Source organism: Aethalodelphis obliquidens, unplaced genomic scaffold (assembly GCF_003676395.1).
Source record: "Aethalodelphis obliquidens isolate GAN/ISIS:26980383/991018 unplaced genomic scaffold, ASM367639v1 scaffold19, whole genome shotgun sequence".
In the NCBI taxonomy this organism is placed as follows: domain Eukaryota; kingdom Metazoa; phylum Chordata; class Mammalia; order Artiodactyla; family Delphinidae; genus Aethalodelphis; species Aethalodelphis obliquidens.
This window is the reverse complement of record NW_020837963.1, coordinates 7,969,886-8,041,974: the sequence shown is the minus strand read 5'-3', so window position 1 is coordinate 8,041,974 and position 72,089 is coordinate 7,969,886. Positions and strand designations below refer to the sequence as shown.

The 72,089-nt window shown below is 39.2% G+C and overlaps 1 pseudogene; it reads left to right on the top strand.

Annotated features, from left to right (window-relative positions):
* The first annotated feature begins 17,472 nt into the window (after nt 1-17,472).
* On the top strand, nt 17,473-63,039 carry LOC113626696 (phosphatidylinositide phosphatase SAC2-like; annotated as a pseudogene).
* Nucleotides 63,040-72,089: the final 9,050 nt, after the last annotated feature.

Genomic DNA, 72,089 nt, shown 5'->3' with positions numbered 1-72,089 from the left:
TGTGCAGAGGACCACAGGAGAACTGATGAAGCTGGAAGGCTTACTCACTCTCATGCCACCTCTGAAAGCCAGCATTGCAAGAAATAGACACCTCCTACACACATATCACCCTGATATCCTCCTGCCAGCTGTTCCTTGTGGCCATTAAGTCTCACTTATCTGTTAACAAATTATTTTTGAATATCTTAATAGGTCTGTGGCTTGAGGAGCTGAGTACAATTTTGCAAGCTGTTAAGTACCATATTAAAAGGACAATCCTATAGAAGACATATTCTCCTACTCAAGCCAGAGCAGAGAATGCAGCAGAAAGAAGCTGAACCAAGACCTAATTTTCAGAAAGACTTCCGTGACAAAGAGCGGCTCCTGGTACTCTCTAAACACCTTTGATTTCCAATAGCAAAATTTTTATCTACTCTTTATAATCTCAGGTCTCTTAGTATCTGCCTCATCTTATGTCCTAGTTATTGCAAGTATGTTCATGTTAACTTCCCTAACACAGCCTAAGGTCATTAACAGAGGGACACATGCTCCTACTTCCTAATCCATTGCAGTTATGGCTCCCAAATGCAAATCTGTACCAGAAACACCCGGGACACTTGTTGAAATCACAGACTCAAAGACCAGGTGCTTTAATTCTGTCAGTCTAGGATAAGACTCAGAGGTCTAATTTTGTTTATTTAATTTTCCAATGGGTTCAGCTACACATTCATTTTGAGGAACCTCGGATACTCAGCCAGTAGGACATCCTCTCCCTGATCTACACCCAATGGCTAGTACAGAGGGGAGGGGAAAGAAGTGCTCCGTCAGAAGAAAGAATGAGTGTTCTTTTATGCCATGCTGAGATGTTTTCTTTTGTTCCGAAGACACAGAAAGGCTGAGAATGTTGAGGAAGGGAAGTGACATGGTAAGACAAATATTTTACATAAACCATTCTGACTAACGTAGGGATGGTGCCCTTCCAGAATTAGAGATCATTTCTGAGGCTGAGCAGTGATTATTGCAAACTGTGCGGTGGGTTTGAATTAAGGAGCAGTGAAAGTGGACAGAAGGGAAGAGATGTGAACATCTTCAGCAACGAGAGACAGGATTGAATGATTAAGGGGATGTGGGGAGCAAAGGCAGGCAGGAGTGACAAATAACCACAGTATTTCTGACTTGAGTGCATGGGTGGGCAGAGATGCAGAGGGGAATTCAAAAGAGTAACTAATTTGGAGTTGGGGAAGTTGTTTGTAGGAAGGATATAGGCTGAACGATTGAGTTTCATGATCCAATATGATATCCAAGTGATCTGTATCATTTGATACATGAGTCTAAGGAGAGCCATCTGGGCCCCAGGTTTAAATGTATACAGGTGTTAGGTGAAGTCACACGTGTACCAAGATACTCCAGGAAGTGTATGTTGATTGAAAGAGCACTAAGGAAGGAAGACACCTGTGGAACATGTTGAAGGCAAAAGGCCACGAAAGGAGACTGGAAAGAGTACACAGAAAAGCAAAAGAAAAATGAATGCAAAGTTATAAAATCATACATACTGGGCTCCGTATTATAGGAATTATTCATGCAGAAGACATGTCATATTTGTACCTTTGTTGCATTAGGCACAGGGCAGAGTACAGTGTGGTGGGGAAAATATCAGTATAGAGCTCTAGGAGAAAACAATGAAATCAAAAGGATCCATTTTTCACCACTTACTATTTCAGTGACCTTGGATGAATTACATAATCTCTTGAGGTCTCAGGTTTTTCACTTTATGCTATAAGGTATCCATTACACAGGACTATCGTAAAGATTAAAAGGGTGTGAAAGGAGTTCTTTAAATGTTCTTTTCCTCTTCTACTTTTAATCCATATACAAAAATTTCAACAGTGTGACAAAACTTCTCTTTCATTAGATAGATGCCCAAGCCTTCCCATTTTATAAGGCCCTGATGACTTCACACAACTTAAAATATATTTGTTGCCATTTTTTCCTATGTGGATAATGGATATTTTTTGGATGGTGTAGAAGAGATTATTATGTTGGGAGAAGATTGAACAATACTTCTAAACCTAACATTCTTATTAATGCATTCAGAAGACAAGAGGAAATTGAAACTAAGCTTTTCCCCAGGCAGTTTGTAAAACCATTCTTTTTCTCTTTCTGAATTTTGGGAACGTTACCCATCTGTTTCTTGGCATCTACCCCATTCTCCATGATTTCTAAAAGATTATCAGTAGGTTATATACAAACCATTTTAATTTTTATAGCAGAAAATACCTTTCCCTCCTAGGTAAAACAACAAGCTTTCACTTCCTTTACATAAATGCCACTGAAGGAAAAAAGCCATTTAATTATTTGTTTCTCAGAACATGTTTTTCCATTGCATTTGCAAAGGTTTACAAGGAATACATCTAGTGCTTAATTGCTTGTGGCTGGGGAATACAATTATTCTTCTGGAGTCTACCAAATATTTATTGTGATTGCCTCAGCTGAGGTTTCAGGCTCATACCACAAAGATTGAAACTAATTGAGCCCAAACCCCAAAGCTATTAAACGATGGCAGATTTGTGTTGAAAAACAGGAGTAATGTCAAGCCTTTGACACTGGGGGGTGGAAGGATTGTTAATGTATTTTCTGTGCTGCAAGAAAAACCTGATTGACAGAATTCATTCTTTGCCACATAATTATCTACTTCTTTGTTGACCCATCTGGTCCCCTTAACCATGTGCTAATACCATCATAAAACAATCAGATTAAACTGGTTGTCTGTTGATCAACGGTTTCATACAAATTTTTCACAGACTGTGAAGCCTTCCCTATTAAAGCTATAAAGAGAGCACTAGATATTGACAGGGCTTTTCCCAATATTTGGGTGTGTAGACTAGAAATCGTAAAGTATTTTGGCATCTTTTTGACAGACAACATTTTTTTACAGAGCACTGTTTAAACTTAAAGCCTCCTGGGTGACGCGTTGCTTTTATCTAACATTCATTACGAATATAAAATTGTCCATTCTGAGCTGTTTTTTCCACCCGGTCTCTACTTAAAACCACATATGGCTGATTCGCTTTGCTGTGCAACAGAAACTAACACAGTACTGTGAAGCAATTACACTCCAATAAAGATCTATTCAAAAAAACCACACAGAAGCTCTTATTATTAGAATAAAAATCTCACCAAGAAGAAAATAATTAAGGAATTCTAAAAGAAGTCAATAGTCACGGTTGTTAAGGAGAGAAGAAAGGGAAAGGTAGGATGAAACCAAGCAATTTTAGAGTTACAGAACTCAGCAGAAAAAGAGCCCTAAGTTGCCAAAGAGACAGCACTTTCCCACAGGAACCTCAGCTATGCTGTCTCCTACATGGCTCTTGATTTCCATTCTCGATACCCTGATTCAGAATCTCATCCTCTACCTTACCCTGCAGACACTCCCTATCGACTCCTCTTCCTAAAACCCAGAGCTGATCATCTTGCTCCCCTCTAGCTTCTTTGACGATTTCCCATGGCCTATACAGTTCCAATTTCCAAGAAAGGGATAAAGGTCTTTCATATTCTTGTCCCTACCTACACTCATCTACTTAGTGCATCCTTCATACACTCAAAACTCTAGCCACTCCTAGGATACACTTTCCTATCTCTGTCCCTTCACCACGAATTCTTTTCTGTCTCCACCTCTCTTACCCACAGTTTCTTTTGTTAAATCCTATTCAACCACCACTTTGGAGAACAGTTTGACATCACCAGGTAAAGTTAATCCTATGCATACCCTACGACCCAACAACTTCATGCTCAGATATGTACTCAAAAAAATGCACACGCTTGTAAACCAAAAAGTATGTAAAAAATATTCATGGCATCATTATTTGTAAGCACCAAATGCTGGCAGAAACAATCAGTTTTCGTTAAGAGTAGAGCGGATAAATTGCGGTATATATATATCATCAAGTGAAATACCACAGAGCAAGGAAAATTAATGAAAAGCTACAACATGCAACAACACTCACCGCACTGAGAAACAAAATGTCAAGCAAAAGAACCTAACATGAAAGAGTACGTAGTGTGTGGTTCTGTTTATGTAAAACTGGTCTGTGGTGTTAAATGTCAGGACAGTGGTTACTTCTGGGGAGGAAGGAGGAATAGTGATTGAGAGGAGGCATAGATGGCTGCCGGATGCTTGAAATGTTTGAGTTCTACTTCAAAATAACCCATCCACCTGTATGCTTAAGGTTTGTGCATGTCTCTGTATGATACGTATCGTGAAAAGCTTTTGTTCCTATTTATTTTTCAAAGTCAAGATCAATTACTATCTTTTCCATAATGTCTCAGCTGATCTCTCCCATTCAAAACTGGTGTTCCTCTCTTCTTTGAGTTCCCTACGGGCCTGATTTTTCTCTCAAGGCATTTGATTAACATGCCTTGAATTTTAGGCATGATGACTACACATGACATGGGTTAGGTAACTAAAAAGAAAGATGCTTTAATTTTATTTTATTTTTGGAGCTGAGAAAGATTTATTGCAGGGCCAAGCAAGAAGAATGGGGTGGTTCATGCTCAAAAGACCCAAAATCCTCGAAGTGATTTTGAAGGCAAAGTGATGGAGGGGAGTTGCCTGGTGTGTGATGAGCCTGTGCACAATTCCCTGATTGGTTGATGGCAAGATAACAGGCCAGTGTCACAGGGCTTAACATTATCAATCTTCAGGTTCAATAGGTCTGGGGGCTACGTGCTTACGGTCATTAAGTAGTTAACTTCTTCCATTTGGTGGGGGTTTTAGCATCTGTAAAACAACTCAGGAAATGTGCATCAGACACAGTTATCTAGGTGCTTGAAAGATGCTTTTAAAATGAAGCAAACCAGTTGTGAAAATTGAACAATATAATGACTTAGTTCAAATTTAGGTTTTGGTTGACCCTTCAGCTTAACAATGGCACATAAACAATCATCCTGACTAGCTCCTTCCACTGAAGGCAAATTCCTCTCCCTCCCACTTGCCCTTCATCCAACTATGCAATGGCATTTTTTGTTTTGTTTTGTTTGGGGGGTGGAACAGGGTGCAATATGGTGTATGTTTCCAGATATTAGAAAGCAATGAGCAAAGCCACTTATCAAATGAAGCATGTTACTACTGATCCAAGGTTGTGCCTTCAAAATGTTTCCCGGGACATGGTTCATGAAAACAAGCTTAGCCGTCTCCCAGAGCTCAGCAGTGACATTCAGTCCTTAACTCAAGTTTTCCATGGGCATGAAGTGAAGCAGAGTATGTGGAATGGGTCATTCTTTTGAGCCAGAAAGATGCTCTCAGATTTTAAATGTCCCAATTGCACTTTTTCCTTTACTCAATTCCAAGAAGAAGGAAGGAAGGAAGGAAGGAAGGAAGAAAGGGAGGGAGGGAGGAAGGGAGGAAGGAAGGAAGGAAGGAAGAAAGGGAGGGAGGGAGGAAGGGAGGAAGGAAGGAAGGAAGGAAGGAAGGAAGGAAGGAAGGAAGGAGACTTTCAAAGTTGCTTTTAGCCATGCTCCCCCAAGCCTGGAAGCATGTTTTCATTGCCCAAGATGTGACCTTCAGATTATTTAATCAATACGTAAGAAATGCCCATTCAGGCTTTTAACAATATTGTCTTGTGCCCCTTGCTCCCTACTTTTGTACCACAAAGTCCTCTCTTTTACTGTCTACATCTTTTTAACAGATTTAAAGGCTATCTCGGTGTTTCCTCTCTTATTTTCACTCAGAAACACTATGGTTTGGAGTCCCACTTTTTAGACTAGGCTGGCTGTTTTGTTGTATTCTTGTTTTTGGTTTTGATTTTCGTTGAACTTTAATCTACTCTTTTGATAGAACCTGCTGGTTGAAGTGTCAAGTTCCTAAGCGACTAAATCTTATAAATTTAATAAAGTTAATGTTTTTTTAAAGCAATAATCTCCAGTTTACTAGATGAAACAGACTTGCAGCATAGTCTACATGAATGCAAAATAAACCATCTACAGCAAGTGATAAGGAAACTGGGCAAAAAGGAAAAAAGCATACATTGGAAAAGATTCTTTCAAAATAAAAAAAATCAAGCCATTGTTGTAAAGGAATTTAACAAGACTTGCTGTATGTCCCCCATCCCATTTGCAAAAGTCAACAAGACCATCTAGCACTTTGCGTTCATGTCAAAAGTCAGAACAGAGTATCCTAACACAAAGCGGAGAAAAAGAAAAAGAAACAGAAAAGAAAACCCCTAACCCCCTCCCCCATGCTGCAGAACCATAACTGCAGAGTTCAAATTCAAAAGAAGAGAAAGTGGCAATGGAAAGAGGTGACGGTGACTGGGGACCTGGCAACACCAATCCTCCTTTATTGCTTTTATTGTTGTTGCTGGGTTTTTTTTGTTTTTGTTTTTTTTTTAAACAGACGTGGATCTAGTCTTCCCTTACGCAGTAAAAACACTAGGCTTTTGTGGTCAGGCTGGCTGCTATAACAACCAGCCCCCAATTTTCAATGGCTTAACACATCCAAAGTTTATTTGATGCATATGTCAGTGTGTGTTGTATGTGGGAGTGACAGGTCAGTAAGCAGCTTTCCTCCAGGTAGTAATTCAGAGACCCATGCTGTTTCTGTCCTGGGAATATACAGTCCCCTGGGGCCTCGGAGACCTCTCTGCATCCAGTCAGTGGAAGGGGAAAGAGACTAGAGAAGGCACAATGTCTTCATTAAAACCAAAAGCAGGCCCAGAAACTACAGCATACTCCTGTCCACATCCCTTTGGCAATGGAACTGGGAAATGTAGTCCAGGAGGGGTCACTGCCTCCTCATAAAAATTCCAGATTATGGAAGGGTAAGCATGAGATTTTGGTGGACAATTAGCTAACTCTACCATGATGCCCAAAAGGATCTCCTCAACTTCTTAACTGATTCATAACATTCTCCTCCCATGACGTCATTCATCATTTAATGAAACACTTTTTGGAAATTATTATATGCTAGAAACAGTACCAAGCCCTGGGAATATAAAAATGTGGTCCTTGTCCCCAAGGACCTCAGAGTTGGTCCTAAATAGAATACAGAGATTGGATCAGTAAAGGAATATATTTGAACACCTGTGGAAGAGAGACATTAATTATTAAATATATAATTACAAGTGATTTAAAGTAATGAGAAGGAGAACTGGGGGATATAGGAGGAAAACAGAAGGATTTATCTTAGTTTGGAGGGGAGATTGGGGGAGCAAAGGGTAGTGGACAGAAATGATTGTTAGGAGAAAATAATTCTCCATAGAAGAACCAATATTTTGGTTGACTGGTTTTCAACATTTTGTTCACTTTCCCTCAAAAATAATTTTGCATTGCTGTACACTCAGTCCCATCTTTAAGTTGGCATCTGAAGTTTTACATTGTAAGTTGACATGAGCAAGCTTTAACACTCAAATGATTTTCTTTTTTTCCACAGATTTACATTTTTCTTATTCAACTTCTTCCTTAGAATATTAGGTGTTTTATGCTTGAAAGTTCTCTTCATTTCTCACCCTACAACATGTCTCTGCAAAAATATATTCGTCTAAAGTAAAATTCAATTTTTAAAATATTTTATTTAAGCGTAAGACTAAGTTTTAATGGTTGTTTTATGTATTATGATACTATCAATACATAATTGATAGCGGTGGAAAACAGAAGTAGTTACCAAGGGTCAGACTGTGGGACTTTTTTTTTTTTAACTACAAAAGAGAAGCTAGGACGGAATTTGGGGCGGATGAGGGGTATTGTTGTATCTTGACTTTGAGGCAGTTACACAACCCTATGTATTTATCAAAATTCCTAGAACTCCATACCAAAAAGAATGAATTTTTCAAATAAGTGTATACAAATTTAAAAAAAGGTATCATTGATGTTTGACCTTTTTTCTTCACAGCTATTCTTTTTCCTTCTGAACCTTCAAAGCTTGCATTTTAGCCAAATGTAATTTTTCTCTGAAGATATTTTTCCTCACCAGTATTATCTGTGTTTTCCTCAAATCACTATCTCATCTTATTCAGACTCAGCAAATTTTGCAAAGTATTAACTTTGGATGCTGCCTAACTGAGAAGTTTACTTTCCTCCCATCTGACAGACTAACATTTGAAAAGAGATTAAACAGTGTGAGTGACAGCAAAACATATGCCACAAAGAGAAAAAAATATCAAAGTATGTGTAGATATTATCTTTATTGTTATTTTTTAGCAAATTATTCTTTTAATCATTTTAAAAAGCCTAAGCATTAGAGTTTGGACTCCAGATACTTTCTCCCAACATTGATGAAAGCCTGTTTAAACCTCATTGCCCAACTTTTCTTTAAACCTCTTTTTATACAGTTTACGCCTCAGAATTTTTAAAATAATTAAGAACTTCTTTCTCTGAGCTGTTATGCAGAGGTGGAAACAAATACTGTGGTTAGAAAACCTAATGTTGTAGAACTCAGCCTGATGGGTCAAGGATTTCACCATCAGACAGCCAATTCACCATCAGACATCCACATCAGTCATCGGTTACTCCATAATCAAGATACTATCCAACTGACTTGTACAACATTCACTGCCTAAATCTATTACTCCAACACTTTGGACTGACTGTATCATGTCAAAGTGGTAGCCTGGGTCCAGGTCTAGCACAGTCTACTACAGTTATGCAGGATAGTGAGAGCTGATTGGCTGGTATCCCATTTACCAGAGAGCTTAGTCCACAGCTCTGTAGACCTTCACGGCAAGAGGAGCTAGCTACCTGCTACGTGAAGTGAATTGATGGGATCAGTAGAGCTTTTGTGACTACCGAAGCCTGATTTGCTGTTTAACACTTCCAACGGAAGCATTAGAGTTTAATTCCTTTATCTCGATGATATCCCTCTCTTGAGTTTGTGGCTTTTGTTTGAGATTTAGGTAGTTCTTTGCAGCAGGGCCCCAGGCAGGAGAGGCATCACCCAAGAGAGGGTAGTGCCCGGTTCTTAGATGGTGAGAGAAAGTAGACAAGAACGTTTGGTAAGTATTAATCAAATGAATAAGTAAATGGGGATAAAGGAGGTAAAGCTCGTGGACACTGGGATATGAGATGGGGGCAGGAGAAGGTGGCGAGAGTGGATGAGTCGGGGGAGGAGTGGACCTAATTGAAAACCTAAATAGGAAGAACCTGGCTTGAAGATAAACTTGGCAAATTCTGTAGTCAATTGTTGACTCACCTTAAGGAAACACAAAAATGATTAAGGAGAGATTAGATACTTTTTATTTTTTTTGCATCAAGTGAATCTTTTTGTCTCAAATTAGAAATTCAGGTGTGGAAAATAATGTAGTTCTCAATTCAGCATAACATTGGGTTAACTAGGTGCTGTGACTCCTGAGGGCCCGTGCTAACGGACGGTTCTGGGTTAAATCTGCAGGGATGCTTTCTCTGATCAACAGTGAGCTTTACGGTAGCAAATTATTTCCTCTCCTTTCCCTCCACTCTTTTCAACACGTTTCCATGTACCAGTATTTTTCACAAAAATGACTCCACAAGAAAAGTTCCCTAAGAGGTTTTTCCCTTAGAAGCCTGAAAAAAAAAAAAAAAAAAAATCAAACATTGAGCATCTCTTTTCTTCATTTTTACCCCCATACCAAGAGCAGATATGTATCCTCTCCTTCAACTTATCTTTTCAAGTTTCATCAATCTTCGCTGCATTTTTAACATGAACTTTAAGAAGGGAGTTCAGTATAATCTGGGTTTGTCACCCGCTGCCTTCCAGATACATTGCACTGAATTATAAACCCCCAACTCTTTATTTGATAAGTTTACATGCTTTTCTGAAAATAATATAGACCCTGCAGAAATATTAAATCATACTGAGCTTTACTGACACCATTAAATTTGGTGTCAGTAAAGCTAGTTTAGACAAACCAGAGACTTAATGTATTAGTTTCATATTGTGGGTAGCAAGGCACGTAAGCCTTGAGATGCGTAGAACAGGGGTGGGGACAGCGAAGAACACTGGCTGGCTTTAGAGTTGCCTCGTCCCCAGGAATAAAAGCCAATTTACATCATGGTTCAAAGAGTGGTGTTAGATCCAGGCTTCCCTGATGTTACTGAGGATCCCATCTGCTGGACACCAGGAGTCACCAGGCAAAGTTGATATACAAAGTCAGGTGGGTGGCAGCCTCTGAGTTTTGGGTGGTCCATTTAATTTGGAACAAGACCTCTGTCAGTGGCTGGCACTAAAGGAGATAGCATCCAGCTGCCAAATTACAGGGAATGTCAAGTGTTAGGCATGTTGACAAGATCCCAGTCAACTGGGCTGGCGTTCAAGGCAGGTCTCCAAATCCAGCACACGGGAACCAAAGAATCAAGCAGAAATAAAGAGATGAAACCAATCAGAGAGACTGTCCCACACAGCAGGCTAAGACTGGATGGACAGAACGCTGCTCACTACAGGGAAGCCAGACTTATGGGCATAAGACCTCAGTGAAGTCCCCTCCGATCTCGCATATGATCTGATCAAAACTGGCAAAGGAACTTGGTGGGACAGAGCTGGGGGGGGGGGGAGGTGGTGAAAGCACAGACCATGCAGATGAATGGAGCTGTAGGAAGCAGAAGTAGACCCTTAATAAATAAGGGCTGGATTCTGTCTCAACTGTAAAATTTAATCTTGTTCTTTGACATAGAGTCACTTGGGATTCTGAATTAACCAGTTTATATATATATATATATATATATAAAACATCTTACAGAAAAACCTGAACAAACTTTTTGGCCAACCCAATATATTCCAGCATCAGTAAAAGTAAAGTAAAACAGGCACTCTGGTGTACTCTCTCCCTGATCAAGATCTGTCATTTCAAACCTGGTTGTGCATCTAAATGAATGCCCTGGAGAGCTTGTTAAAACCACACACTTCCAGGCCCTGCTCCACACCAAGAGTATCAGAATCTCTTTGAATGGGCCTGGGATGCAAGAGTTTTAAAAACTCCCCAGGTAATTCTGAGGCCACTAGCGTATGGACCATTGTTTACGATCCATCTTTTATGCTCCATCATAAATCTTACGATTTGTATCCTATTTGCGGTTAATAGACTTCTAAAAATCAAAGCTATGATAAAGCAATGAAGAGTTATATTAATAATAATCATACTCATACAGCCTTTGGGCTGCACCAGGTGACAAAGCTACAGCAAACTGAACCGATCCCTGTCTTTCCCCTTCTGTCCTGCTGGACTCGGTGCCAGTTGCGAAGACACGGCCCTTTGCAGGCAGGCCCGTTGTCACACCGATGTCTTGAGTGATGGTGATTGGCACACAGACTGTGCCAGCCTTCTTAGCATCTTAATTAACCTGCTTCAATTCTTAGGAAGCATTCTTCATAAGACATGTGAAGCAGGAATGGCAGGGAAATGTACTTCTTCCTCATTTCTTGGTTCTACTTTGCATCACTGGTAAGTGGTACAGTATATCATCCCCAAAGAGGCAGGGTCAAAGCTCATGCACAGGACCTTTCCTGCCCACTCCAGCCCACCCTGACCTACTCCTTCCTTTCTATCACATATTCTCTGTGCCACTCAACTTTGTCCTCTAAAAGTATCATTATTCATTCAACCTTCATAGAAAGCAATTTTGCAAGGATATGTAACAAGAAGTTTAAAATGATTTATGTACTTGACTAAGGAGTTCTATTTTTAAGTACTTATCATAAGGAAATAATGAGTATTTTTTACGAGGAAAGGACACTTATTGCTACATTATATATATAACCTCTGATTATGGAAAAGGAATATGTAATGTTTGTGTAAAAGAATATTTATTGCAACATTATTTATAATCCTCCTGAATTTAGAAACACCTTAGATACTCAACCAATGGCTAATGGTTAAATAAAATCTCAACAGTTAGATGCTAGAAAACTGGGAAAATGTTAAACTGTATGTTTTTGATTTATAAGATAGAAAAGGGAAATGTCCATAATAAGATTGGGGGCATAAAAAGTTGCAATGCAGTATCATTTCAATTTTGTTTAAACTAGTTGTGTGTGTGTTTTATAAATGACTTGAGGGAATATACCAAAAACTGGACAATCTGGGAGGTAGAATTAGGGTAATTTTTATTTTATCATTTTTTTCCTTGGATTTCCTCTAATAGCATGTTACTTTTTCTGCTTAAAATATTTTAATTTTTATCTCAAAGTAATAATTAAACATAATAACGAATAAATGAAAATGACTGTCTCCTGAATTAACCCATGCTCACTCAGTCCTGCTCCCCAGAGGCAAACACTATGCCTTGTTCAGGTTTTTTCCTTCCCACAGTTACCTCTGTAATGCCAAATAATACTCATGTCATACTATTTATTGCTTACTAAATTGCAAATATTCTCTTTGTCTTATTAAAATAGATGTCTAATTTACATCTCTTATGCAATATACCTCATCTTGCCCCATTCTCGTAATGGAGATATGTCATTTTCAGTTGACATCATAAAAGGGTTTTTATTAGCATAACTATGTCATTTTTATTTACTGCAGAGTGAAATGAGATGACCATGAATATATTACATTTCCTTTCTTATTTGATGTTTTCTTTTGTAACAGCAAGTTCCTTGTTGTCTTTTTATCTTTCTCCAATGTCTTTGAAATAATAATGTTTTGAGCTCCCTGACAGATATTGTATCAAGGTATTCTATCAGTGTCCCCATTTGTCAGTCTAATTAGACTGACTCATTACCATCCCCAGAAACCTCCACTTGCATTCTGGTCTCTGTCTCTTTAGCTCCTATTGCTGTCCACCATTTAGAATATCCACCTCCTTCTAATCCAGTTATCATAAATAAATCTCGTGTAGCTTTTAAGATGCCACTAAGCACATATCCTCTGATCTGCAGGAGGTAGGGTACACTTGGTCAGGGCATGAGGCTGAGTAGCCAGGGAGCAAAAGGCCCCAACTGGTGTGGAGGTTTTTAGCATTCTCATGGTGCTTGGGAGATAAAAAGTAGAGTTCAGAACCCATCATAAATGGAAACTCTAGGAAACCATCAGGATTCCCATATGAGTATGTGCTTGAAATAGGGACAATCCAGAAGTAGGCTGAGCTTTGCAGGGTGCAGATTGGCCTTGAGTTAAGTCAATACAGATTCAACTGAGGCCGTTGTCCTTCTACTCCAATCTGGGTGGTTCATCTCTAGGCCTGTTCACTGCTGTTATCATTGGATGCTTTTTTCTAAATCTGAGGCCATCTGTTTGCTTGGATAAGTTCCTCGTTTGTTTAGTACATACTATCTTTCAGGGCAAGGGTCTGTAAGAGATAAATGTTCTGAATTCTTATGGTTTAAAATGTTTTTATTATACCTTGACAATTGACCGTGTGGTTCAATTTCATTTTTTTGCTTTATGTCTTTGAGTTATTAGGAGCACACAAATTCAGGACTGTTAAGTTTTCCTGTTGGATTAAGCATTTTATTATGAAATGTCACTCTTTATATCTAATAATGCTCAAAATTTACTTTTCCCCATATAAACATAGCTATAATCAGCTTTCACTCAGATAATGTTTACACAGTATATCTTTTTTATCATCTTTTAACTATTATTTTTGGGTTCTTTTATTCAACATGTGTCTCTTTTAAGCAGCTTGGGGGGGGTTGCTTTTATTTTTAATCTAGTCTGTTTTTTCTTAAATAGTCTATTTACATTGAATGAAATTACTGATATATTTGGGTTTAAATCTATATATCTATTTTTAAAAATTTGTCTCATCTGTTCTTTGTTAGGTTTTCCTTTTTTGTTTTCTTTAACAAGTATTTTCATTATTATAATTTTTCCTCTATTTTCTTCTTAGTCAAACATTTCTTAACTATTCTTTTGGTGGCTACACTGAAGATGACAACATATCTCCTTGACTTATTAGAGCCTACTATCTTGTAGGAAATTCTACTAAGAAGTTATAATAATGGTACATAGGCCACATTGTCTGAGTTGTCACTAAACAGACAATGCAAAATCCTTTAAAAACAATTTAACCCCATTAACCCCATTCTAGCCTTGTGTTTTTATTGTCCTGTATTTTAATTCTACATACACTGTAATCCTTAAGAATAATAATTATTATTGGTCATTTTCCTTCAACACTTTAAAAATTCTTTTAGGGAGTTCTCTGGCAGTCCGGTGGTTAGGACTCGGTGCTTTCACTGCCATGACCTGGGTTCAATGTCTGGTTGGGGAACTAAGATCCTGCAAGCCGTGCAGTGCCCCCCAAAACAAAAATTACTTTAAATGTGTCATTATATAGTCTTCATTTCTATTGAGAATTTAGCTGTCAAACTTGTTACTTTTCATTTAAAATTTAGGTTCTTTTCCCCCTTCTGGCTGTTTTTAGGATTTTATATTTTATTTTGGTTATTAGCAACTAGATAGCAATGTATCTATGTGTCCTTTTTAAATTTATCTTGCTTGGTGTTCACTGAGATTCTGGAATATGTGGCTTGGTATTTTTCCTTAGGTGTGGATTTTCTCAAATAGTATTCCCTCAAATATTACTTTTTCCCATTGTTTTTCCCTCTGAAAACCTAATTCTCTGTATATTTTCAACAGATCCCTATGTCTTTTACTTCTTTGTCTATATTCCGCATTCTTTTTTTTCTCTCTGGGCATATTTTACTGACCTATCTTCCTATTTACTAATCTCTTAACTGTACCCAACCTGCTGTTAAACCAAGCTATTGGAATCCTAATGTCCATTATTAAGCTTTTCTCTTCTAGCATTTCAGTTTTGATTCTTTTTTTATAAAGTTGGGTAAAATCAAGATCTTTCCATCTATTTTATTGAATACATTGCTTATAGTAATTTTAAAGACTGTGTCTGATAACTCCAACAGCTAGGTCACTTGTCGGTCTGATTGTCTATGTCTTCTCTTGCAGTCATTTTTTTATGCCTCGTAATTATTGATTGAATCCTGTTTATGTATGAAAATTTATAGAAGCTCTGAATAAGTTTGTTTTCCTTCAAATAGGACTCATTCTCTCTTCTGGCAGTATTACCTCAGTTGAATCTATATTGACTTAACTCAAGGCCAATCTGCACCCTGCAAAGCTCAGCCTACTTCTGGATTGTCCCTATTTCAAGCACATACTCATATGGGAATCCTGGTGGTTTCCTAGAGTTTCCATTTATGATGGGTTCTGAACTCTACTTTTTATCTCCCAAGCACCATGAGAATGCTAAAAACCTCCACACCAGTTGGGGCCTTTTGCTCCCTGGCTACTCAGCCTCATGCCCTGACCAAGTGTACCCTACCTCCTGCAGATCAGAGGATATGTGCTTAGTGGCATCTTAAAAGCTACACGAGATTTATTTATGATAACTGGATTAGAAGGAGGTGGATATTCTAAATGGTGGACAGCAATAGGAGCTAAAGAGACAGAGACCAGAATGCAAGTGGAGATTTCTGGGGATGATAATGAAGCAGTCTAATTAGAATGATGTGTGTGTCCTCAGAGATACTGGCAACAAAATTCTAGGATGAGGAACTGGCATCAGTCTGGAGAAGATTTTGGAATCCAGAAAGGCATATCTGGATTCTATTTGGGAGGCAACAGAAAATCCTGAGAATCTTTATAATGGGTAGATGACATTGTAGAAGCAATATTTTAGAAAGATTATTTCAATAAAACTGCAAAAGTTAATATACGTTGAGCAGATTTTTTTTAAAGCAGGGAGAAAGTTTATAATTTTTAGATGGGCCAAAAAAAGTGCCAAATGGAGGGGATGAATTGGGAGATTGGGATTGACATATACACACTAATATGTATAAAATAGATAACTAATAAGAACCTGCTGTATGAAAAAATAAATAAAATTCAAAAAAGTGTCAAATGGATAGTTTAGAAAATGTAACATCAACCAGAGTTAGGTAACATTTATATAGAATAAGGAAGTCATAGAACACAAATAAAGAAATTTATGCCTAAAGTTGAGGATAGTAATTATTTCCTAGAGGTTCTCTAGAGAAGTCTATCAAAGAAGAGTCTTTGCCTAAGATAAGGATCTTCAGAAGTCTAGCTCTCTTTCCCCCATATGCTCTGGCACAGTATGAGTATAAAGGAATTTATTCCTGTCCTATCAAGAGGGTGCTAATGATGGTTTTTTATTCCTCCCCTGCTTAGGGAAAACTAGCTGACTATTTATAATACTCAGGTACTTTATATGAATAAATCTATAGTGAAAGAAGATATTACCATGTTATTCAATCATTTGAAAATTATCTTTTTGAAACTTATCAAAGTCCAGAGCGCTATGAGTTATATATTTCAACGCTAACACTTAGGAGCGTCTGTCCAGAATGGGGATGTATACTAATTGCCTTTGTTAACAGTTCTGTGTTTATGTGCTGCAGCAGGATGGAAGGAGGCATGAGACAGGGCCTACTAAAGAATACGGGGACCGGAAGAGCTATTCCAATCACAGCATGGGAGTGCTGACAATCATAGGGTGACTTGCAACCAAGATGTCTGATTAGGCTTCCTTGTGAGGAGAAAGACGTTTTAGTATGAAAATGAAGACCCTCTCTCTCTGATCCTCGCTGTCTCCTCCTTCCTATCCAGCCCCCCAAATCCATAAATATTCCATTTTAAATACAGAGGCACAGAAATTGAGTCTGATATTAGCTTCAACTCCATTATCTTGCTATAATTAAAGTTATATCTAATCTATCTAGTGATGTCAATTGCTTTCTGTGATCAACAAATGGAACAGGGGGTTTCCTTTCTTGGTAGCCATCAAGCAGCCACATATGGAGCCAGTTATGGCTTCCAGCTCATTCTCCATTGGTGAATTCTTCCCTTGCATCTGGTGATGGCATTCTCTTTCTGCCACCTGGAAATAGTGAAGAGAATGGCTCCATCTCTCACTAGTGGATCATTAGTGCTCTTATTTTGTTGGTATAGTACTTTGGGACGCAAGATGCCTCGTTACGTACATTCAAGTTATTACTACTAATTGTCCAATTGATTTGCTATATGGTACATGGATAAAAATAATAGGTTCGCCTTGTTTGTCAAAATACCCCCGTAAGCACAGTTACACTGCAATGTCTGCACAGAGGTGGTCCACACGCATCCTCAGGTAATTGTCACCAGAGAACGCTCCATATGCTAATGAGTTCTTTCTATCACTGAGAGACAAACATCCCTGCAAGACTTCTCTAAGGCACATTTATATATCAAGCTAACAATAGGCCCGGCCTCATCACAAGATGAGCTAGAATGCTCCAAGTGCTACATCATCATTTGCAGCTCATTTGCGGCATTAACATTTTGCTGTTATCATTTGTTTCCCTGTTTCGCATGCACCAGGGTAATAGATGTGCTGTGCCCTCAGGGTGCCTCCCACCCGCACACTCAGAGTATGTATGCCTCCAACACTGAGCCACAGATTACATGAAGGAAGGTACAGATTACGGCTGTAACTTCATTACAAGTATCTGGTGAGGTAGATGCAGTAAAGAGGTGTGAGCAGAGAGGACAGAGTGACCTCATGATGATGTGCTCTCACCTCTTTGGCTCTGGGTCCACAGCAGCGGCTAATGTGCAGGTAAGAGGCATCTGATTCATTACATTTCAGTGGGGAACTTCTCGCTGTCTGGTCACACAGGATATAGAATTTTATGTTAAACTGATAACAGTGTATTAGTCTCTCTGTATACCAGCTTATAGCACAATGACGCCAGTTGAGTATGCCATTTGTGGTGGCCAGAGAGAACTAATTAGCTAAAAAGTAAAATATAAATGATGATAATATCAGTGACAACCCCGTCTGTGTTTTGATAAAGCATTTGAACTGTGCACATCACTTGTATGAGCTGACGTCATCGTGTCTTCTGGCAATGCTGGATGACTGACTAGGCTGGATTTCCAAATGATTGTTTACATCTGTACTGAGCTCCCTCTCTGTGTCAGACACTCCCCTAGGCACTCTGAGTATTAAAAATTCCTACCAAGAAGACTAAGCCTGGTAACTCTTCCGCTATGCCATGCTGCAGCAAAAGTTAAAGACCCCCAATCAACTTTGACTGTGATATCTAGGAAATGAATTGGTCACCTCCAGCTTAATGGTCTGTTCCTCTCTCCCTGCCCTGAAACAGACTCAGTAGCACCCAATATAGCCCCAGTAACATATTTCTTAAGACTGTTGCTGATCACCGATATGTCTGCATCATGTTCATTTCACCAGACTGTGGGCTTCTAGACAAAAACTAGCCTACAAGTCTTTTCAGCACTTTCAGTGCATGTCATAGTGTTGCATATGCATCTTGTGTGCGTATTTTGACCAATATTTTCCAAACATGGCTGTGAAACCAAATCACTAGGTGAACTGGTTAAAAGATACGGATTTCCAGGACACATTCCATATACTCTGAATCAGACTCAGGGATGAGAGCCTGGAATCTCTATTGTTTGTAAACATCACAAGTGATTATTGAGACACTGGGCTATGGCTAGAGAACCACTGATACCTGGATAAACATTTCCCATCTCTCGCATTCCGTCATAAAATTCCTGACCCGTGTTCTATTTGTAGCTAATAATTTATTCATCAAAGCTTTGATAAAGTGAAAATGGATCATTATATTAGTCATAATCATAACCACCATCTTTTTACATATGGGTACAGATTTGTATTCATTGGGTTTATCCTGTTCCCTGGTCCTGAGCCCAGACGACAAGGGCTTGGCAAACTGATCTAATTAATTTCTTACAGTCCTTTTGGACTCTGCTCCAGTTGTACAAACACAGCTTTTGCAGGCAGGAACAAACACTAGTTAGTTACACCAAAATCTTGTGCGGTGCTAGTCTGCTCAGAAACTGGGGCAGCAGTTGGCATCTTGATTAACTTGCTTCATTGCTTTGGGAACACTCCTCACAAGAAATGTTGAGGCAGAAGAAATTGCATTGGCAGAGTCTTCTCAATACTTGGTTTTACTTGGCATCACTGGTGAGTAGTACTGGGTGAAAGCCCATGTCAGGTCCTCCGTGAAGCCTGGCCGCTTGAGTCCCCAGTATCTGCCTCCCTCTGTATAATTCTGTAAAGCAGACTCTCAGTACCACCCATTATGGACCCAATAATGCATTGCTTCTTACTGTTACTGTTTGTTCTATGTGTTTGGAACATGTTCCTTTCATTAGTTTGTGGATTTCTAGACACAAGGACTAGCCTACAAGTCTTTTAAATTCTCTCAGTGTACAGGCAAATTATCATGATTTAAGCATGATTTCATTGCTTATATTTACTACAGCTCATTTATTTTATTAAAAGTGAACTCTTCTTTACCAATAACTGGAAATGTCCAGAAGGCCTCATTTGAAATGTACTCTACCTTTATGTTCAATCAACAGGAATTTCTGGTTATTAAGCAAGAGTTTGGGGGTATAATTGTTAATTTTGCTACCTGATATTCAAGATTTGGGGTTTGAATATTACATATTCCATACCCCTTAGTCTATATGTAAATGTAACCCCAGTTCAAATTTCCTGCCTGAAAAATGTTGATATAATTTATATCTGTTTGATAATGTTAAGCTCAACTAAAATATAGCTTTTTCTTTTTTTTTTTTCTTGTTTTAAAGAGCAGTGCTGCTCACAGCGTGATCTCTGAACGAGCAGCACCTGGGAACCTGTTAGAAATGCAAATTCTCCAGCCCTACCCATACCTACTGAGTCAGACGTCCAGGTGAGTCTGCTGCACTCAAAGTTTAAGGACCATTGGCTCTAGAGAATAACTATTGTATCTTTGTCCATACTGAACACTATACTAAACATTTTGAGGTCAATTCCGTTTTTAAATTGTCATATTAGTTGATGCTAAATGGTAATTTCTTTTTGGCCTGAAAATTGAATTCATCATCTAATTCCTGAGAATGGATCGGACCACCAACCTGCCAAGGGCCAATATGTCTGAACATAAAGCCTTCATTCATAAATCATTTAAATCATGAAACAGGAAACTCAACCGGAAGTAAAATTGTTCTCTCACATAATGCATAGGATGGATTTTAAAAGATAATTCCAGCTGGATAATGTACCCACTGAAAAAAAGTTCAATTTACCAATATTCACACATACTTTCTCAAGAGTTCCAGAGATTTTCAGAGCTTTGCAGTGATTCACTCATTCACTGTAAATTCACACATTTTTTCATTTGTTCTTCTCAGAGATGTATCAACTCAATGAAAAGGTAAAATGAGGTAAGCTCAAAATTGTCAGAAAGATGAGTTTATCTGGGAATAGCAATGGAATTGCAATTCAGGACATGCGAACTGTAGCAAGCTACAGGCAGGTCCGTTGAGGGTTTGGAGTAGGCTGTATTTATGCGCAGGGCAGGTAGAGAGTAGAGAGTTTAGTCTGTTAACATCAAAACAAATAGAGACCAGCTTTCAAAATTCCCTGAGCAGACAAAAACAGTCTGCTACATACGAAGTTCAATTCAGCTTATTTTGTGGGACCAACCCAACCTGGGTCATTCCTTGTGCATGGCTCTGGAAACCATAAGCGAAATTTCCCAAGGTTGAAATGAGGCAGCCCCTGACCAGCTTCCTATTGTCTAAGAAAATTCCAATATTATCAGTTTTCTGTAAGTCAGTCTCTCAGTCCTTGAGTTTTGTTCTCCTGAGGGCACGTGCATGAAATTTTCTATTTCATATCCTCTGGTTCTATGTTAGACTAAAATTCTTTCACAGATGCAATGTAAGGCATAACGATAGCACGAATGACCTCCTAACAAACATTCTAGAAATTGCACATCCAAAGGAGTGTCTGCACCTTCACCCTTTCAAATGGCTGCTTTGGAAGTCTGTTCCCATGTCCCCAGTGTTAAAATTCCAGCTGTCTGAGACCTAGTTTAGAAGAGGCCCTTCATCACCCCAAACACATTAGCTTAAATGTGTTTAAACGAATGGACCAGTGGACCAGTTCTTATATTTGAGGGGCAATTTACTTTTTAAAAAAATGACCATTTGGTTATAATAGTCCAAGCGTGTTGAATAAGGTTAATGATGAAAGCCAGGTGACAGCACTCCAGCATTAGAGATTTTCTTGTTCTAAATGTGACTAGTTGTCTTATATTTTGAAATCCGGATCTGAAGGTCATTCTGACATCAGTTGGGCCAGGCCTAACTGTTAATGGTGACCCTTGGGTTTCTAAGTTTGGGTACGCTGGTGAAAATACACATGTATTTATTCTTTTAACAAATCTTTGCTGAGCTTCTACACTGAATTTGATGCTGAGCTACAAGAGCAATCAGGATAGACACAGTACCTCTCCTGATAGAGCTTCTGTTATTTTAAGTAACACCTTTATCATTCTAATCTTCAGGTAGCCTGAGACTGCTGACATATTTTAGTGATTAACGGTGAAACTGTAATTGTGCAATTGTTGTCATCCCTCTTTAAGTTTCCAAAAAATGGTTATACCTCAGCCCCTTTTGCATCCAGTCATTACATACAGGTAGATTCAAGCAAATTGTCATTCTCAGCCTAGATGTCAAAGTAGTGAACAAGGATAGCAAGGTCCTTGCACACCCAGGTATCGTGCTAAACAATACTATGCTTAGCTTCCTAAATTGAAACATAATCAAAAGGGATAAATATAAACAACACCAATATTATCTACATGCATTGGATATTTTAATTAATTTAACCCTCACGATAACCCAAGGAGATGTGTGCTATTATGATCCTACTTTACAGATGGGGAAAGTGAGACATAGAGAGATGGGGAAGCTTGAGCTGAGGTCACATAACTAGATGGGGCAGAGCCAGGCTTCAAAACCAAGAAGTCTGACTCCAAAGTCAGTGCTCCTACTGATTACTCTCTCTTTCCTTAATGAAATGACGATTAATGTAGTATGAACATAAATAAAACATTCATAACTAAAAGAGCTTGTATTACTGTGTGTGCAATCAAACTAGAAAAAATCCCTCCTCACTCAGGGGACTGGCATCAGCGCTTGACCTTCTATGGGCCAAGGAGACGTAGGTCTGTCTACACCTTTGATTTTGTTACCCCCTTCCCACTGATGGGTTCTCTTCAACGGCTTTAAGATGTAACTCCCATGTTCCTGAATCCTTGTTCTCCTGGTAAATTAGCTGTCACACCTTGGAGCCCACTGTCTCTGTTTGAATTTGTTTTCTTGTTTGGGATCTTTAAAGCAAGTCTTCTGCTTACTCTGCTTTCCACTTGATACTACCCACCTCATACACTATCCGGGACTGTGCCCTTTTCTTTCATTCTACTACTTTTTCCATTTGAATTCAGCGTATCAGGAGCTATATTTTCACCTCTCAGATAATCTCAACCTTCTGAAAGAAAAGGCTTGCTCACTGGGAGTCGTATTAGTAAGATCAGCCTCCTAAGAAACAAATTCTCAATGTCTATTGTCTCTGAATCCTGGAAACAGGAAAAGCGGGTTTCTTCACAAATTATCTCAAATTCCTAATCAAGAGCAAACAGAGAGAGCACAATAACCTCAACCTTTTCTAGCCTATTAATATTCATGAATTCAATCCAATGCAATATTTTATCATATTATATGTGCAATTGTACAATATTACCATGGGAACTATCTTGCAGAGATCTTCATGGCTCGCTCCTTTATTTTCATCAGCTCTCTGTTCAAATGTTACTTATTCAGAGAAGACTTCCTTGTATAAAAATAAGGCACACCCCTCTCCAGTGACTGTCTAGACTCCCTCATCCTGTTTCTTTTTTTTTTTCATAGAATCTCTCACCATTTGAATGTTTTTGTTTATTTATCACATGTCTTCAGCTCCTTGCAGACAGGGAATTTGTCCGTTTCATTTAGTTCTCCAGTGTCTAGAAAAATGCTTGGAACTATCGTTGGTCAACAGACATTTATTTTAAAATAAAGAAGATACTGCTCTAATTGTCAAGAAGGTTAAAAATCTCAACAAAATTAAGCTTTAAAACATATTTGCTGAGTGTTTATGTTCCTAACATTCATTTGTTGAGCATTTAAGAGGTAGAAATGTGAAAAATTTATTTATACCTTAAGTCAATTTATACTAATTTATCAATTAAACCACTTGAATAATATATAAGTATTACAGGTGTTCCAAAATGGGATTAACATTGGTCAAGAATCCTTTCTTGTACTTTCTATGTAGCTAGTGAGATGCCCTCTCTTATTCAGAACCATTGGATTAAAAAAAAAAGGCGACTATACTTCTAAGGTCTGTATTCTATGAAATGTGATTCCAAACTTTGTGCTGAATTTCCTGCCCTCCAGTAAAGATAGCTTTAGAGAACATGTACTCTAACATTTAAAAAGTTCTTGAGCCAAAGGGGACTCACTCTTTAAAGCAACTCTGTGATGGGAGTAGCAACTCCTACATAGGGAACATGACCCAGTAACATACACTGATGTTAAAGGTGAGAGACCTCAGATCTTATTTCAACTCTTTAGATGCTCAGACATACCAAATCCACAGCTCTTTAATAGCCCGTACCTGTGTGTGTGTGTGTCTCTGTCTGTCTGCTTCTCCCTCTCTCTTCCTCTCCCCTTTCTCATACACATACACACGATGATTATTAAAATAATTTGAGTTATATACTGAATAGCATGTGACTTATCCAGCCTATTAAAGAGTGGCTAAATTAGGCCCTCTGCAAGAGACAGAGACAATGCAATTTTGGATTAGAATTCTACATGCTGAAAATATACCATCTATTCCTTGTTTTGGTCTACCATCACTCTCTTTCAAGAACAAATTCAAGCTCCACAATTCAGTACTTTGCTGTACTCAGAATTCAGCACCAAAGTATATAACATTGGCTTCTTCTTGAATTGTTTCTTTGTTAAATCAGAATACCTGTACAACAATTATGTGGATAAAGGGAGATTAAAATAGCATCATTGACCTTAGAGTAGATTGTGGACCACAGAAATCACTAGCTCAGCATCCTCATTTTACAGAGAAGTTGAGGAAAAAAGAGGTCCAGTTACTTGCTCACAGATCACTAAGCTAGAAAATGACAGACAGGATCATGACCTAAGTCATTAGATATCTAAGGAAGAGGTTTTGGTTTTAACCACATAAGAATACTCAATCAAATGTGCTTAGAAATAATTTGACAAAGTAATTTCATATAAATTCACAGCATAATCATGACTCAGTTTGTTATAAACTAGATACTGTGGTCAAGCCTTAGAAGATGATTCTATGAGAATGATTCCATGAGATTCTCATTCTCAACCAATATTGTCCAAAGTGTGCAAAGCAGAACACAACCATCGTAGAAAGTAGACGTCATTCCAAAACAGATTTCTGACTAAGATATAGAAAGTCAGGAAGAACATTATTCCCACCACAACAAATAGAAAAAGCCATTTAATCTGTAAAGTTACAAAAATTTTTTGAGTACGTCAGGGAGCTTGGGTTGTAGCGCAGGCAGTTAGCCGAAATATTATAAAGTCAAGCACTGGTTTATCTGTGGCAGAGCATAAGAGGAAGATGGGGCCACCATACAAGTGGACACAAAGAATTTGGCGAAAACTTTTAATGACTTGCTAGATGCTGAATGTGAAATAGCATGAGGGTATAGAAACCCCGGTTGCAGGGAGCCACAAACACAACATGAACTGTCCGTCTCAGGCTTTTCTTCCCAGGCCTCCATGAAGGCTCATGCAAAAGACTGAAGGCAATTTGCAAAATCTTAGCCTCACTGTGAGCCTCAGGGAGGGGAAAGTCAGAAAAGCCCTGCTTGTATACTTTTCCCTTCAGAAAAAAAAGCTTTAAGCTGCTGGGGAAAGGCACCAAAGACTATGGCCCCAGGACACAGTTGAAGATCCCTTGCAGCTGCCTGTGAAGAATAGGAGAATGTACTGGAGACAAGTGAGACACCATCCTGGGTTCAGATCATGGGTGGCGTACTTCTTGGGGAGAGGCAGGATCACTGAGACGAACATACTCCTAAGACTCGCACACTGGGCCTGATTGAGTCTGAGGCTGGACCAAGATTACCAGGAGGATTCCTTGCCCTAACTACCAGGCTATCAAGTACAAAGTAACAACCAACAGCACTCTACTGGCAGAGGAAGGTCAGGAGCATAGACAGAGAGATTTTTTTGAGGAAAAAAGAGTATAGGGGAGGCCAAATTTGATGATCATGAGGAATGCTGAGGAAAAACCTCCAGCAAACCAAACTCTATCCTAAGTAAGAAGTATTAAGAAACTTGAAGTCAATGTGCATGGAGGGTAAGAATAACAACAACAAAAGCCAAATCCAGCTCAACTACTGACTAAATTGAGTCAACATCCTACAATAGTAGCGTAGCAGAAAAAGAGATATGCCCAACAGAGGGCATATAAAGAGATATGCCCAATAGAGGGCATATAAAGAGATATGCCCAATAGAGGGCATGTATATTCTTACCTCCATCTCTATTCTTATACACAATATCTAACATTTGCTCAAAAAAAACAAGACATACAAAAAGCAAGTGCAAACAGCCCACTATCAAAAGGAAATAAAATAAAAAGAATCAGAATCACAGATGATCATATGGTGAACTATTAAACATGGAAGTAAAAAACAATTATTACCATAGTTAAATATAATTAATACGTTAGGGGGAAAAGTGGATATCATGCATGAGGAAATGGGAAACTAACGGAAACAGAAACTATAATAAAGAGTAAAATGAGGAAGATGGCGGAAGAGTAACACGCGGAGATCACCTTCCTCCCCACAGATACAGCAGAAATACATCGACACGTGGAACAACTCCTACAGAACACCTACTGAACTCCTACAGAACGCTGGCAGAAGACCTCAGACCTCCCAAAAAGCAAGAAAGTCCCCACGTACCTGGGTAGGGCAAAAGAAAAAAGAATAAACAGAGACAAAAGGATAGGGACGGGACCTGCACCAGTGGGAGAGAGCCGTGAAGGAGGAAATGTTTCCACACACTAGGAAGCCCCTTCGCGGGCAGAGACTGCGGGTGGCGGAGGAGGGAAGCTTCGAAGCCGTGGAGGAGAGCACAGCAACAGGGGTGCGGAGGGCAAAGCGGAGAGATTCCCGCACAGAGGATTGGCGCCGACGGGCACTCACCATCCCGAGAGGCTCATCTGCTCACACGCCAGGGCGGGCGGGGCTGGGAGCTGAGGCTCGGCTTCAGTCAGAGCGCAGGGAGAGGACTGGGGTTGGCGGCATGAACACGGCCTGAAGGGGTTAGTGCACCACAGCTAGCTGGGAGGGAGTCTGGGGAAAAGTCTGGAGCTGCCGAAGAGGCAGGAGACATTTTCTTCCCTCTTTGTTTCCTGGTGCGCGAGGAGACGGGATTAAGCGCGCTGCTTAAAGGAGCTCCAGAGACGGGCGCGAGCCGCGGCTAAAAGCGCGGACCCCAGAGACGGGCATGAGACGCTAAGGCTGCTGCTGCCGCCACCAAGAAGCCTGTGTGCGAGCCCAGGTCACTATCCACACCTCCCTTCCAGGGAGCCTGTGCAGCCCGCCACTGCCAGGGTCCCGGGATCCAGGGACAACTCCCCCAGGAGAACGCACGGCGCGCCTCAGGCTGGTGCAACTTCATGCCGGCCTCTGCCGCCGCAGGCCCGCCCCGCACTACGTGCCCCTCCCTTCCCATGGCCTGAGTGAGCCAGAGCCCCCGAAGCAGCTGCGCCTTTAACCCCGTCCTGTCTGAGCAAAGAACAGACGCCTTCAGCGACCTACACGCAGAGGCGGGGCCCAATCCAAAGCTGAGGCCCTGGGAGCTGTGAGAACAAAGAAGAGAAAGGGAAATCTCTCCCAGCAGCCTCAGGAGCAGCAGCTTAAAGCTCCACAATCAACTTGATGTACCTGCATCTGTGGAATACCTGAATAGACAACGAATCATCCCAAATTGAGGAGCCCTGTGGATGAAAGTCTCTTGGTGCTGCAGCCAGGACTCAGTGCTGTGCCTCTGAGGTGGGGGAGCCAACTTCAGGACACTGGTCCACAAGAGACCTCCCAGCTCCACATAATATCAAACGGCGAAAATATCCCAGATATCTCCATCTCAACGCCAGCAGCCAGCTTCACTCAACGACCAGCAAGCTACAGTGCTGGACACCCTATGCCAAACAACTAGCAAGACAGGAACACAACCCCACCTATTAGCAGAGAGGCTGCCTAAAATCATAAGTCCACAGACACCCCAAAACACACCAACAGACGTGGACTTGCCCACCAGAAAGACAAGATCCAGCCTCATCCACCAGAACACAGGCACTAGTCCCCTCCACCAGGAAGCCTACACAACCCACTGAACCAACCTTAGCCACTGGGGACAGACACCAAAAACAACAGGAACTACGAACCTGCAGCCTGCAAAAAGGAGACCCCAAGCACAGTAAGATAAGCAAAATGAGAAGACAGAAAAACACACAGCAGTTGAAAGAGCAAGATAAAAACCCACCAAACCTAACAAATGAAGAGGAAATAGGCGGTGTACCTGAAAAAGAATTCAGAGTAATGATAGTAAAGATGATCCAAAATCTTGGAAATAGAATAGACAAAATGCAAGAAACATTTAACAAGGACCTAGAAGAACTAAAGATGAAACAAGCAAAGATGAACAACACAATAAATGAAATTAAAAATACTCTAGATGGGATCAATAGCAGAATAACTGAGGCAGAAGAACAGATAAGTGACCTGGAAGATAAAATAGTGAAAATAACTACTGCAGAGCAGAATAAAGAAAAAAGAATGAAAAGAACTGAGGAAAGTCTCAGAGACCTCTGAGACAACATTAAACACACCAACATTCGAATTATAGGGGTTCAGAAGAAGAAGAGAAAAAGAAAGGGACTGAGAAAATATTTGAAGAGATTATAGTTGAAAACTTCCCTAATATGGGAAAGGATACAGTTAATCAAGTCCAGGAAGCAAAGAGAGTCCCATACAATAAATCCAAGGAGAAATACGCCAAGACACATATTAATCAAACTGTCAAAAATTAAATAAAAAGAAAACATATTAAAAGCAGCAAGGGAAAAACAACAAATAACACACAAGGGAATCCCCATAAGGTTAACAGCTGATCTTTCAGCAGAAACTCTGCAACCCAGAAGGGACTGGCAGGACATATTTAAAGTGATGAAGGAGAAAAACCTGCAACCAAGATTACTCTACCCAGCAAGGATCTCATTCAGATTTGATGGAGAAATTAAAACCTTTAGAGACAAGCAAAAGCTGAGAGAGTTCAGCACCACCAAACCAGCTTTACAACAACTGCTAAAGGAACTTCTTTAGGCAAGAAACACAAGAGAAGGAAAAGACCTACAATAACGAACCCAAAACAATTAAGAAAATGAGAATAGGAATATACATATCAATAATTACCTTAAATGTAAATGGACTAAATGCTCCCACCAAAAGACACAGATTGGCTGAATGGATACAAAAACAATACCCATATATATGCTGTCTACAAGGGACCCACTTCAGACCTAGAGACACATAGAGACTGAAAGTAAGGAGATGGAAAAAGATATTCCATGCAAATGGAAACCAAAAGAAAGCTGGAGTAGCAATTCTCATATCAGACAAAATAGACTTTAAAATAAAGACTATTAGAAGAGACAAAGAAGGACACTACATAATGATCAAGGGATCGACCCAAGAAGAAGATATAACAATTGTAAATATTTATGCACCCAACATAGGAGCACCTCAATACATAAGGCAAATACTAACAGCCATAAAAGGGGAAAACAACAGTAACACGTTCATAGTAGGGGACTTTAACACCCAACTTTCACCAATGGACAGATCATCCAAAATGAAAATAAATAAGGAAACACAAGCTTTAAATGATACATTAAACAAGATGGGCTTATTGATATTTATAGGACATTCCATTCATAAACAACAGAATACACATTTTTCTCAAGTGCTCATGGAACATTCTTCAGAATAGATCATATCTTGGGTCACAAATCAAGCCTTGGTAAATTTAAGAAAATTGAAATTGTATCAAGTACCTTTTCCGACCACAACGCTATGAGACTAGATATCAATTACAGGAAAACATCTGTTAAAAATACAAACACATGGAGGCTAAACAATTCACTACTTAATAACAAAGTGATCACTGAAGAAATCAAAGAGGAAATTAAAAAATGCCTGGAAACAAATGACAATGGAGACACGATGACCCAAAACCTATGGGGTGCAGCAAAAGCACTTCTAAGAGGGAAGTTTATAGCAATACAATCCTACCTTAAGAAACAGGAAACATCTCGAATAAACAACCTAACCTTGCACCTAAAGCAATTAGAGAAAGAAGAACAAAAAACCCCCAAAGCTAGCAGAAGGAAAGAAATCATAAAAATCAGATCAGAAATAAATGAAAAAGAAATGAAGGAAACGATAGCAAAGATCAATAAAACTAAAAGCTGGTTCTTTGAGAAGATAAACAAAACTGATAAACCATTAGCCAGACTCATCAAGAAAAAAAGGAAGAAGACTCAAATCAATAGAAATAGAAATGACAAAGGAGAAGTAACAAGTGACACTGCAGAAATACAAAAGATCATGAGAGATTACTACAAGCAACTCTATGCCAATAAAATGGACAACCTGGAACAAATGGAAAAATTCTTAGAAATGCACAACCTGCCAAGACTGAATCAGGAAGAAATGGAAAATATGAACAGACCAATCACAAGCACTGAAATTGAAACTGTGATTTAAAATCTTCCAACAAACAAAATCCCAGGACCAGATGGCTTCACAAGCGAATTCTATCAAACATTTAGAGAAGAGCTAACACCTATCCTTCTCAAACTCTTCCAAAATATAGCAGAGGGAGGAGCACTCCCAAACTCATTCTACGAGGCCACCATCACCTTGATACCAAAACCAGACAAGGACGTCACAAAGAAAGAAAACTACAGGCCAGTATCACTGATGAACATAGATGCAAAAATCCTCAACAAAATACTAGCAAACAGAATCCAACAGCACATTAAACGGGTCATACACCATGATCAAGTGGGGTTTATCCCAGGAATGCAAGGATTCTTCAATATACACAAATCAATCAACGTGATACACCATATTAACAAATTGAAGGAGAAAAACCATATGATCATCTCAATAGATGCAGACAAAGCTCTCAACAAAATTCAACACCCATTTATGATAAAAAGCCCTGCAGAAAGTAGGCATAGAGGGAACTTTCCTCAACATAATAAAGGCCATATATGACAAACCCACAGCCAACATTGTCCTGAATGGTGAAAAACTGAAAGCATTTCCACTAAGATCAGGAATAAGACAAGGTTGCACACTCTCACTACTCTTATTCAACATAGTTTTGGAAGTTTTAGCCACAGCAATCAGAGAAGAAAACGAAATAAAAGGAATCCAAATTGGAAAAGAAGTAAAGCTGTCACTGTTTGCAGATGACATGACACTATAGATAGAGAATCCTAAAGATGCTACCAGAAAACTACTAGAGCTAATCAATGAATTTGGTAAAGTAGCAGGATACAAAAATAATGCATAGAAATCTCTGGCATTCCTATACACTAATGATGAAAAATCTGAAAGTGAAATCAAGAAAACACTCCCATTTACCATTGCAACAAAAAGAATAAAATATCTAGGAATAAACCTACCTAAGGAGACAAAAGACCTGTATGCAGAAAATTATAAGACACTGATGAAAGAAATTAAAGAGGATACAAATAGATGGAGAGATATACCATGTTCTTGGATTGGAAGAATCAACATTGTGAAAATGACTCTACTACCCAAAGCAATCTACAGATTCAATGTAACCCCTATCAAACTACCACTGGCATTTTTCACAGAACTAGAACAAAAAATTTCATAATTTGTATGGAAACGCAAAAGACCCCGAATAGCCAAAGCAATCTTGAGAACGAAAAACGGAGCTGGAGGAATCAGGCTCCCTGACTTCAGACTATACTACAAAGCTACAGTAATCAAGACAGTATGGTACTGGCACAAAAACAGAAATATAGATCAATGGAACAGGATAGAAAGCCCAGAGATAAACCCACGCACATATGGTCATCTTGTCTTTGATAAAGGAGGCAGGGATGTACAGTGGAGAAAGGACAGCCTCTTCAATAAGTGGTGCTGGGGAAACTGGACAGGTACATGTAAAAGTATGAGATTAGATCACTCCCTAACACCATACACAAAAATAAGCTCAAAATAGATTAAAGACCTAAATGTAAGGCCAGAAACTATCAAACTCTTAGAGGAAAACATAGGCAAAACACTCTATACATAAATCACAGCAAGGTCCTTTTTGACCCACTTCCTAGAGAAATGGAAATAAAAACAAAAATAAACAAATGGGACGTAATGAATCTTCGAAAGCTTTTGCACAGCAAAGGAAACCATAAACAAGACCAAAAGACAACCCTCAGAATGGCAGAAAATATTTGCAAATGAAGCAACTGACAAAGGATTAATCTCCAAAATTTATAAGCAGTTCATTCAGCTCAATAAGAAAAAAACAAACAACGCAATCCAAAAATGGGCAGAAGACCTAAACAGACATTTCTCCAAAGAAAATATACAGACTGCCAAGAAACACATGAAAGAATGCTCAACATCATTAATCATTAGAGAAATGCAAATCAAAACTACAATGAGATATCATCTCACACCAGTCAGAATGGCCATCACCAAAAATCTAGAAACAATAAATGCTGGAGAGGGTGTGGAGAAAAGGGAACACTCTTGCACTGCTGGTGGAAATGTGAATTGGTACAGCCACTATGGAGAACAGTATGGAGGTTCCTTAAAAAACTATAAATAGAGCTACCCTATGACCCACCCTGAGAAAACCATAAATCAAAAAGAGTGGTGTACCAAAATGTTCATTGCAGCTCTATTTACAATAGCCCGGAGATGGAAACAACCTAAGTGTCCATCATCGGATGAATGGATAAAGAGGATGTGGCACATATACACAATGGAATATTACTCAGCCATGAAAAGAAACAAAACTGAGCTATTTGTAATGAGGTGGATAGACCTAGAGTCTGTCATACAGAGTGAAGTAAGTCAGAAAGAGAAAGACAAATACCGTATGCTAACACATATATATGGAATTTAAGAAAAAAAATGTCATGAAGAACCTAGGGGTAAGACAGGAATAAAGACACAGACGTACTAGAGAATGGACTTGAGGATATGGGGAGCAGGAAGGGTAAGCTCTGACAAAGCGAGAGAGAGGCATGGACATATATACACTACCAAGCGTAAGGTAGATAGCTAGTGGGAAGCAGCCACATAGCACAGGGAGATCAGCTCGGTGCTTTGTGACCGCCTGGAGGGGTGGGATAGTGAGGGTGAGAGGGAGGGAGACACAAGAGGGAAGAGATGTGGGAACATATGTATATGTATAACTGATTCACTTTGTTATGAAGCAGAAACTAACACACCATTGTATTGCAATTATACTCCAATAAAGATGTAAAAAAAAAAAAAAGAGTAAAATGAGAATGCTAGGCATAAAAAAACATGGTAATAAATATTAAGAAGATTGCCACAGGCTCATCAGTGAACTCAAAACCAAGGAGAGAATCAGTGAACTTGACGATAGGTGAATAGAAACTACAAACTACAAAAGAGAAAACAGAGTAGGGGAAAAATCCAGAACACAGTATCTAAGTGCTGAGGGGCAATACCAAACACAAGTGTAATTCCAAGAGAAGAGAAAGAAAATGAAGAAATACTTGAAAGAATCATAGCTAAACATTTTCTAGAATCTCAGAGAACCACAAATGAGATAAATATCAAACAGGAAAAAGCTTAAAATGCTTCCTATTCCAAGTACTAAAAATCAAAGGTAACATTTTTGGAGGCAGCCAGAATTTCAAGCATGAAAGAAATATAAAAATTATAGCAGACTTGTCAAAAATTACACACTTTACAAGACAATGGCATAACTTCTTTATGGTGAGGAAAGAATTCCAAACTCAGTGAAAATATCTTTAAAAAATGAATAAACTCATTTTAGACAGAAATTTTTTTTAGAGAGTTTATTACCTGGAGATCTGCATTACAGAGACAGGGATCTGTTAAAAAATAATAAAATTATTGTAAATATCTCAAAAGCAGGTAAATATAAAGGACCCATTTTTCTCGTTTTTAATCATTCTAAAGATAATTAACTATGGCAAAAAATAATAGCAATGTATTTTGGGTATATGGAGTATATAAAAATGAAATGTATGACAAAAAAAGCAAAAATTAAGAAAGTGAGCAATTGGAAGTAAAATAACTTATAATATTATTTGAAGATAGGCTGTAAATAATAAAAACATGCGTGGTATAGTTCCTTAGAAAACTAAAAATAGAATTACCATATGACCCAGCAATCCCACTACTGGAAATATACCCAGAGAAAACCATAATTCAAAAAGACATATGCACCCCAGTGTTCATTGCAGCACTACTTACAATAGCCAGGTCATGGAAGCAACCTAAGTGTCCATCGACAGACGAATGGGTAAAGAAAATGTGGTACATATATACAATGGAATATTACTCAGCCATAAAAAGGAACGAAATTGGGTCATTTGTAGAGACATGGATGGATCTAGAGACTGTCATACAGAGTGAAGTAAGTCAGAAAGAGAAAAACAAATATCATATATTAACACATATATATGGAACCTAGAAAAATGGTACAGATGAACCAGTTTGCAGGGCATAAATAGAGACACTGATGTAGAGAACAAACGTATGGACACTGACGGGGAAAAGTGGCGGGGGGGCGTGGTGGTGGGATGAGTTGGGAGATTGGGATTGACATATATACACTAATATGTATAAAATGGATAACTAATAAGAACCTGCTCTATAAAAAAATTAATTAAATTAAATTAAAAAAAACATATGCAGTATACTCCAGGAAAATCACTAAAAGTTTTCCAACAGGTTTAATTAATGGGATAGTATCAAAGATAAGAGAATTATAAAAAAATAATCAGTTAATCCATAAGCAGGCAGAAAAAGGAACAGCAAAGTCAGGTGGAACAAATAGAAAGCAAACTGCAAGATGATCTATCATCTATGTCAATAAATGCTGAAATATAGTTAAAAGACAGATTTTTTTCAGAATGAATAAAAACGCTGGCCCCAACTATAGACTGTCTACAAATAACATAAAGATATAAGATATAAATATATGTAGAGTTTGTAAATAAAAACACAGAAATACATACGCATATGTATACACATACATCAGAGTGTACACCATATTAACTCTATGTGAAACACATACAACAAGTAAATTCTATTGTCTGTATTAATTTCAAAGTGGATTTGTGAAACATACCTATGCTTGGAAGCCCAGAACAAATGTAACTTCTGTGACTCCTTCCCTATACTCACTAATTAGATTTTCTCTCTCCCTTGTCTGTCCTCTCACAATACCCAATTTGAAACTTTGTCATAGCTCTCACGACCGCTTTGTGGGAGGATGAGGGTCCAGAGCTAAGTCTAGCCAATGAATTGTGAGCTGAAATAAGGCATGTGCGCACCCTTCTGGCTCTGAGCACTCAATTGCTAAGGCAAGTGAAAAGTCCTTTCCTTTCCCCTGGCACAGCAATAACCAATATTCAAGATGATCACAGCTCCATCCACCTGGATTTCAGAAAGCAATGTGGGGAAGAAACCAGTGACCCAAAATGGGTAAGTGGCATGAAAAAGAAATGTCTTGTTTAAACCAAAAATCAGCAAACTATAACCCATGGGCCAAGTCAGTTCAGTTGCATGCTTTTGTAAATAAAATTTTGTTGGAACACGGCCATGTCCATTTATATGTTGTGTATGAGTGCTTTCATGCTACATGGGCAGAGTTGAATAGTTTTGACGGGATTGTATGGCCTGCAAAACAGGCAATATTTACTAGCTTTACAGCAGAGCAAGGATTAGGGTGAGGCACGTAGGGTGCAAAATTTAAGGAGGCGCTCACTATCAGGGTCATACAAGTACTAACTCTGCTCTTGTACTTGGTAAATGGAATTGTCAATTTCAAAGCAATATTTAGATTCAGAAACGAATAATGAATTGTACATACCATGTTTAAATTTTGTATACATAAGAACAAATCATATGGCAAAAATATTATATTTTAATTTCAATAGACAATTCACTATGACTTATACCAGGATTTTCACTATGAATTAATGCAACATCTAAGCCCACAGAGTAATGTAAAAATCAGTATTACACTTCATGCACATTATATCTAAACTACCTTAAAACAACTTTAAAATAGAAATTATCCAAAACTGTTCCTTTTCCCATCATGTTTAACTGTCAAGGATATTGTGTTAATCCTTGACTACTTCTAAAACTACAGATTAGAACATGAAGAGAAGTAAGAAAATGGACACTTGGGACTCCTGGAAAATGATGGTTCATTATTCAAGAATTTATTGCATTCATGCTGAAAGATTTGACAAACTAATGTCTTTTACTTACCACCTCTGCTCAAAATCCTTCCTGCATGCCAAAACAGAATCTATGACACCAGCCACATCACAACCAATAAACCTTCAACTATTCCTTCGTAGTAACCTTTTGTTTTGAAGATACTGTGCAAGAGACGAGGAGAAATCCGCTGGGCTTGAACAGTGATAGTCAATGAATAGCTGTTTAGAATTATGGGTGTTGCTAGATCTTGAATGATAGCAGTAACAAAGTATTTTTAAAATTTTTTATTTCATGGTAATTTGTGGAGCTCTCTTAAGTACAGGGGCCTGGGCATGTGCCCCTTTTGCCTGAGTTTAAGGATGTACTGGAAGAAGGGTGTGGTGTGAGCCCAGAACACTGAGGCTCACCAGTAGGAAAGACTGGGCACCCACCAAGTAGCCAGAAGGAGCTGGACCCCTAGACAAGGACCCAAAGTCAGACAAAAGGCCTATTTCACTGTTCAATAGACCTTGTCTCAGAAGGGTCTGGAAGTCGCCCTCGTGTAACCAGATGGACAGCCTCACTCACCATTCCAGACCTAGCTCTCTCCTGGGCTCATGTGCTCACGTGCAGTGGTGTCCTTCAAGACTCCACAGTGGAATGTAAATTGGTGCAGCCACTATAGAGAACAGTATGCAGGTTCTTTAAGAAACTAAAAATAGAGCTACCATATGATCCAGCAATCCCACTCCTAGGCATATATCTGGTAAAGATGAAAACTAATTCACAAAGATACATGCACCCCAATGTTCATAGTAGCACTATTTTTAACAGCCAAGACATGGAAACAACATAAGTATCCACTGACAGATGAATGGATAAAGATGATGTGGTATGTATACATACACATACACACACACACACACACACACACACACACACAGGGATATTTCTCAGTCATTAAAAAAATGAAATGAAATAATGCCATTTGCAGCAACATGGATAGACCTAGAGATCATCATACGAAGTGAAATAAGTCAAAGACAAATATCATGACATTACTTATATGTGGAATCTAAAACAATGATAAAAATTAACTTAGTTACAAAACAGAAACTGACTCATAGACATAAAAAACAAACCAAAGGGGAAAGGGGCAGAGGGATAAATTAGAAGTTTGGGATTAACAGATACACACTACTATATATAAAATAGATAAACAACAAGGTCCTGCTGTATAGCACAGGGAACTATATTTGACATCTTGTCATAACCTATAATGGCAAAGAATCTGAAAAAGTATATAATATATATATATGAATCATTTTGCTGTGTTAGTTTCAAGTGTACAGCATTGTAAATCAACTGTATTTCCATTAAAAAAAAGACTGCACAATGGAAAGCCCTCTGGCTCTGCCTTCTGCTCTTGTTCCTAAGTCTGACTATGCTCCTCCTTTCGCCCTGCTTCTGAAAAGGGGAGACATAGTTTCATTCATTCATTCATTCATTCACTCATTCAATTTACTTGTTTTAGACCACAAGGACTTTTTTACTCTGTGCCTTTCATGTGGAAGGCTTAGATGAAGGTATTGAAAGGGAAAGGACATGGACAAATATCATTTCTCTCTCTAGGGAGGACGAGGAGGAAGGAATGGGGAACAGATATTTCCTGAGCATATATTTTGCTGCTGCGTTGTGCTGTTTTAGTTGAATCCTCAGAGCAGCCCTGTCATCTCTACGTAAGGGAAATGAGAATCAGAGAGGTCAACACGGCTAATAAATACTAAAACTTATGGCTGGACTTGAGATTTCTGACTCAAAGGTTATTTTTATTACATCACGTTTATCGTTTATTAAAAGATAAAAAAAGGACACATATGCAAATACTGTAATAAAAATCTACCTGTGAGTGTTGCGGGGTTTAGGAAAGAAAAAGGCATGCCTGCCTCACGGCAAGTAACGGGAACAATCTGGGACCAAGCACTGGGTCTTAGTTCATCTTCTTAAGTGGGGAGCAAATCGTTATTTCACGTGTGATGTAGAAATGAATTCAATGCCAAAGGGCCAAAAGAAAAAGTAAATGGGCAGGAAGAAACACTGGAGACAGAAAGAGCTCTGGGGCTTGACATCTTGGGGCTCAGCAAACAGAGAATGGACGAACATACAGAAGAAAATACCCCAGCTGGGCCCCAGGAGACAGACTATGTAGGTTAATGTCTCTCTCCACTCTCGTTCTGTGGTTTCAGTGGTGGAAAATCTGCAAAAGGCCCTTATACCCTTCCTTGCTTTGGGATGGAAGAAATCTCTTCAGGGACACGTCAGTTTATAAATAAGACCTCCCGTACTGAAAGTGCATAGAGCAGGGGGGTTATCCCGCTGAGCAACTGTTGATGAAGCTGATTGCCAGGAGGGTGACCTGGGGAGCCATGGGCAGGGTTAATTACAGGACAGTCAACTGTGTGCTTCTGTCAATCACCTGGGCAAGTTTGGAGAGCAGCTGTCTGGAGGTACAGGCAGGCAATCCCACTGTGAGCCGCACTCCCAGGCCAGGCAGAATGCAGCCTTTGATCTAGAATTCTAGACAACAGAACCAGCTTCCTTGTCCAGCCACCCTTTGGGTCAGCTGGCTAGGGAAGCCACATTGCAGCGGGCTTCGGCCCCAGTTTTGGAATCCCGTGCTCAGTGTCATCTTTCTGCCCCTCCTTCCATTTTTCTGTCCTGTATTTTAGTTAAGTGTACACAGTTCAGGAGCCCCTACTATCTATTGAATCTGTGGGGGAGAAGAAGTACAAATTCTGTGTCCTCTTCTCTATTTCCCTGTGTGAAGCCTAGCACGTGTCACATGGTAGACATTGAAGAATCGATTACTGAATGAATGAATGAACTGCAATGTAGCCATCCTATTTTTCATAAAATTCAAGTCTTGTGGTACTTTCAAGGGTTACATTGTGGGGACTGTTGATACCTCATTATTTCAATATGAAAAAAACAGTGGATAAAAACCCTGCTATCAATGCTGTGCTCGAACATAAAGACGAATTTGCCCCAAACTCAATAGCTTCCTCTCCCCTCTTCCTTTCAGAACAGGCTCCTTTGTCTAGTCCTCTATCATATGGAACTGCACGTGCAGCTCATTATTCTCCAGGCCCTATCTGCCCAGGTCCCACTCCTGAGTCCAGGGGTAGCCAGGTAAAGACAGTACCCAGCGTGGTACTCACGGTAAATGGGTTCAAGACTCCAGGTATCCATGACTGGAACAAATTAGAGGGAGACAAAGTTCCAGCTGGGAACAAAATGTTGAGTCTAATTCAAAGGCAACATGTAGACCTAGAAAAAAGAGGAGAGAGTTGGCATCTGACAGAGTCAAGTGCAGATCGAGCTGTACGCTAAGAACAAGCAGTTCTAGAATTTTGTCATGGTCAGCGAGGATGAACCAGGCTAGCCTCTGTTCAGAGCACACCTAGCAGATTTGAGGATGCTGATTAGGAATTTAGACCCAGATGAGTAGCATCTTTAAATCTGCCTGTGGTAGAGGCCTAGCTGACACTCACTCACTCTGCTCTTTTCTGCCCTGCTCCCAGACTATGCTGGAACCTCCGAATTGCCCCTTCAACTCCTGTGCTTAAAATGTTCACTGAGCACTTGCTAAATTCTGATACTCTCTTGCACTGGGAACACAGCAATGACCATGGCAGATGCAGTCTCCGATCTCTCAGATTCCATGGGATCCATGAACACTTTGTGCTCTTCTCACAGGCCTAAAGCACTGACCCAGCATGACATCACTCCATAAAGCTGTCTGTACACATTTTATTCCCAGAGTTTCCCATCCAACATTGGAGCCAGAATCTGACTCCCCGGTTCCCCCTCCATGAACTCAGCACCTTCACTCTTTAAGGTTTTCCTGCCAACCAATCCTGTAAAATGCAACAGTTATTATTCTTGGCTTACCAGTTTCAAACACCCTTCTTTAGATGATATTTTATTGGAGTTTTACCTCTATATTAGATGCCTGTTTGGGACTTTATCATATGCCCTTCACTCCTTCAGACAGCTCCACCTTCTCCGTTGGAAGTTTTGGAAGGTCAAATTTTGTTCTCCTTCAAGGAGTCCAAGTACAAACCCTGGTGTCTCAGGGGGTAGTGTATCCTCCCCTTCCCACCCTGTCCATTACTCCCTCCCCTCTCTTCTCTCTGCTGGGTAGACCAGCTGAGCTCCTTTCTTCCAGACTCCACCCAGCTCGAGTAAATGAACAAAAATCAAAGTAGGTCATCTCTCAATGGTTTATAAGCCAAGTTACTGAGAGCTTCCAAAAGACTCCACTATTTTCTACTCCTCTGGGAAACATGTAAGGTCCTTTATTTCTTGAAACACATCTGGTGTTTGCACCTTCCCTGTCAGTTTCTCTGTGGGGCCTGAAGGAGGCAGCTACTCAACAAACCCATTGCTCCAGCATGACCTCTACCCAGAATCTCCTCCTTGCTGTTCTCAGTCTCTAAGCTACTGATGAATCTTTACATCAATGATAATTATTTAAATGCCCATCTCTCATGTTAGACTAAGAATTGTGTTTCCAGGTCTGTAGGGAATTGAATAGTGTCTCCCCTCTACCCCCCGACAAAAAATTCCTTCCACATGGAATCTCAGAATGTATCCTTCTTTGGAAATAAAGGCTGTGCAGATATAATTAGTTAAGATGAGGCATCTGGATTAGGTAGACCCTAAATCTAAAGACTGGTGTTTTTATTAAGAGGAAGAAGAGCGTCACTCAGACACAGTAACACAGAAGACACACACACACAGGGAAGAATGCCTCACACAGAGGCAGAGACTGGAATGACAGAGCTAGAGCCCAGGACCACCAAGGTTGGCCAGCAACTGCCAGAAGCTGGGAGAAAGACATCAGATTCTCCCTCAGAGCCTCTAGGAGGAATCAACCCTGTCAATGCCTTGATTGTAGACCTCCAGCCTCCAAGAAATATGAGAGAATACATTTTTGTTGTTTTAAGCCACCTAGTTTGTAGTAACTTGTTACAGTAGCCCTAGGAAATGAATACAATATCTAATTCCTAGTATCTAATAATGCTGGTGGGATCCACCATTTATGAGCAGTGTGACTTTGGACAGATCACATTATCCCCAACGCTAAAACAGGGATGAGAATGATGGCTCTCTCCAGAACTTCTGTGAGCACCAAATGTGGTGAAGTTATTTTAAAAAATGCTTTATAATCTAAAATGGATACCATAAATATTAGCGGTTGGAATTATACTTATGATTCCAGTTATATTATCAGGAAAGGAGGAGGGAAGGAAGGAGGGAAGTTGAGTGAAAGCAAGGAAATGGAGGGGAATAAAGAAGCCAACTAATTTATTAATTCTAAGGTACAACTGTTTCTGTTAATCCCTTGAATCTTTTTATTATTTTAGAAGTTTATGACTTTCTTAATTCCAGATAATTAATTTTAGTTTCAAGACATTTAGAAAGGGAGCCAACCAAACACTGGAATAGATTTGACTTTTTAGTGTCAAAGAGATAAAAATTAAGAGCCAATGTCTACTGAGTAATTTCTAGGCGCTAAAATCTTACTCAGCATTTTGCCTGCACCATCTCATTTAACTCTCACAGCTCTATAATGTATGGACCATATATTCCATTACAAATGAGGAAAACAAAGGCTCCAAGAGGCTTCACCATCTGCCCAAACTCACACAGTCAACCCATTCTGTCTGACTTCTGAACCTGTGTGCTGAACCCCAACCCAATCCTACTTTGGTCTCACAACCAGAAAAGCCAGGAAATACACCTGCCCCCTGCCAGGATCACTCCCAGCTGTGACACTTATACAACCCATTTTATGGTCTCCCTGTGAGGATTCATGCCCTTCCCCAAACTCCCAAGTTCAATGGCAGGTGCATCACTGTCCGCTCACTAATGTGTACTTCAAGGCTGTTATTAACCCGCTGGAATCTGAGCTGCCACCTCCTACTTGGGCAATTTTCCAACCATTTAGTGGCATAATCATCAGAGACAAGGATGTAAACATTTCCTCCCTGCAGCCTGGGAAGAGGGCCAGAGGACTCAACCTTGGTGAATTCCCTGTGGGAAGCTGCTCCTTGGGTAACTGTAGAATTGGGCTTATCCGGTGACAAATTTGGAGAGGCTGAAATGATTTCTTGCCCCCCGCCCGACTTCCCTATTTTATCAATAGAACCTATATTTAAAGTCGACACAGATTCAGCAATAAAGAGAAGCAAAACACGGTACACATTGTAACATGGACGACCTCAAAAACGTTATGCCAAATGAAAGAAACCAGACAAAAAAGGCCATGTATTACATAAATCCATTTATATGAAATGCTCAGAAAAGCAAATCTATAGAGACAGAAAGTATATTAGTGGTTGTCTGGGGCTGGGGGTGAAAAATGTAAACCACAAACAGGTACAAGGGATCTTAATGGGTTAATGAAAATGTCCTAAAACTGGATTATGCTGATAGTAGCACAACTTAATATATTTACTAAAAATCTTTGAATCATACACTTAAAAGAAGTAAATTTTATGGTATGCAAATTATGTCTCAATAAATGTGTCTTTTAAAAAAGTCAACTCAGGCTTTCTAAAATTCCTAAGTTGCTTACTAACTGGAAATTCTAGAAAAAGAGCTCAGATATCAAGCAATAAATATATATTCCAATATCCAAAAGGGGGTTTCTGATTTGGGAAGCCATGCTAATATAACAGAATTTTCTTCCAACTCTGGAAATGGAAAAAGAAGTATTTTCCATTTTACCCCACTGCATGATTCATCTGCTCCCTGACAATAAGGCATTGACTTTTCCTTGGAACTGTATGGGAATCTTTGTAGTTGTTTGTAGTTCAAACTCTATCACTAGTTAGGTAAAAACTCTGGATAAGTTATTTTATCCCTCTGGACCTTATACTGTTCATCTGTAGGAGGAGGTTGGTCTATATTGTTAATTCTAAGATTCCTTCCAGTTCAGACACTGTATTATAATATTCACTACATGCCAGACACCATGCTAGGTAACATCTATGCTCATTTATTCTTCTCAACAACCTGAAGGAGGAAGAATTATTAATCCCATCTTACTGGTGAAGACACTGAGCCACGTGGTTGCATTTCTTACCCAAGATTTCACAACTACTAAATGGCAAAGCCAAGATTCAAGCTCTAAACCACAATGCTTCCCAATTCCCTTCCAATCTCAAAACAGAAAATGACACTATATCATTAGATTCCCCAGAGTAGGGGAGACTAAGAATGCTCTCTTTAAAATTTCATATGCCTGTCACATAGGCAAAAAATACAAATAATGCCTCTGAGAAGATACACACACTGCACTAAATACTATACAATGTTTCATAGGCAAATTAGAATGCAAGTGCAACAGCACCCTAGACCAAGAATCCAGAATCTAGCCGTAAAGTTGAAGTCCTACTAAAATGAGTTATCACCTCACACCAGTCAGAATGGCCATCATCAGAAAGTCTATAAATAATAAATGCTGGAGAGGGTGTGGAGAAAAATGAACCCTCCTACACTGTTGGTGGGAATGTAAATTGGTGCGACAACTATGGAGGTTCCTTAAAAAACTAAAAATAGAGTTACCCTATGATCCAGCAATCCCACTCCTGGGCATATATCCAGAGAAAGCTCTAATTTGAAAAGATACATGCACCCCAATGTTCATAGCAGCACTATTTACAATAGCCAGGACATGGAAGCAACCTAAGTATCCATCAACAGATGAATGGATAAAGAAGATGTCGTACATATATACAATGGAATATTGCTCAGCCATAAAAAGGAGTGAAATAATGCCATTTCCAGCAACACGGATGGACCTAGAGATGAACATACTAAGTGCAGTAAGTCAGACAGAAAAAGACAAATTTCATATGGTATTGCTTATATGTGGAATCTAAAAAAAAAATAATATGGAGCTTCCCTGGTAGTGCAGTGGTGAGGAATCCGCCTGCAAATGTAGGGGACACAGGTTCGAGCTCTGGTCTGGGAAGATCCCATATGCCGCAGAGCGACTAAGCCCGTGTGCCACAACTACTGAGCCTGCGCTCTAGAGCCCATGAGCCACATTTACTGAGCCCACAAGCCACAACTACCAAAGCCCATGCACCTAGAGCCCATGCTCTGCAACAACAGAAGCCACCGCAATGAGAATCCCTGCTCCGCAACGAAGAGTAGCCCCCACTTGCCACAACTAGAGAAAGCCCGCGCACAGCAGCAGAGACATAACACAGCCAAAAATAAATAAAATAAAATAAATTAATTTTTAAAAATGATACAAATTAACTTATTTACAAAACAGAAAAAGACTCACAGACTTACTTAGAAAACAAACTTATGGTTACCCAAGGGGAAGGGGTGGGGAGGGATAAATTAGGAGTTTGGGATTAAAACATACACACTACTGTATATAAAATAGATAGCCAACAAGGACCTACTGTATAGCACAGGGAACTATATTCAATATTTTGTAATAACCTATAAGGGAAAATAATCTGAAAAAAAACCTATATATGTATATGTATGTGTATGACTGAATGACTTTACACCTGAAACTAACACAACATTGTAAATCAACTATATTTCAATAAATTAAAAAAATAAAGTTGAAGTCCTATGATTGAAATATGAATATAAACCTATGCATGTATGTATGTAATATATATTTATAGGCATGTATAGCTAAAATTCGGGAATATAAGGCAATAAAGAGTTTTACTTTATTTCCTATAAGGTACAAAAGTTTGTTTGGAAGATACAAAAGGCTGGCAAAATGTAAGAATTTTAAAGCTCTTCAGTTGATTTATTATGGACAGCCAGCAGGATTTTTTCACCCGTAATTGTATTGGAAAGAAATGTGGCCTCATAACTGTAGCCATGAAGTCCAAAAGAGGTATTTCTACCTAGTAAATGCTGAGTCACTCTGGTGCCTTACCTAAGGAAATTTTCTCTAGGGATTTTCTAAGAGCATCACAGGTATCACACTGGTAAGACCTCTCATATGCCAGCCCTGCGCCTGCCATGACCACCAATACAATGGTGACCACTCACCACCATCGTCACAACCACTCCACAGCGCTTACCCCGCAAACTACTCCAATCCATCTAGTGCCACTGTCTACTTCTGACCAGAGCACCTGTGTTTCTTTGATGAGAAGTGGTTCTTGCTGCCCTCTACCAGTCCCTGGATTTTTCAGGATAAATCCCAGTGGGCTACTGGGCTTTCAGTCACATGCAGTCTCAGTCCTTGAACGAATCAACATAAGCCAGATCAATCAACCCACTAGTAAGCTGGATCTGGAAATAGTCAAGGAGGTGGTTAGTTATTATGAGCCATTCTGTGCTGGACAGGTCCCGTGGGTACCGGTGAGGACACGATCCTGTGGCTGGCTCATTTCACGAGACGATGTGTCCAAACTGCCTACTTGGTCTTTTTCCTGAGCAATGGGTTCTCTTCATCTTTTAGGAAGTTCAGTGATAAGAGGGGCAGCCAGTATTTCAGGCACAGACTCACTCTAGTCTTGACAATTTAAAGACAATCTACTCAGCTTTTCTGCCAATATCCTCTTCGAAGTTTCCACAAGTTTCCTTCCACTAAAAGTTTCCTCTTTTAGTCTCCTCTGAAGCTAAGGTCAGAATCTTTTGATTTGGGGCCAAATTCTCATATCCCACACTATTTCCTCTACACTAGATCTTCAGACTCTTGAGATCTGACCCTCAAATCGTGAGCCAGGTTTGGCATGATTTGGGTTTTACCCTTTCCTAACTGTATGACCTTGGACAAGTTAATTACATACCCTTTGAGACTCCATTTCCTATGAAGTGGAGATCCAACAGGGCTACTGAGAGGAGTAAATAAGAGAATGTGTGTAATGCCCCCCAAGTTCATAATGCATGCTCAATAAAAGCCTATGTCTCTCTTTCTCTGCTCTTTGGATTATACAGAGTCTGACAGCAAGCAGTGAGTACTCTCTGGTGTGTTTTCCCTCAGTTCCTTATGATAGTCTAAAGAAGAAACTGATAAGTAACAGCAAAAGCATATTTGTTGAAGCAATAAATAGCACAGTGCCATGAAATGCAGCAAACTTAGCCTCTGTGAACCCAAAAGGACAATCTTAATTAAACTCCCAAGACACAAAGCAGCCATGTTGAAAGCTTTTATAAAGACATTTAGCATCCTTGTCCGTTACCTGATTGTCATAGTACAGCTGTCACTCATATTATTTACAATGGGGCAGGTGGCACGTCAAGAGCAGTAAAATAATTTTTACACTGTTCATAACTGTGGCCTGGTTCCCCGAATCTTCTAGAGATGCTATGGATTTAGTATGTTTTAGTTTTAATACTAAAACATTTAGTATGTTTTAGTTAATTTTGCGGGGGGGCTTAAGTTAGCATATATTGATTTATGGTGCTTGCAGTTAAGAAACCTGATCGATACAGGAAATAAGGCCTCAGGGAAAAGGGAAAATACGGCCTCAGGGAAATGATGATTTGTGAATCAGGCAGCTCATGATACGCAGTGCAGAAATTGAAGTTATCTCCTGTGGTCACTTGGAATGATGTGTCCATTGAAGGCAAGGCTCAGGGAGAACTCTCTGGCCTCTATTTTTTTTTTTAATGAAGAACTTCAGAAATTCAGGGATTGTAGAATTGGGGGGTATGCTCCTAACAGTACTGGACAACTTAAAGAAATAGCATGACAAGTGCAAAATACTAAGTTCTTGGCTTAAGGCACAGGCCAAAAAAGTCAGGAACTCTCTATGGATGTACTAAAATAATTTCTTATCTCTTATAGCTGCAGGGTTAAGATAGCTGAAAAATCACTCAGTGTTTGATCCTGCAGGTCAGTGAAAAATGTCAGATGAATTCATCAGGTCTCTTTAGGGAAGTTAAAATAGTAAGAAAAAAGCAAATATAGAGAATTTGGGATGGGGGAATATGGGAAGATATAGATGGAAAAATACCCTGACACTCCACACCTACCATGACTCCCCTGGCAGGAGACCTTTTTCCCTGCCATTTCAGTGGTTTCTTCCTTGCTTGAAGACCCTGTAATGACCCAGGTTGTAGCATCTGTCTTACAGAAGTGATGCAATTCTCATCAGGCTCTACTCAAATGCCCCATAAGAGCTCCAAACAACTAGGATGACTCAGAGATATGACAAAAATCAGACCCTGGAGGAAAGGTTTAGTCAAAGAAACTTCTAGAATATTGATAATTTAAAATCTGGAGAACATGTATAGGAATAGGTTCTGAGGACACTAGACAAAGGAGTAGAAAGTTGATTTGAAATAGGGTGAATGCATCAATATTGGTGCAGTTATCAGACACTGGATTCAATGTGTTGGCATAAACGAACAGTAGTGCCTCTATTTGCTCAGTTGGTTGACCAAAAGCTGGATTCAGTAGTAGCCCAGGGTAAATGAAGTTGAGATGCCATAAATTCCTTAACATACAATATACAAAAAGAATGCAGAATCAGAGAGATAGAAATGTTGGAGTGAATTTATTCTGTGTAAGCCACTCATCTCTTAGATTCCCTAAGAGGACTCAGAAGACATTTTTTTTCAACAATGCATTGAAAATTACTTTATTGTGGAGATCACAAGAATCTTGGAAATTATTTCCTATATGCCAGAGATGCTGGGAAAAGTCATCACAATTAATGTTGGTGTCTTTATTTCAGAGGAGATGCTAGTACCCAACATAGGAGCACCTCAATATATAAGGCAAATGCTAACAGCTATAAAAGGGGAAATTGACAGTAACACAATAATAATGGGGGACTTTAACACCCCACTTACACCAATAGGCAGGTCATCCAGACAGAAAATTAATAAGGAAACACGAGCCTTAAATGAGGCAGTAGACCAAATAGACTTAATTGACATTTTTAGGACATTCCATCCGAAAGCAGCAGAATACACTTTCTTCTCAAGTGCACATGGAACATTCTCCGGGATAGATGACATCTTGGGTTACAAATCAAGCCTCGGTAGATTTAAGAAAATTGAAATCATATCAAGTATCTTTTCCAACTACAACATTATGAGATTAGAAATCAATTACGGGGAAAAAAAAAAAAACCTAAGAAAACACAGAGGAAATGCTAGGATCCCTGTGTGGCGATGGCCAAGTACCATCACTTTTCTTCTAAAGGCAAGATAGGTTGGATAATGTAATGGCAGACCTGAGAAGTAACCACAGGTTCCATAGGTGATTTCCCACGGAAAAGACAGAAGACGTACCACGCTTCACTATTTTTCAGGGTTATGTCAGCTATCTGGTTCTGGCCACACTTTAGTTTATGGGGGTCCTGGTCATCTTTCCATCCCTACAGGATATCAGTTTTGTCCAATAAAATGATAAGTTCATGCTGAGACATGCTAAGTAAACTGGAGTTAACAGTTCCTAAGTGACTTGGTACAATACCTACATGCCAGCAGGTAGGAGATGATTCAATAAAAATACAGTGGCCTGACATTTCAGCAGACTCTGGGGGAATGATCTGGTTGATGTCAAGAAATACACCCTAAAGAGAAAGACAAGTAACTCCCTGCCCACTCTACCATTGTAATATGTCTATTTGTATTATGATAGCAAAATTTAACACATCTGGACATGTTTTTCTGACCCATGTACCAGATGATAAAAAAGTTGACAACTTTGTGCTCTGGAACAGTGATTTTCAAACCTTAGCGCACATCAGAATCACCTGGAGAGTTTGCTTAAACAGATTTCTGGTTTAAAATTTTCTGATGCTCCCTGCTCGTAGGGTTTCTGTTTCAGTAGGTCTGGAGTGTGGCTCAAAAATGTGCATGTCTGAAAGTTTTCATGTGATATTGACACTGCTGGTCCAGGGATCAGAGTTTGGGAACCAATGTCATAAAACAACAGAAAGTTCTTCAGTTTGTTCAGTCTCTAATGTAAGTATCTTTGCTACTTCTGATCTAACACAGGGGTCCCCAACCCCTGGGTCACGGATATGTACTGGTCCATGGCCTGTTAGAAACCAGGCCGCACAGCAGGAGGTGAGTGGCAGGCGAGCGAGCAAAGCTTCACCTGTATTTACAGCCACTCCTCATGGCTCACATTACCACCTGAGCTCCACCTCCTGTTAGATCAGCGGGGCAGTAGATTGTCATAAGAGCGCGAACCCTACTGTGAACTGCATATGCGAGAGATCTAGGTTGTGCACGCCCTATGAGAATCTAATGCCTGATGATCTGAGATGGAGCTGAGGCAGTGAGGCTGGCGCTGGGGAGCGGCTGCAAATACAGATTATCATTAGCAGAGAGATCTGGCTGCACAGAGACCATAATAAATCAGTTGCTTGCCGACTCATATCAGAACCCTGTCAGTGAGTGGCTAGTGAAAACAAGCTCAGGGCTCCCACTGATTCTGCATTATGGTGAGTTGTATAATTATTTCATTATATATTACAATGTAATAATAATAGAAATAAAGTGCACAATAAATGCAATGCACTTGAGTCATCCCGAAATCATCCCCCACCCTGTCCGTGGAGAAATTGTCTTCCATGAAACTGGTCCCTGGTGCCAGAAAGGTTAGGGACTGCTGATCTAACAGATCCAGTGATATTAAAAAAAAAACTGTGACAAGTTATAATTCTGTATATAACCTGTTGCAAGCCACAACTGGAGAATCAAAAAGGTGGTTCCTAGAGTTTGGAGGTAAAACCATGTCTTCTTCAGCATTTACCATAGTTCTGCCATTGAAAGACAGCTCTTGGACCATGGTAATAACTGTGTACTTGACCAAAATAAACAAGGCCAGACAAGTTAAGTAACTTCATTTAAGTTAATAAGGAATAGAGTCAGGGCTTGATACCAAGCCTATGCCCTCATCAGTACCATCCCCTGCCCCCGCTAGGATTTTGCTAGGGCAAAATGCTGGGGTTGGCTTATACTCATGGTTGTAGTAAGACAACTGGTTCATATAGATATATTTGCCCGTAAAATCTTTTAAACTTTGAATAATTGCAAAGCGTTTATATCCTTGAAGCCAGATAAGAGTTTTAGCTCAGGCTCATGTTTGGGCTTTACTTTCCTTACCTGTAAAATAAAAAAGTCAAATTTAATAATTGCACATGTCCTAGCTCTAAATTTTTGTGAGTATACTTCTCAGGTCTTTCATATATGCTATACCCTCACCCAATCAAAAAAATCTTATATTCCCTATCAATATTGCCAATATTTCTAAATGCTATAAAAGCACTTTACATTTCATTCTTGCTGAGTCATATTCAATAAGAGTGACAAACTATAAAATGAAAAAACAAAAGGAGGCTATTTTTCCTGTAGTTTTCAATTGCATTAATTACCTTTCTCTAAAAGCTCCAGTGAGATTTTTCTGTATTTGAATTTAAGACAATTTATACTTCTTTTCCCACAGACTTCATATTTTAGTGCACTAAATCCATTCCATTCTCTAGACTGCCACAAAAGACCTTCCCCACAAAATGAGCTAAACTTAATGCAACAATGACACATTCTACTGAATGGGCTGTAAATAGTTCCGAAGTATTAACAAGAGCCTCAGATGTCTTGACTCAATAAGACTCAAGACAAATTCAGATGGTGACATTTTCCTCTGTAATTCTTTTATTTCTGTACCCATTTAAGTGATTTCCAGAGCCTGCTAAATGTCATCTAAGTAGGCTTGAGAGACTATTTTGAAGGGATTTTAAAAAATGCAATTATACCTCTATTTGACAACACCATCTGCTGCCAGCATCTCACTTTGTTGGCTTCTGGTTCTGTTAACTCCTTCATCACCGCAGTTATCTGAGTACTGACACCTCTTTTCAACACAAACCAATGCAAATGTCAAATAGTTAGGGACATATATGCCCTCAGAGGGGTCAACATTATCATGGAGCTCCATAATACCAAGTAATAGAAAGCTTAATATTTCTGCATCTAGTATAAGAAGATGCTAAATTAGATACCTGTTATTTAGTAATTATGACATGATTTTACTTCTGCATTATCTCGGGAGGTTGACATATTAGTTGAAGCAGGTTTAAGGGAAATACTATTCATCTCTGCAAGAGAACTACTAATAAAAATTTCTCTCGCTTGTGTCTCTGATATTAAGTATAGAAGACTACCAGTGTCACCATCACGATGAAGAGAGTAAATTTTCACTTCACAAAGGAGAAACAGGACCCAAAGTTCTGTTAGCCCCAAATATCTCTCCAGGACAAGGGATTTCTGAGTCTTCATCCAATCATAGGGGAGGTGCTAGGGCTTAGAAATCAGAACGTTAAATAGCACAGACCTGTGCTGGAGGCATTGTCTCTTACGTAGTCCTTGTTAACAACTTCACATTCTTTAAGTAAAAATATTTGTGAAATACCATAATTCCTCATGGACAGTTTCAGGAATGAAGATTATCTTTTAGAGAAAGTTTGAGATTATATACTGCGAGATGAATATTGAGACAACATGACTTTGGGACTTAGTAGCAGGCTTAATTCCACAAGAAACTAACTCACATGCTTTGAAAAGCTGTAGATAGAAGTATGGCTTCACCAAGGGAGTTTAAGCTGCTCTAAAATGGATCTCAGACCCTAAGGCACCTTAACTTGTTGTATATAACCAAGTAACTGCCTTGGCACAAATGATGGGCCAAGTCTGCATCACTGAGAAGATCACATATCACCTATTTAAACAAAAGAAGCATGACAGAAGTATCCTAAGAGATGAGAGAACTCTGAAAAGTAGCTTAATTATTGGAAATTTGGAAAGTACTACTAAGGGCTCTCAAATTATGGAGAAAGAAACATCAACAACTAGGACTCTGTAATATTAGAAAAATTCATCATCACAAAGCTGGTGAAAGCTCCAAATTATCCAGTGGGACCTCACTGGTGAGTCAGACACAAACAGGGGCCCCCCCAGATAGAAAACACTGACGTTTCTTCTTCAGGATTACACAGCAATGACTTACACTGGCCATTTAAGGTCTAAGAAGGAGCAGCGAGAACTGAAAAAGTCCTGAAGTGCCCCAAGCAAACGTTTGCATTTTCTTCAGGTCTCCAAAAGACTTCAGCTAACTGGGTATTCTCACTCATGCTGTTTTTAAAAAACACAAACAGAAACAAAACTCCCTTCTTGTCTTCTTTCAACATGGCTAAACCTCTAGCCTATATTCTGTCTGAACCAATAGAGGATCATGGCCACCTAATTTTCTCTCACCGAAAGCTTACGTAAAAGTATAACCCAATAAGATGTGACCTCGAGGTATAGTCAGCCTGTCTCTCTCTGTGTCTCTGTCTCCCTCATAGTCCCTGGGAGTCTCCTCCAACAGCATGAAGTGAATAAGGGCCTTGGAGCCAGTCAGTTTAAATCCAACTCACAGCATATGATTGATTGCATGACCTTAATTTTTTTAGCCTATTTTCTCAACTGTAATATTCAACAGGGGCACCACTATGAGCCTTGATTAGATTTTGTTTTCTAAAAAAAAATCTGAAACTTTTTTGGGAGGGGACAATCGGAGAATTTGAATATGGACTGGATGTTAGATGGTGCTGAGACATTATTGTTAATTTCCTTAAGGTACGATAATGGTAATGTAACTAGTTGGGGTAATGTCCCTATATTTAGGACATGTATCAGACATATTTAGGGATAAAGTATCATAATGTCTATAATATATTTTTAAATGATTCAGCAAAAGAATAAATGGTAGGTGGGTGGGGAAGAGGGAGAGATGGAGGAAATTGAGGAGAAGAGAGAGAGAAAAACAAAATGTTAATTATTGATGTTAACAATTGTTAAAACTACCCTAGTGGGGTACACAAGGTAACAATTATGAAAACTGCACTAATCCTTCCCAAGAAGTATCATGTCTTCAAGATTATGTTCTACGCCATAGGCTAGGAAACCTACCACCCACATTCTGCACACCACACACTACTGACATTGTACTCCAAATGTGTAACCTATAGAAAGATATGTATTTACTGCTACGAGTCCAGACCAGGGCATGCTGAGACTTCAGAGGCAAAAATGTTATATGTGGACTTGATCTCCTTATAGAGATCTAAATTTATTTGTTAAAATAGTGCAGAACTTCTTCTTTTCTAACAACTTCTGGATGTTCAGTCTATTCAACATAGCCTAATACACAACTTATTAAAAAAATTTTAATAGCTATAATTTATACCTAAATAGATTCCTTTAAAATGTATAATCTGTTTCAGAAAAGGGAGGGAACTTAGAGGATGACAGGGATTTGTATACAGTATACCCCCTTAGATATATCACAATATGTTCAGTTTCAATAATACAATATAGGTATTTCAGCATTTCATGAATAATGCATTCTTTGACCTTTTAGACTACTACATAATTGCATATCTAGAAGATATTTTGATGTATCCTGAGACCCTGAACAAAATATTGCTCATCTTTGCTTGGTATTGGCCTGTCCCCAAGAATGACGACTCTACAGCTAGCTTGAGAGATGTGTATTTGATCTAATGCAGATAGAATACTGAGACACTTCATCTTCTTTCAAGATTTCTAGATGAATTCACAAAATGTCAACACCATCTTCAGTTGACATCCCTCTCTTCCCCTCTTAGGGACATTCAATCCTTCCTGAGATTTTTCAGGACATAACTATTGCTTTACTGTATATTTTTCCAACTTCACCACAATTGTAACTAACTTGTTTAAAACCAAGCACATCATTGATCTAAAGAATAAGGTCTTCAAACACCTTAAATGCCAATTTGTAACAGCCACACTTGTAATTTTCTATATATACAGTTATACTTTATCATGTATATTTATACTACACTGTCTATACTTCTATAGAGTGGGAATCATGTCACCCCAATGAGGCAAAGACTCTTAAGCACCATGGTCCAGTGGTATTCTGGTACACTAGTACCACTCAAAAGAAAACAAAAAGTAAGCTTATATTTATAGACAGTATTTGCCAATTTTGTGGTGCACATACTTTCCGTTACCAACTGTTTAATCACCAGAAGGCAAAATTCCTGAATATCTAACAACTGCCTTTCCCAAGGTGACACAAGATAGGTCTAGTAACCAACTAATCCTGACCTTATTGCTCATATGATTTTCATCAATACACAATCAAACCATAAAATTTAGAATGTTGTCATTAAATCTCAAAACCATATTTTATATATGTCTACAACACCCAGGAAGACTCAGGCACCTCAATCTATATTCATTCAATCCTTTGTTCATTCTGTCACTTAACAAGTATTTACTGAGTCTTTGGATCCCAATATAATTAGCATTAGTAACCAAAACAGGATCTCTGTGTATCATAAGAAAATCTGTGATAGATACAGGATTTTTTTTACTTTTCCCTGAGAAGTTCCGTATGTGAAAGTTAAATACTTAAGTAGCCTCGGGCTCAGTTTTACCATATGTAAAATTAAATATATTAGGACTAATTACAGAAAGATAAAATGAACTAGAAGAGTACATATCTTCAAAATATGGCCACAGTATACCCCATGCCACATGCTGTTCTGTAGTGTGATCATTCCACTCAAGATCACATCATCAATATGTAAAGCCTTTGCCCCCTCCTCTTGTTTCTGAGCAGAGCTGAGAGCTGCATAAGCCAACAGAATATAGTGGAAGTGACACTGTACAGTAGCCTCTGCTTGGGTTTTTATTACTTCACTTTTCTTCATATTCATCATCATAGCTTTTTGACCATAAAAGAGACTTAATGGTTATACTGATAAGTAGCCAAAAGATATAAAAATCCTTTCTATGAGACTTCAAGTAAGTAGCTGTTAAGTATTGAAATGACTCCACTTTTAAGGGACTGTTTGCCACCTGACCCTAAAAGATTATAGGCTAGTTTGAGAGTGCTTGTCCTTTGAGGTCTAGAGCATCATGGGACAAGATGGCACATGCCATGTTAATCATCATATCCCTCGGGTTTAGCATGATTCCTGGCCCTTAGTAAGCACTTAGGAAATATTTTTGGCGAATAAACAAGTGAGAACAACATAGACCCAGGAAGTAGATTCCAATAGTATAGACCTACACTGCCCAAGATAAGAATAATGCTTTTTTTCATTATAACTCACTTTGTAGGAGCTCTCCTTGGTGCTGAAAACTACATCTTGCCAGCAGTACTGATAATTATCATTATCAGTAGGGGCTTAGGGGTACATGGAAGAGATCCCTGCCTCCAAACACGAGTGGAAGTGTAGAATTCTTATTGTAGGGAGGTTTTGCGCCGTTGTCAATCCAACCACCTAATGCAATTGTGGATGCGTAAGGGAGGGAGACTGACTAAACAATGAGACCTTTCTCCTCACCCAGAGACAAAGAGAGGCTAGAAACTGGGTAAAAGCAGTATAATCTTCAAGCAAGAAAGACCAACATCCAGAAACAGAATATTTCGTTTCTAGTGTGCACACCATTGACTAGAAGACCATTATGTGTGCCTAAATTTGAATGTTATGGTTACCCTTTCCTTTCTTCAACAAAAGTACTATGATGCCATACTCAGGACCTTGAATAACATGCATCTAGCATTAAGGTATTTTCCTTATATTCTTTGGTAATATGTCTTCAATCATAAAAGGAGAAAAATCTCTGATTGCTCACAAAGGAGTCGTGACCATATTTAGCCAACACAATTCTTCTGCCTGAAATATAAAAAAGTTCCTGCTGTTCTTGTTTAATACAAAATAATTCAAAGAAAAAAGAAATAATAACATATCTTTTATGGGGACCTGATTTTTTCTACTTATATAATTTAAATCACCCTAAGCTACAATCATATCCTAGGACTTACACCTCCATCCCCAAGCTTATGACTCCACCCACTTTACCACAAGTCTTCCAAAGTTGAAAATTATGTGCTGAGTTTTTTCATACTCTGAAAGTATCTTAGAACTTCAAGCACTGAGATCGTAAGGACTGTTGAAACACTAGTAAAGGAGGAGAACTGATATCAGAGGAAAAACAACACAGACTCTAAGAAATAAAGGGATTAAGGACACCAACAAGAATAGAAAAAGCAACCACTCAATGAACACACACTACGTGCAGGCTTTTGCCCAGGAGTCTGTATACATTACTGCATGTATCCTCAGAACAGATCTACAAAGTAATCTTATCATACCTATCTACAAATAAAGAAACTGAGCAAATCAAATAGAGAAATCAAATAATGTGGCCCTTTTCCACTTATCTAGTGAAAAGGGGAATAAGTTTTAGAACCAGGCACTCTGATTCTAAATTCTGTGCCTTTCACCAGTAAGCCTTGCCATAATGAATCAATATGAAATTCAAATTTCCAAGACAGACAGCCAACAGTTTTCTATCACTTTTTCCTTTTTGATTTATCCAAGTAGAATTTAATTCCAAAATGAATGGTTCTTGTTTCACACATCTGATCTATTTCTCTAGGAACACTAATTGGCTTGAAAGCAGGTCAGGATTGTTCTGTACCCACATTAGTGTCTAGAACCATACACATATGGCCCCTGAGGCGTGCTCAAATATTGATCCAATTAAATTCTGAACCAGGTTTGTGTCTAAGCATTTTTTCATTCTAATTTTTAGAACAAGGATTCACTCGGAATTTTAAATTTAACATTTCAGATCTGGGGAAGACCTGAGAGAATAGCCAGTTACAGAAAGAAGACATGACTTGTTCAAGGTCACAGAGCCAGTTACTGTCAGAGCTAGGAAAATCAGTGGGGGAATCAGGCCACTTTGGTAGGAGATGAACAATTTCTCCCCCTGCAGATAGTGAGAGGAGGGTTGGGAGAGCATCGGGGCAAAGAAGTAAGCAAGAAAATAAGTGGTTACAACTGGGAGCAATTGAGGAGAGACGAAATGGGGACCCGGAGGGAATGTCTGATAGTTGGTACGTCCCTGTCATGGAAGCAGTAAAGTAGCACAAGGAGCCCTGGTGGGAGGCAGCTGGCACACGTTTTTCCTGAACTGTAGCTTCAATGATCATTGCCGTTCTTGTCAGAATGGTCTAGTGTATTCAGAGAGCAGCAGTCCTCAGATTTCTAGTGGGGGAAGAGGTATGTCCTGAGTTGAACTGATACAGATGGCTGAGAGAGAAACCTTGGAGGGTCAGACTAGAAGATTTCCACATGGATTCAGCAGCAGGGACTGGGGGGGAAGGGAACTACTGTGTGGATGTCACAGATGAGCAGATACCAACTTACCACAGATAAGAATGTTCTGGCAACTGCAATATCCATCACCAGAAAGGATTGCCTTAAAGAAGAGCGGAGTAACCCCCAGCCACTTGCAGCATTCAAGCAGAGGCTAGATGTCGGGGATGGGCTGAAACAAATTTAAATATCAAATTTAAATTTAGGCTTATTTTAACTTTTATATTCTTTACAAATCCACAGATTCTAATATTTTAAATTAGCTTATAATTCACAGTGTATCCCAAAGTTATCCAGGGGAATGCCACCTCACTCTCTTGAATTCAAGGCAAAGTTCTGCTCTAGAATCACCTGAGACCATAGCCTAGAAATAATAACTTATCTCACATTTGTGTATAGCACTTTAACAGTTTATGAAGCTCTTTCATTTCTAGGACTTTATATGACCCCACACATACACACAGAGAGAACCCTAAGGAAAGTAAAGCAAAGGCAGTACTGTCATTTCCCATTAGGTCCAAGGAAATGGGGGTCATTCAATTACCTAATGGGTTATTAAATTTCCACTACATGGTAGGCACCTTTCTAGGCACTGGGGATACAGAGGTGGAAAAACAGTCCTAGACTCTATCTCATGAAGCTCACATTTTTAAGAGAGATACAGGCAATGAAAAGTAAATCAATATACATTATATTCTGAAGTGACAAATGCTATAGACAGCAATGATTCAGGGTAAGTGTAGGTGAAGATTAAGGGTATGAGAGGTGCTACTTTATAAAGTGCTGTGAGGGAAGACCCGAGACTTTTAGGAGACGATGGAGCAAGACTTGAGGCTGCCTTTAAAAAAAACACATTATAGGTCCTGAAATAAGGGCATTTGGGGCATATTCAAAGAACAGAAAAGAAGTGAGTATGGCTGGACTGAAGTGAACAAAGCAGGGAAAGGTAGGAGACTAGATCAGGTCATGCAAGGCACTGCAGATCATTTAATAAACTTTGGCTTTTGCTCTCGCTAAGGCGAAAAGCCATTGAATGTTCTGAGCATAGAAGCACATAACCTAACAGCTTAAAGGGATAACTCAGATTTCTATGCAGATTAGAGGCTGGGGGATGAACAAGGATAGGAAGAGTGTGAACTGCTAAAGGCTATTGCAAAAACTCTGGCAAGAAGAATGATGTTTTGGAAAAGGCCAGTAGTGGTACAGATGGTAGGAAGTGATTGGATTTAGGATTTATTTTGAAGGTAGAATAACGGAATGAATGCTGGATGAATGAACATTATAATACAAGCCTTTCCATTTTAATCTACATGGCATAATGCAATCATTGACCTTGGGCAAGTCATTTAACTCGGCATCATCTTCATCAGTTTAAAATCCAGACGCTCTTAACACTTGCAAACTCAGTACAGTACTCTTTCCAGTTTAACACGTTTAAGTGCTAGCTCGGGAGCCTCTTCTTGTACAGTACAAGGATGAGGGCACTGGCGATATCTTACTACACAAGACCTGCTTCTTAGACGTGTACAAACCCCTGCCTGTTTAGAAAGATGGTAACACCTCCCACCGTGGCACATATATGCAGTTAGTCACACAACTACACAGAGCTCCCTACACGTTCTTGGCATTGAGGTTGCCTGCTTTTGTCTAAATGTGTATCTGTAATACTCACAGGATCCCTGGGAGGTAAACTGGCTCATGGAGAGACCGAGGCAAGGAGACGTAAAAGGCTGGCCTTCAGTCACTGAGATCTCAGTGGGATATGGTTTTGGTCTCATGTTCAGTACAATCCTTTCTTAGTCATTGAGCAGTGCTTTTCCTAAAATGCTCCAAAAAATATTCATGGAGAGAGCCAGATGCAAAGTGACGTTTTGGAGGTTTAAGAGTAAGAGAGACAATTTACATGTTCCATAAAATGAGGGGCAGTGGACTCGCCTTGCTGGTGGCAATTTGCTTTCTATGCAATTAGAAATTGTTTTTGTTGCTGCAAGTGAGATTTACAGTCTGTACTTCTGAACATAGTTTCAAAAAAGTATGCAGGCCCCAGTGTAAGTTAGAGCTCATGTTAGAAAACTGGTAGACGGAGGTTTTCACTGGGTGGTTGACTGCCTCTTCTATCCCCTTCTATGAAGGCCACTCAGGAGAATATACTCTCAGCAAAACCTTTATCCAAACTACAAAATAAACTGAAATGTGTGTTCAATTCCTTCCCTCTCATCTGCCCTTTTTTGTGTCTCATCTTCACTTCCTGTCTTCTTTCAAGACTCCTGGTTTGCTGTAGCCCCAGAATAAATGACCCCAAAACACATCCATTCACAAAAAGTCTTTCCTACTTTTTGATTGTTAAAATTGGACTCTGGACAGAGTGATTCTAAATCTAAAAGAATATATCTTAAGTGGTGCGTGTAATGTCCTGTGACCTTATTTGGAAATAAGGTCTTTGCAGATGTAAATAGTTAAGGATTTTGAGACAAAACCATCCTAGATTTACGGTGGGCCCTGAATCCAGTGACTGGTGCCTTAGAGGAAGAGAAGAAGACAGAGAAGAAGGTCATGTGAAGATGGAGGCAGAGATTGAGTGACACTGTTGTAAGTCACAGAACACCAAAGGCCATCAGAAGGTAAAAAAGACAAGAAAGTCCCCTGGAGCCTCCAGAGGAAGTATGCCCCGAATGACATCTGATTTCCAAATTCTATCCTCCAGAACTAGGAAAGAACAAATGTGTTTTAAGCTACCAAGATTGTGGTAATTTGTTATGGGAGCCCTAGGAAACCAATATGGTGGATTTGAACCATCATGACACTTGCACAGGGAGAAAGTTATGGGCAGGTGGCCTTCACTCAGCCCATCAAGTCACATCATGGTATACAGAACTATCCATATGCCTACATTCAGGGACTCCCAGAAATCTCTAGTTAATAGAGACTGCCTGGATTGAACCCCAGCCCATCACTCCCTAAATGTGGGGCTCTGGGCAAATAACATCTGTACTCCTTAGTTTTCCATCTGTAAAATGGAGCTTAAGACTATACCTTCCTCAAAAAGCCCTTGTGAAGACGAAGTGAGATTGCATGTTAAACTCTCAGAACAGTGACTAACACATACTAAGGGCTCAAAAATATCAGCTAATTTTTATTAAAAGAGGCTAGGTACGAGCCACTATGGAGAACTGTATGGAGGTTCCTTAAAGGAACTAAAAATAGAGTTACCATATGATCCAGCAAGCCTACCCCTGGGCATATACCCAGAGAAAACTCTAAATCAAAAAGATACATGCACCCTAATGTATACAGCAGCACTATTTACAATAGCCAAGACATGGAAACAACCTAAATGTCCATCGACAGATGAATGGATAAAAAGATGTGGTACATATATACAATGGAATATTACTCAGCCATAAAAAGAATGAAATAATGCCATTTGCAGCAACATGCATGGATCTAGAGACTATCATATTAAGTGAAGTAAGTCAGACAGAAAAAGACAAATTTCATATGATATTGCTTATATGTGGAATCTAAACAAAATGATACAAGTGAACTTATTTACAAAACAGAAACAGACTCACAAACATAGAAAACAAATTGTGGTTACCAACAGGGAAATGGGGGAAGGATAAATTAGGAGTTTGGGATTAACCGATACACACCACCACAAATAAATAAACTAAATGTATGTATAAAATAAATGAAATAAATATATAGCACAGAGAACTATATTCAATATCTTTTAATAACCTACAATGGAAAAGAATCTGAAAAAGAATGTGTATATATATATATATATATATATATATATATATGTGTGTGTGTGTGTATATTTGTGTGTGTGTGTAACTAAATCACTACGTTGTACACCTGAAACACAACGTTGTAAATCAACTATACTTCAATTAAAAAAAAGAGAGAGAGAGGCAGTTGCCCCAGTCTCCGCAGTCGCTTTAGGAGTCAGCTCTGTTGCAGGCGCCTCCGACTGAGCTTCGCCTGGTGTACTGACGGACGGACGGACTGACGCGAGGCCGCGCTCCCACCGGCCTCCTCCGACCGCCCAGCGGCCGGCGAACACCACGGGCAACGCTGCCGAGCCCCAGCCCGAAGGCAGGCAGCCTGGCGAAGACTTTCAAGATTTTTCTCCCTGTTGCAGGACTTATGGTTAAAGTTCCTGTGAGGTTGTATCTGTCCTGTAAATTACTGCTTTTCCAAAGCCTCCTGTTAATGTCCCCTGATGACGGTGGCTTTTACGCGACCATTGTCGCGGGGGCGAGGCTGCGTGCGGTGCTGGCGGTGTTCGTGTTCATCGCGTGGAAGGAGGGGATGCCTGACTGGCGGGAAGAGAAAAACGAGGAGCGCAGCCCTTGCTTCCAAGCTACAGGCGTGGCCGGGAAGCCCTGAAAGAGGTTTTCTTTCTTTTCTTGTCCGTGTTTAAAAAAAAAAAAAAGTGTGGGTTTTTTGTTTTTGGGGATTTTTTCTTTTTAAGTGGGGTTGACGGTGGCGGGGAGGGAAATTAACTATTTACTGTAGCTTATACTTCGGTAAAAATGCGGGGCGGGGTAGAGGGCTGACATTTTTCTCGACTGCCTGTTAGGTGTCAAGTGCTTTTCGTTCTGGACAAAATGCTTTTGACTGAGATCATGTTTGACCCATGCAAATATTAGTGTCAAAATAGAAGCTAGGATAAAGTAACACTTATTAGTAGGTTTAGAATTTATTTCACATTAAAATACGTGTCCTGAGGTAATTTTTATGGCTTGGCTCAAGCAACAGTTTTAAGAGTGCACCTTCACTGATGCTGTTCACAGAGATGTGGACGTGCTGTCACTGCTTTCTACCTTTGCCTACTCTGTAGCCTATTATGATGATGAAGTCGACAAAGTAAACCAGTATCGACGACTAGGTCCAGAAGACCTGGAAAAAACTGAAATAGGTCCTGAACCCACTCTTTTTGGTAAGGCAAAGTTCTCCTGCATGCAACTGCACTACAGATACAAAGAAGCAAGTGGCTATTTCCACACCCTGAGAGCTGTAGTGCGCAATCCAGTAGAGGATGGAAAAGATACCTTCGATATCTTTTCTGCAGATACTGCAGAGATGCTGCAGATCACCAAGCAAGCCATGGGATTAGATGTACCTATAACAGAGAGAAAACTTGAGAGGAGGAGCAGTAAACCTCATGAAAACATCATTGGCATCAGATCTCAAAACCAAGGCTCTTTGGCCCAGGGGAAAAAAAAATTTAATGAGCAAATTTTCATCTCTAAATCAAAAAGTGAAACAGACCAAATCCAATATAAATATTGGCAATCTACGAAAGCTAGGGAACTTACAAAACCTGAAATGAAAGTTAACTCTCTAAAACCAAACTTAAAGTAAATCTTTGGGAGTCTTAAAATCATGGAAAACACTAGTATGATGGATAAGAAAGCCCAGGCAGTCAGAAGGGGAAATGTCTTCAGAGAATGACTCACACCACTCTGATGAATTCCTTACTCTGATGAATTCCAAGTCTGATGAAGGCAGGCAGCTAGCTAACTCTCTAGAGAATGCAGGGCCAGTAGACTATGTGCTTCCTAGCTGTGGTAGTATTGCTTCAATACCTCGATTAGGCAGTCGATCCCAGTCTATGAGCGACAGATATTAGCATTCATGTTCCTTCAGAGGTTATTATTGCTCATGAAAGTGGGCCTGGAAAAGGCTATGAGTCTTCTCTGAAGAAAAGTCCTTCGTCTGACAACATAAACAACACTGACTGGCTTTGCCAAGCCCATGGATATTTATTGCCACAGATTTGTTCAAGATGCACAAAACAAAATGAGCCAGCTGTCAGAAACCAGGTCTGTTTCTCAGGCTAGTGAGGGAGGAAATCACATGACCAATCAAGTTTCTAACGAAGACGCTCAATTTGAATCAATGGAACAGATACCTTCTCTACCATCTCAATTAGATGTGTCTTTGTCTGCAACAGGCCCACAGCTTTTGTCAGTTGAACCAGTGCATTCAGTTGTATCTCAAAAGACCCCCGGCTCCGAATCTGGCACACTTGAACTTGAGAGAGGGCTTCACGTAACTCCTTCTCCTTTAGAGAGCTGTAGCAGCAGAGCAGTCTCTCCCTTTGCAAAGATTCGAAGTTCCATTGTCCAGGCCTCTAATATCACCTAAGCTGGATTAACCCAGGGGATAAGCTTTGCCATGGCAAGGGTTCAGAAGAGCCCTGCAGAACCTGAAGTAGTTAATGAAGTCCAGCAGAAAGAACTTAAAAATGTTTACTCAATGCAGACACACATAATTCAGATTTAGTTTTTAGCCACTCAGAATCCTGTGGCTTTTATTTAATCCAAAAAAAAAAGGAGGTGTCATATAACCTGTACTGTCTTTGAATCTAGGGATCACAAATTCTAATTATGTTTATTTGGAAAGATTTTAAAAGGAGACTGAACCTGAGAGCTAGGACAATGGAAGTGCATCATTCTAGAATGTGTAGACCTGAGTAGCTTATATACTACAGAGCAGTTTTCTCTTTAAAAGTAATTCAGGAATAGATTACTTTGGGACATAATAACCTGAACCTTTTTTGGAGTGGTGTGGGTGGGTAGAATGTATGGACGTGGATCCATTTAGGTGATTAGCATTTTTCATAATTTGTTTTTGTTCTGTTTGTCAGTTCATTTCAAGGTAAATACTTAGTTTTTAGTGACTTCAAAGTGTTACTAGTATGGAGAAGCATTTTCATATAAAAACTATTGGCTTAGTTTTTGATGGCTTAACCATTCCCTATAAAGAGCTAATTGAGGGCTAATGGCGCTACAGTCAAGAAATGAATGCCCATTTGATCCTAATTTTCCCCACATTCTACTTAAATTTAAAATACTGCTACCTTGTACACCTCAAAGTCTAGGAGCATTAAGACTTGTCAGTCATAAAACCTGAGATGTCAGATGTGAATACCAGCACCTATTAATTTTGCTCTCTTTTCAGAAATGTTAAGAATGTATACATATTGGATACCGGTAATGCTTGAAAGAAGTCTTTCAAGTTGTAATTTTTTGCAGGGGGCAGTCCATGACATCCTGTGTAGACAAGCACAACTGTTGAAAATTTAGTCTGAAGCACAACTGTGCTAAAACTTTAGGTTTTATGACTGTAACCTTGATCACGTGGAACCAGGGCCTTGTCTGTAAGCCTATACAGTAAGAAAGTTGCACACCTTATTCCAAACAAGTATTGGTTTGCCTGATATCTTTCGAGTCTTACTCTGTTGAAGTGATTCTCAGCTAAACATTGTCTGTTGTAACTTCGATATTTCCACTTTTGTTATTTATTAGTGGTATCTTTTTTCGAAGTGTCAGATGTTGTGACTATTTAAAATAAAATATCATTGTAATTTAAAAAGAAAAAAAACAGAAAGAAACTAGGCAGTAATATTTCAACTACTAGTTTCCTTTCTGCGTTCACCTTATTTGGAGTGAAACATTATTATAAAAATGTATTCTTTTTTTTCTTTAATAGATCTTTATTGGAGTATAATTGCTTCACAGTACTGTGTTAGTTTCTGTTGTACAACAAAGTGAATCAGCCACATGCATACATATGTCCCCATATGCCCTCCCTCTTGCATCTCCCTCCCACCCTCCCTATCCCACCCTTTTAGATCACCACAAAACACCAAACTGATCTCCCTGTGCTATGCGGCTGCTTCCCACCAGCCAACTATTTTACATTCGGTAGTGTATATATGTCGATGCTACTCTCACTTCGCCCCAGCTTCCCCCTCCCACTCATGTCCTCAAGTACATTCTCAATGTCTACGTCTTTATTCCTGCCCTGCAACTAGGTTCATCAGTACCTTTTTTTTTTTTTTTTTAGATTCCATATATACGCATTAGCATACAGTATTTGTTTTTCTCTTTCTGACTTCACTCTGTATGACAGACTCTAGGTCCATCCACCTCACTACAAATAACTCAACTTCGTTTCTTTTTATGGCTGAGTAATATTCCATTGTACATATGTGCCACATCTTCTTTATCCATTCATCTGTCACTGGACACTTAGGTTGCTTCCATGTCCTGGCTATTGTAAATAATGCTGCTATGAACACTGGGGTCCATGTATCTTTTCAAATTAGTGTTTTTCTCTCTTTTCAGATAAACACCCAGGAGTGGAATTGGTGGTCATATGGTAGTTCTTTTAGTTTCTTAGAAACCTCCATACTGTTTTCCATAGTGGCTGCACTAATCTACATTTCCACCGTGAGTGCAGGAGGGTTCCTTTCCTCCCAGGTGTGATATTCTTTATAGTCAGTGCCTTCACATACATTATTTCATTACACTCCCTTAACAACCTTATAGGTCACACAGAGAAGAAAAATTGTCTCCTTTTAAAGATGAAGAAACTGGGAATCAGAGATATAAGTTCTCACCAAGATCACACAGCTGTGGCAGAGGGAAGAATAAAATCCAGGTTTCCCAGCTCCATTCTACACCTGTTTGCATAATGTTTCTATATAGACAAGGGGACTCACTGAATCAATGCAGGAATCCTTAAAGGATTGTCAGAGTTCTCAAGACATAGTCCTCGGTTACTATCATTTGTCTCATTTTTTTGGCTTAGACCACAAAGGTACCCACTAAATCACCTGTCACCTTGCAAAGGGGAAGACAAGGAAGAGTAGCCACTTCCTCTCTGACCCTCACCTTCTAACACCGATCACTCTGTTAGACTAGTTATGTTGTCACCTTGTGTGCTTCAAAGAGTGAGAGAAACACACTCCTTCACCAAGGTCTTGGGTAAAGGCAGTATGGGGGTCTATCACAAAGGAATACATCAGAGGTAAGTAAGACCCCAAAGACAGATGGTCAGAGAAGGACCCTGTTTTGAGGGAGGGCCAGGAGAGGGTAAATGCCACAGTAGAACCTCAGTGTTCTCTCTGATCTGTGAACAGCCCTGTTGGGGAAAGCTCCAAAGTAAATTATAGACCTTCTCTCCCCATCCCCAGGGCCATGAACATAAGTTCTCTAAATATTAAATTTTTATATTTAATTCTATTAGTTACTACCTATATTTGTGTGTATGTAAATATTTAATATCTTCTTACAGAGGTAGCACCCAAGAAACAGAGAGGTTAAGTACATTGTTCAGGTGCATTCAGCATATTCAGTGGTATAGCGATAAGGACTTCTGTGCCTAGCAACATTATTTATTATAAGTTGTTTATATTATTATACTGTCTCCCCAGGGATCTTGCAGGGTCTTTAATGCCAGGGTCTGGATCGTATGCATCTGTCCCATACTGCCTTGCGAGTTATTAGACAAAGAAGAGATCTCAGTGGAGTTAGAATAACTAGGCTCCAATTGTGTCCATGGGCCAAGCAGGTCCCCCTGTGGACCTTCACTTCATCATCTCCAAAATGATTAGACTCAGTTCATGGGACCTCTTCCAGCTCTAACATTCAATGATCCTATTATGCCCTGTCCCTCCATTCCTCCCCAACTGCAGAGCACAGCAAGAAATAAGCTTCCTTCCAAATAACGACTTGGGGCACCTCCACCCCTGTCCGCGGGCAGCCCCAGCACGGTGCTCCGGTAGACCAGGAGAAGGTTTAGGCCCCTGCTTCCCCCTCGCTGCTCCCTCTTCCCCCCCTGCCGCACTTTCCCCCTACACACCTGTCTCCAGACCTTGGCTTCCTGGGTCACAGTGGGAAACTCCCACCTACCAGCTGCGTTGGTTTTATTCTTGAGAAAAGAGAACAGCTGGGTGATTTAAAGATGGAACTTACGACCCACTTAACTAGTCAACTCTAGTTGTCAAGCCCCGAAGCTGCATTTAAGGACTGGAGCTGTGGATGTGACATGAAAGCCAAGAGGCCCAGATGCTTTGTTCCCAACCCTCCCCTGCCAGCAGGAGGGACTGCATACTTTATGAGATTTTTTCCAAAGAGCTTCTGCTGGGTTGCTTTGGTCTTTTTCTTTTCTTTATAAAAGGTATTTACTAGTGTATGGTCTTTAAAGCCTTTTGGCTTAGGGAAGAAAGAAGGTCAGCACGTTAACAAATTAGACATGTTCCCCCTGGCCAGGCCATCGAAAGCTAATTTTTACTTGGACTCAGCCTAACCCATCTTTAGCTCCTGACAGTATCTAAATGATGGAAAGCTTTGTTCAAATTCATAAAATATTTTACAGAGGAGTAAAACAGATCTTACAGACCCGTTTCTCATTAAAAAGTCAATGCCGGGAACATCTGATGCTATAGAACTGTCTGATTCAACTTGGCAGGTCAAGCCTGACTAATCCTATCTTCTGACGGGTGAATTTATTTCGCCTGAAAATGATTTCCTCACAAGCTGACAGATTATGTACTCTAAACTTATACTTTTATAAGACATTACTAGAATGTGGATCAAACCTAATTCATCCATTAAACAAAATGCAGGGAAAAAATCTACACTGCAAATTAATACTTAGAAGCCATAAGCAAGGGATTCTAAGTCCTATTAGAAATTGGATGGTGTCCGCAGCCAAAGAGCAGAGGCAGAAAGAACACTTGGAAGAAAACCTTTTTCAAGTTTACATAGTCTGAGTCCATAGCTGTTATAGTTGGAAAATATGAGAACCTACTTTTTCAAACTTTCCTTAGAATCAGTCAATTAAGACAAATACTACTATATGACATAAAGACCACTGGACCCAGAATCAGAACTGGGTTCTATGTTTAATTCTGCCTCTTACTCATTTTGGAATACTAGGGGGAAAAACACTTCCCCTGTCTGGACCCCAATTACTTCATCTATTAGTGTAGCTTTCAAACTTGTCTTTTTATTGCATCCAGCAGTTTTATTCTTTGGCTCTCAATTTAAGTGTTAGTTACAGAGACAAACTTCTAATGTGGGCCCTAAATATTTAGGCCTCTTTTCCAAGGTCAAATCCACACTCACCTTGTTAACCCTCACTTCATCTTTAGAAATGCCTGATACGGTCTCTCATTTTCAGAAATGTGCTGCTTTCAGAAATGTGTCTTTAGCTAATGTGTCTTTTTAGCTATTTTTATGTGTAATTCTTAGTGTTTTTTCTGGGTAAACTGTTATCCTAATACCCAAAACACGATTTCCCATGTGTTCTCCAAATGTCCCCATTTTTCTTTCTGGGCAGAGCTAAGATTACATGTCTCTGCCACTTTTTTTTTTTTTTTTTTAAACATTTTTATTGGAGTATAATTGTTTTACAATGGTGTGTTAGTTTCTGCTATATAACAGTGTGAATCAGCTATATATATACATATATCACCATTTCTCCTCCCTCTTGCGTCTCCTTCCCACCCTCCCTATCCCACCCCTCTAGGTGGTCACAAAGCACCGAGCTGATCTCCCTGTGCTATGTGGCTGCTTCCCACTAGCTATCTGTTTTACATTTGGTAGTGTATTTATGTCCATGCCACTCTCTCACTTTGTCCCAGCTTACATTCCCCCCTCCCTGTGTCCTGAAGTCCATTCTCTATATCTGCGTCTTTATTCCTGACCTGCCCCTAGGTTCATCATAACCAATTTTTTTTTCTTTTAGATTCCATATATATGTGTTAGCATATGGTATTTGTTTTTCTCTTTCTGACTTACTTCACTCTATATGACAGACTCTAGGTCCATCCACCTTACTGCAAATAACTCAATTTCGTTTCTTTTTATGGCTGAGTAACATTCCATTGTATATATGTGCCACATCTTCTTTATCCATTCATCTCTTGTTGGACACTTGGGTTGCTCCCATGTCCTGGCTATTGTAAATAGAGCTGAAATGAATATTGTGGTACATGACTCTTTTTGAATTATGGTTTTCTCAGGGTATATGTCCAGTAGTGGGATTGCTAGGTCGTTCTATTTTTAGAATTTTAAGGACCTCATACTGCTCTCCATAGTGGCTGTATCAATTTACATTCCCACTAACAGTGCAAGAGGGGTCCTTTTTCTCCACACCCTCTCCAGCATTTATTGTTTGTACATATTTTGATGATGGCCATTCTGACTGTCATGAGGTGATATCTCATTGTAGTTTTGATTTGCATTTCTCTAATGATTAGTGATGTTAAGCATTCTTTCATGTGTTTGGTGGCAATCTGTATATCTTGTTTGGAGAAATGTCTATTTAGGTCTTCTGCCCATTTTTGGATTGGGTTGCTTGTTTTTTTGATATTGAGCTTCATGAGCTGCTTGTATGTTTTGGAGATTAATCCTTTGTCAGCTGCTTCATTTGCAAATATTTTCTCCCATTCTGAGGGTTCTCTTTCATCTTCTTTATGGTTTCCTTTGCTGTGCAAAACTTTTAAGTTTCATTAGGTCCCATTTGTTTATTTTTGTTCTTATTTCCATTTCTCTAGGAAATCGGTCATATAGGATCTTGCTGTAATTTATGTCATAGAGTGTTCTGCCTATGTTTTCCTCTAAAAGTTTGATAGTGTCTGGCCTTATATTTAGGTCTTTAATCCATTTTGAGTTTATTTTTCTGTACAGTATTAGGGAGTGTTCTAATTTCATTCTTTTACATGGACCTGTCCAGTTTTCCCAGCACGACTTATTGAAGAGACTGTCTTTTCTCCATTGCATATTCTTGCCTCCTTTATCAAAGATAAGGTGACCATACGTGTGTGGGTTTATCTCTGGGCTTTCTATCCTGTTCCATTGATCTATATGTCTGTCTTTGTGCCAGTACCATACTGTCTTGATTACTTTAGGTTTGTAATATAGTCTGAAATCCAGGAGCCTGATTCCTCCAGCTCCGTTTTTCTTTCTCAAGATTGCTTTGGCTATTCTGGTTCTTTTGTGTTTCCATACAAATTGTGAAATTTTTTGTTCTAGTTCTGTGAAAAATGCCAGTGGTAGTTTGATAGGGATTGCATGGAATCTGTAGATTGCTTTGGGTAGTTTAGTCATTTTCACAATGTTGATTCTTCCAATCCAAGAACATGGTATATCTCTCTATCTTTTGGATCACCTTTAATTTCTTTCATCACTGTCTTATAATTTTCTGCATACAGGTCGTTTGTCTTCTTAGGTAGGTTTTTTCCTAGATATTCTCTTTGCTGCAGTTGTAAATGGGAGTGTTTTCTTAATTTCACTTTCAGATTTTTCATCATTAGTGTATAGGAATGCAAGAGATTTCTGTGCATTAATTTTGTATCCTGCTACTCTACCAAATTCATTGATTAGTTCTAGTAGTTTTCTGGTAGCATCTTTAGGATTTTCTCTGTAAAGTATCATGTCATCTGCAAACAGTGACAGTTTTAATTCTTCTTTACTGATTTGGATTCCTTTATTTCTTTTTCTTCTCTGATTGCTGTGGCTAAAACTTCCAAAACTATGTTGAATAATAGTGGTGAGAGTGGGCAACCTTGTCTTGTTCCAGATCTTAGTGGAAATGGTTTCAGTTTTTCACCATTGAGAATGATGCTCGCTGTGGGTTTTTCATATATGGCCTTTATTATGTTGAGGTAAGTTCCCTCTAGGCCTACTTTCTGGATGGTTTTTATCATAAATGGGTGTTGAATTTTATGAAAAGATTTTTCTGCATCTACTGAGATGATCATATAGTTTTTTATCCATCAGTTTGTTAATATGATGTATCACATAGATTGATTTGAATATATTGAAGAATCCTTGCATTCCTGGGATAAACCCCACTTGATCATGGTGTATGATCCTTTTAATGTGCTGTTGGATTCTGTTTGCTAGTATTTTGTTGAGGATTTTTGCATCTATGTTCATCAGTGATACTGGCCTGTAGTTTTCTTTCTTTGTGACATCTTTGTCTGGTTTTGGTATCAGGGTGATGGTGACCTCATAGAATGAGTCTGGGAGTGTTCCTCACTCTGCTATATTTTGGAAGTTTGAGGATAGGTGTTAGCTCTTCTCTAAATGTTTGATAGAATTCACCTGTGAGGCCATCTGGTCCTGGAGTTTTGTTTGTTGGAAGATTTTTAATAACAGTTTCAATTTCAGTGCTTGTGATTGCTCTGTTTATATTTTCTATTTCTTCCTGGTCCAGTCTCAGAAGATTCTGCTTTTCTAAGAATCTGTCCATTTCTTCCAGGTTGTCCATTTTATTGGCATAGAGTTGCTTGTAGTAATCTCTCATGATCCTTTGTATTTCTGCAGTGTGAGTTATTACTCCCTTTTTTCATTTCAAATTCTATTGATTTGAGTCCTCTTCCTTTTTTTCTTGATGATTCTGGCTAACGGTTTATCAATTCTGTTTATCTTCTCAAAGAACCAGCTTTTAGTTTTATTTATCTTTGCTAAAATTTCCTTCATTTCTTTTTAATTTATTTCTGATCTGATCTTTATGATTTCTTTCCTCTGCTAACTTTGGGTTTTCTTGTTCATCTTTCTCTAATTGCTTTAGGTGTAAGATTAGGTTGTTTATTTGAGATGTTTCTTGTTTCTTGAGGTAGGATTGTATTGCTATAAACTTCCCTCTTACAACTGCTTTTGCTTCATCCCACAGGTTTTGGGTCATCGTGTTTTCATTGTCATTTGTTTCTAGGAACTTTTTGATTTCCTCTTTGATTTCTTCAGTCATCTTTGGTTATTTAGTAGTGTATTGTTTAACCTCCATGTGTTTGTAGTTTTTACAGATATTTTCCTATAATTGATATCTAGTCTCATAGCATTGTGGTCGGAAAAGATACTTGATACAATTTCAATTTTCTTAAATTTACCAAGGCTTGATTTGTGAGCCAAGATATAGTCTATCCTGGAGAATGTTACATGAGCACTTGTGAAGAAAGTTTATTCTGTTGTTGTTGGATGGAATGCCATACAAATATCAATTAAGTCCATCTTGTTTAATGTATCATTTAAAGCTTGTGTTTCCTTATTTATTTTCATTTTTGATGATCTGTCCATTGGTGAAATGGGGTGTTAAAGTCCCCTGCTATGATTGTGTTACTGTCAATTCCCCTTTTTATGGTTGTTAGTATTTGTATTATCTATTGAGGTGCTCCTATGTTGGGTGCATAAATACTTACAATTGCTATATCTTCTTCTTGGATTGATCCCTTGATCATTATGTAGTGTCCTTCTATGTCTCTTGAAATAGTCTTTATTTTAAAGTCTATTTTGTCTGATATGTGAATTGCTACTCCAGCTTTCTTTTGGTTTCCATTTGCATGGAATATCTTTATCCATCCCCTCACTTTCAGTCTGTATGTGTCCCTAGGTCTGAAATGGGTCCCTTTTAGACAGCATATATATGGGTCTTGTTTTTGTATCCATTCAGCCAGTCTATGTCTTTTGGTTGGAGCATTTAATCCATTTACCTTTAAGGTAGTTATGGATGTGTATGTCCCTATTACCAATTTCTTAATTGTTTGGGGTTTTTATTGTAGGTCTTTTCCTTCTCTTGTGTGTCCTGCCTAGAGAAGTTCCTTTAGCATTTGTTGTAAAGCTGGTTTGGTGATGCTGAATTCTCTT